This window comes from Acanthochromis polyacanthus, chromosome 8 (assembly GCF_021347895.1).
Source record: "Acanthochromis polyacanthus isolate Apoly-LR-REF ecotype Palm Island chromosome 8, KAUST_Apoly_ChrSc, whole genome shotgun sequence".
In the NCBI taxonomy this organism is placed as follows: Eukaryota; Metazoa; Chordata; class Actinopteri; family Pomacentridae; genus Acanthochromis; species Acanthochromis polyacanthus.
In genome coordinates this window covers 12,492,747-12,564,835 of record NC_067120.1, presented here as the reverse complement: position 1 = coordinate 12,564,835, position 72,089 = coordinate 12,492,747, and the positions used below count along the sequence as shown (strand labels likewise).

Below are 72,089 nucleotides of genomic sequence, written 5' to 3'. Positions count from 1 at the left end.
TTGTTCTTCCTTTAAACTACAATCAATACCTTTTAAGCAAAATTTGCATTTCATAATTAAAGCAAGAGGGAGATATCAATTTGGAGCCATTATGCACCAGGCCTTATGGTGTCTGACATTTAGTTGTGATTACACCAGTGCCTGTATATTGTCACGGAAGTCATTAGACTGCTGTCATCTCGACATGTTTCCCTGGCCTCATTAACACTGCTTTCATACTGTAAAAACAACTGCTACACATGAGCAAAAATTTACTATTTATCGTTTAGCTTTTATTTTCATTTCCTAAAGAATACGGTGTTGTCATGGCTGTCATGCGGTGTTTTCATCCCTTATAGCAGCATAACTCTGTGGGATGGTAGGGTGGTTTAGACAGAAGTAAATCAATAACTAGTGGATGGATTGCAACTAAATTTTGCCCAGTGTGTACATTCATGGTCTTCTAGAATCACCTGGAGGTTAAACCTTCACAATGCCCATTGGTTTAGTTTATGGCATGAGGCCAGTATGTTGTGCTGGTACCTATTCAAAACTGTTAGTCTATTATGTTAACCTTTGATGGTGAACACTTTGCTATACGTCACCAGTCATCAGTGTATTCTACTGAGTCCTAAGATTAAATCCATTTTGAGTAACAGAACTACAGGATTAAAGTCTTCTCAGTCATCAAGATAAAGCACAGTTTTTTTTTCCTGAATATCATCTTGGCAAGTTCACCATCATCAAGAGTAAACAGTAGAAATACAGCATTCCCTTTACTGGTACTATCCCAGGGACTTGTACTGCATATATCTGACTAACAAACACCGTGCCCTGTTAGAGGACACTGTGTTGTATTGTGTCAAAAGCTGAGAGGGGCTCAACCTTACCTGGTGACCCTACATTGTTTTACCACAGCCCTCTGCACTGACCCCATTCAGACTAATGACAGGGCTGCTTTTTTTCCACACTTTTAACCCATAAGAACCCACACCCATTTTTCCTTAAAGGACTTAATGAGTTAAGGTCAGACATAAAGCTTTACAAGGAAGAGACTGGAGCACTCAAAGTGCTTGTTACACTGGTGTCACTGTGGGTTCTTATGGGTTAAGACTGAATGCGGCTTTCATCTTGTTCCTCTCGGGTGTACAGGAGATGCGCAAAAGGCAAAGCCACATGAAACAGAGCTGCAGCGAGCCTGATCCTTGAAACTGCGTCTCAGTCACCAGCATCTTATTTACATTCAAGGCTGGGCTGCAGTGAACACTCTGACATCAACTATTCATGGTGTTTTATAAAGCGGCCATCAGATGACAGCCATGACCCCAGCCAGCTGAAACACATCCAGATCAAATGCAGCTTTTCTGCTTTACGTTGCCACTGTTTTTAACTTTTCTTTTGCGGAGCCCTTTGAGGCATTCTTTACAATGTTGGGCTATAAATAAATAAAACCTGACTTGCTTTTACTGGAAAGAAACACCATCTGCTGAACATTTATGGAGCATACACACGCTATACTCTGTTCATCACCTCCTCAATGAAAGCTGCTGTCTCACACTAACCTGTGAAAGAGAAAGCAGGAAGCATACATCAAGCGTTTGACACAACTGCCAGACTGGGGAATAATTTTTAAGTAGCAGCAGCGTGGCTCCTGAATGACTGAATTTCACACTGATAAAATGTTCACTTGAAACTAGCTTGTAAAATGAAGCAACATTTTTATTTCATCATCTAGCCCACAACAGTACATATTATTCTGAAAGTGCTACTACTCCCTTAGCTGTTTTTTTTTCTTGTTGCTTTAATTAAAAAGACAGATGGGTGAGTTAAAGAAAAGAAAGAAAGAAAGAAAACAGGGTGTATTTGTGTGTATTCAAACAGTTCTGTTTCTCTGTGTGACTGTACACGGCCCTGCCTGACAGATACACAGAGAAAAGCCCAATAGACCTCCTGGCAGAATTATTTCCTTGGAAAGCAATCTAATATAATATCCCACATGACCTGCTCCACACAAATAACCCATGCGTAGCGGTCAGCCTGGTTGGGTTTTTACAGGAGTTGCTGCATGTACATGAGGTGGAGCACAAAACAAATTATAAAGCAGGTAAACGGCCACAAGGCTCCGACTCTTCGGCTGCTATACCGAAACACGCTGTGGTGTAGCGGCCGGAAACATCCCACGCAGCATCTATTCTGTGGAGGCTGCTGGAAGCTAAATGATATTGTTGGTGTTAATAATCAATTCTGTGGGATTAGTTAAAAGTGGAGGACAAAACACTAACAAATCAGGTGGCCTCTTCTAAAACGGCACCAATAAAGACATTGAGCAGCAGAGCATATAGATTTTCCACAGGGCTCAATTGTGTGAGAAGTTGTTGGGCTTGCATTATTGACTTTCTCAGTATGGTGGAACCGTGGTAGTTAGGTGCCTTTCCTCAACTCTAATTATGGTGTCATAAACAGGAGAGACCATTAATGAAAACCACTCATGGCTTTAAAGCCGAAGATAGGATTTGGAGAGTAAAGAGGAGGGAGGAGGGGGGAGCGCTAAGACGGGTTTTAGAGTGGTCATGGTATCAATCACAGCAAACTACTCCTCTGTTGAGTAACGAGCATGAGAGGTGGTCAATAAGTCAGCCGGAGAGTCAACAGACTGTAATAGAGACACAGCGGAGGATGGGAAACAGAGGTATTTGACCTGAGACTGCCTGTCATGTTTGTGAGGCTGCCGTCGTGCATCATCCAGGAGGAAAAGTCACTCTGCCATGTGCTTGTCTGCAAAAATCAATATCACTGCTTGTCATGTATTGTCTACAATCTCACAATCAGAAAAAGTCCGCCAAATATTCAGCTTTTTGTTCTCCTTTGGCTCACAGAGCACCAACCATCGAATCTGTTCCTATGCTGTGAAACAACTTTTTAAAAAGCCTGTGTGCATGTAAGTAAGAAAATTTACAAAGGTCAAACTGTGTGATGGAAATGCCACAGATGCATCTTCCCTCCTCTAAACATCCGAGCAGGAAAGCAGGTCATCTCAAGTTCAGGTGCTACGAAAGGCGGAAGATCAATACGGCATTTGTTGTACAATAAAAACATAATAAAAGCGAGATGAAGCTGATGGACACTCGATGACAAATTTGGTGGGATAGAAATGTCTCATCGGAATTTGACAAAAGCTTTTAGAAGAGAAGTGGGAAAAACAACAACTTGACACCACAGAACAAGAAGAATACTAAATAGTTCCAAGTTCTATTAATTTTACTTTACATACAGAAACTGTTTTTTTTGTGTGTGTCTGGCTAAACACCGCTAATTTAAAACTGCTTTATGAAGCAACAGTAATTTCAGTTTCTGAATGAGTTTTGTCTTTTCAGATTTGAAAGAAAATATTAAAAAACTACATATATATTAAAAAAAACTTGTGTTACACCAGTCCATGGCAAAGAAAATCATCTGTTAATAGTATGACTGACCAAGTAATAAACCCGTGACGCTAAAGCTAAAGCGACAATTTTATTTTCTTAAATTCTGTACCTCCAACAGTGCTTTGGTAAATGTTTACTAGATCTTACTGTAATGTATGAAGGATACACACAAATCTGACTAAAAATCTCCATTCTGATCTGTCTTCAGTTTTCTGAGCTGTCCATTTCTGTTAAGTCATGTTTACTGAATTTGTGTGGGCCAATACCACAAAGTACTAATGTTCTTTTACGGTTTTTACAACTTGTATAGAATCCATCTATTCTAACATCCATAATTTCTATCAGGAAAATCTCTTAACAAGTCAAAAAATAAATAAAAATGTAGGAAGAGCAACAGAAGAGAACAATTCTTACAGTGCTGACATACAACAGATGCCGTGTGTTCAGAATAAAGTAAAACAGAGAAAATTACATCATGGAAAATCAAGATGACAATAGTATAGATGGACTGTAAACTTTACTTTAGATCCTTACTGATCACATAATACTATCAGGGCAGCATCATAAAGACATACATTCTCAGACAAAAATGACGAGAAATCCTGCAACAGTCTCGGGTTAGACTAGAGACAAAGTAAATCCACAAATAGTGTGGCTGCAGTGTCTGCAAGTAGTCTGAAAAACTGTGTCTGCAAGTGTGCAGAGTAGAACTGGCACTGTTTTAAAGACTAAAGTTTGTCGGACCAAATGCATTTTTGTTTGTGCATGAAGGAACTAAAACTGTCAGTGTTTTCAAAATTGTGCCTAAAACCTAAAATTCGTGCATGTACATGTTTCATCAACTTATCGAGTGGAAAAGGAGGGACGGTGGTAAATTGAGTGTCTGTAATTTGATCCTATAACTGTCCTATGTTATAAAGTAGCAGAGTGATTATGGAAAGTCGTTTTGGGCTCCTTTTTCAACTGCACAAACACAGCATGACAGTATTTTTTTGTAATGGTAATTGCATACAACATAAAGCTACAGCTGTTGTACTAACTGGAGAAGTGTAGCTGAGTGTTTTTAGAGAATGAATGAGCTGGATCTCACATATTTGCAGTAAATACTTTGCAATTGTTGTATTGTCTGGAAAGTGGCATGTTATTAAGGTAATACAAAGATGCAGTTTTTTGCTACTTTAAATTGTGGACTCAGAAGAGTGTAAAGGCTTCCATTATATCTGTAGAAATAAACTACAGCGCCGGTATAAATTAAAAGATATTTCACTATGAAAAAGTCATTGCATAGAGCTTTAAGCAAAAACTGAAATGCAGGACTATTACATTTATTTACTAGAGTAAGATTCCATTAAGGTATTTCTAGTTTTTCTCATGTTTGAGGGTTTGAGTGCCTCTTTCACTGATGGTGCGGCATGTAGCACGTCTACATGCATTTACAATATGATGGCCACAGTAAAGCCATTTTGATTTTCTAGAGTGTGGGGCAATAAAATGTAATTACAACATGTTTTACTATTAACTTCAGGACGGAGTCGCAACAGCCGAAGCAATTTCATGCTGCCTGTAAAAACAGTATAGAACAAGAAGGAAAGGCAGAGTCATGGTTGAGTGGCAGAGAGCGTGAGCGAGGCATTGATGGCCCTCCATGGACTAACCATGCACCAGACCACACACAAGCACTGGATACTGAAACTAGACAAATCTATTTCAGACACATACTAGATAAATATTTATATGCAATAAACTGTATCAATAAATCCCATGGGAAGGGGAGGCTATTCCACAGTATGTCAATAACTGATTTCACCAGCAGATAATCATTTTTCTCTCAATGGTGGAGCTTGATATGACGTCGATACATGCTGTCAGAGTTCATTTTGGCTGGAGCAGTTAGAAAGAGCATCACTGGGAGGATATGGCACCCTTCTATTCAGCTCCATTGATTGGGAGACAGTGTGTTAGTGGGGGGAGAGGAGCCGGCTGTCATGTCTTATGTCTTCTGTTGTGAGCTGTATTAAGCTGGAGGGAGACTATGGGCTGTGTGGAAGGTCTGCAGCTCCATTTGACCGCAGTGTTACAGAGGACACAGGGGAGTCAGGCCTTTTAATTGTCTCACTGAGACTGGGCTAAATACAAGTAGCCGCGATACACAGGAGGGGCAGAGCAGAAGAGGGTTCATGGATCTGAAATGGCAATTGCACAACAGTACTCTGATACGATGAACATATACAATCAGTCAGGATAAAGATCTCACCCTTGGCGGCATGAAAGGGGGAAGTGAGCAGCGCTCAGGAAAAATCAATACGGAACCGCTCATTTTGGAGGGACATGTGTGTCACAGTCAATAGGAGTTAATAGGCTGGGTTGTTCAGTGAAGACAGGCGGCTTGGGAGAGCAGCCCACTCTGACAGCTTAATACATACTGAATGGCAAGCTGGCTGCATGTAACAGTCACTATGGACACATCAAGTGTGGAATGGAACCTGATGGGCGCAGGCAAAAGTTAATTATAGAATAGAGCTGAAGGTCTTACACACAGAACTACAGAATTACCCATCCAGTAATAAGAACAGACGGATGCAGCTGACCCACAGTACAGACCGCGCACGTTTATTCCTTATTATCAACAATGACTGTGATACACTCAGTGCAGGGAAGTTTACTGAAACATGCTGCTCTCATAGATGCTTTTAATCAGCAATTTTGGGCTTTTTAGAAAACCCTTTAAAATTTTACTGACATCTGACTGTGGAGGTTTTTATGCAAGTATAGATATTTAAAAGAAGGATAATGGGAAAACAAGAAACACATAGAAATAATTAGGGATGCACAATATTGGATTTTTGCCAATATCCAATAAGCTGCAGTTTTCTAACTAATTTAGGCTGATTGCTGTAACTGCACATTATTGTTTTTTATTTTATTTGTTATTTATTTTACATCTAATAGCAGAGAACATCGAGTCTCTCGTGTAGTGGAATGAACACATTATTATGGTCACTCGAAGATACACGCATGAAATACAAAGCTTTATAAATGTGCACATTCACTGGGCAAACTACGAAAACTACTTCAACTTATATGAAAAACATCCCATACAGATTTTCCTGTTTCACTGCAAACTTTTATCCTGACAGGATGTGCCTGTCAATGTCTATTTTAGGCAAGACTATTATTTACATATAAAGCTTTCAGTGTGCAGTGATGCAGCCCTACAAACAATTAAATGAAGGCACAAAACCATCAATTTACAGCATTTTTCAAAAAGAAAATTGACATTAATGTGAGTTGTTATTACTCTAAGAACTGAACTCTGCTTCATGTTAAATCAATCAAATGCACTGAAACTATTTTATAGTAACAACATGTTTGTGTTTAAATTTACAGCTACACTTGGCAGGTTTTACTTTTAATATTCTGTTATATTATTTTGTCTAAAATGCAACTCAACACTGGTTTGCTTTCAAAGAAAAATTACAAACCAAAGCTGACACATTCATTTATCCCGATGCTCATACACAGAACATTTTTTAGAAGTTCAGCATTTATTATTTTGATTTTCTTTCTTTTTTCTCTCTCTTTTTGCGCAAAGTCTAGGAGAATGACATGTCGCAAAGGTCTGGCTGTACAAGCAGCACTGATACACAAGTAGCCTTTTAATTAGCCCATAACTATGACCACACATGATGTGATGAAAAAAAAAGACAAAAAGCTATGTAACCTCTTCCGTTTGACATCCATCATATTCTGTAAACAAATTTACACAAACAGTTCACAGTATTGGTTCTTGGGTGTCAGCGCCTACATGGGATGGGGGGACAAAGGGAACAGATAAGGACTAAATGCTAACCACTGCATCATGTGCAGATTCTTTGCGGCTCTAATTAATCTGCATTCACCAAAACTCATCAAAGGTTAATTGGCTGGAAGGATGGGCAAGGGATCTTGTGGCAAAACAAACGGAAACACATATTCCAGAGTTTTGTGATGTATTTTGCCTTCAGTTGAATGAAATCTAGACACAGGGAAAAGGCTAATAATAACTTAATTAATTGGGGTCTTCAGGTCATGCTGTTTGGTTCCATAAAGAAGGATTCTCCTCTTAATTAGTACCCATCAAGATCTAATTTGGATTATTATCATCTCTTAATTTTATCCAGCTAATTAACAATTAATTACAAATTCAGTGTACAGTAGAGTTCAAATGATCTGCTACATTTTTATTTGACAAATGACAGGAAAAATGCAAATCAAGGATGAATTCCAAGGAACAATATGAGTTTAAACACTTCTGTTGGTAAATAACTGTTAGACCAGCCAACACAACATGATTGGTTTTGAATTAAATATTTGGACATATCAAACTCAGTTTAATCGTTCAGCAATGGTTAGGAGTCAGGAAAGGAAAGGCGAAGCAGTCGTACTGAGAAAGAGTGAGAAGAGAAGAAAAAGCGTTTTGGCTCCAATTGACATTTCAATAAGTGGAACAGAGCGTTAGCAATCCATTCCCAACTTTTCTGAAACAATTATTGAGATGGTACCTCCAGGCGATGTGTGTTCCTGGTCCCTGGAGTCCTGCTGGCTGAAACAGTAATTGACTAAATTGTAGAACACATCGGGGCCATTTACAAATTTGCCAAAAATGAATCGTTTAAAACGAAATGAGGGTGACTCTCAAATTAGCAAGGAGTATGATTGAGATGTGGCTCTGGGAATTAAGGAACATGATTTAGAGCTCTGCAGAAAGGAGCATCTGTGAATAGTCCAGTGTTACTCACCACCCTGATCTGACTCGTATTTAAATATTACTGTGGCTTAACAGATGTTCACTAAAATATGACAATTCATATTTAAATGTTCAACAGAGATAGATAGATAGATAGATGATAGATGAATGATAGATGATAGATAGATAGATGATAGATGATAGATAAACACTTTTCCTTTCGCACGCCCGTGTTATTCTCATTTTACTGTCTCGAGCTGCTTGTAATGTAGTCTTATACACACATCAAATATGTGACTGACTAGACATTAAAGCGAAAAACAAAGCAAAACAAATAATAAAAACCACTGAGCTGTGACACTGAGCCAAAAAACTGTAAAGAAATGTAACATTCAACCACGCAGCACAATGTAGGAGGAAGTGACTTCAGGCATGAGTGGAGTAATTTGAGTCCATGAAACACTTTCTTAGCTAAAAATAATAATTTTTCTAAGAGCAGTGTGATAAATCACACAACACAAACGTCGCTGGTTTAAACATATTGTGCTGCAAGGTGTTTGGGAAAGTGATCTTAGCTACATTTTACAAGGTGTACTCATTTCTGGGAAACACCAGCAAATTACTGTGACTGTTGAGGGTCTGACAGTTTTGATTGATTGTTGCACAGACACTGTGTTGATTGTTGCCTGTTGTGCCGTTCCTGTGGCTCCCAGCAGCCACTGCTTTCATCTCACCCGGGCTAAACTCTTCCTACCACTGATGAGTAATTACTAAGTTCATTAGCCACGCCAGTGGCCTAGAGATGTATTAAAACTAAATTTGTCATCAACTTTCTCCACTGGTTTTGAACATCTTAACTGACTATACTGGGCACTAAAAGAGGCAATTATTACCTCCTATGGAAATTACTTCACAGGTGAAAGAAATGAGATAACCAGTTCGAGAATATGGGATTAAATTAAAAACATGCTATTAAAGTGTCCTCTGTCAGGGGTCCTGGATGATCCCAGATAGTGTGATAACACAAATTATTTTGCATGCATTAGCTCTTGTTTTACAAAGGGTGGTGCAAAATATCAGGTCATTTAATAAACCACCCTGTAAACTCATTAAATCAATAAGACAGCAAATTTTCACATTTGTAAGCAGTAATCTTGAACCATAAGCTGCAAGCTCAAGATCTGATTATTAAAAATGTTTGCATACTGTTTTGGGTAACCTTCTCTCCTGTTGTAACACACATTAAGCAATTACTAAGAGGACTGTAACTAACAGCTATTATTTTGTGATTATATATTTAGTGACAGATTAAAAAACAGGGAAAAGCACACATTATATTCTGAGAGCCTAAGGTCATGAAATATGCTGTTGCATCTGATCATCAGTGAGAAATTAAAGATATTCAATTTGAAATGATAGAAAACAGAGATACAATAAATGTGGACATAAAAGAAGATAGTGGTAGTTTAAACTGGCATTTTGGGCTGACATTTGATTTTTGAGGAACTGTTTTTCTGTAAATTAATCAAATCTATCAATTAATTAGTTTCTATTACAAACATAAATAGTGGGATGCATGTAGAAAACCATCCAAAGCCGGTAAAAAAAATTTTGTGTAAAATTTTTGGCTCAACCAAATTGTAGATCTGTGGTTTTGACATAAATTGTTTTGTTTTGTTTAAAAAAAGAAGGAAAGAAATCTGAAAACATGGGACATAAGTTCAAGTTTATTTCTTCATTTTGGACTTGTGGTGTGGAGACTCACAAACACAAGCAGCCTCACTTCTTTCCAAATAAAATTTTAAAATATAATGTAAAAGCAAATTTGATTAAGGACAAAATCGCACAAACCTTCCTTCAACAAGAGACCTTTCCTCCATAACTGTTGTGAAGTGAAAGAGCCACAAGCTATCTTAGAACAATGTCCAAGTAATTTTTCTTTAATAGGAAAATTGTTACTTATTGATCTGCACTTTGTAAAGCCTTCCAGCAATGCTCCAATCACCACAGCTGTCAAAACCATGGAAATACACTCTGTTCCTTTGCGATTTGATGGCACACTGATTCCCATTACTGGCACATTTCCAATGTTAATTACCTTCAACATAACATCATCTCCCTCTAAAGAGTCTCGTACAGGCCACTAGTGTCCCACCAGAGGACAGCGGGGGGTAAGAGTGATAGGCCGAGTGCGGAGATATCGTGCTTTGCCTGTCTAGAGCTTGTGTTGAATCTGTGCACCACTGAGTCTGGCCATTAGGCAGCATGATGGGCTTTTCTTTTCCAGACCATTTCCCATGGTCAAAATAGCATAAAAACACCATTTTGGTTCAATAGCAAAGACTTCAACTGAATAATCACAAGGGTGAAACTGTAACTATTACAGAGGCACCTCTGGGATAACCATACATAACTGGGGTGTCAAAAACACTGTAGGTTTTCTGGAGGGCAAAGTGTTTAAAGTGTATGCTGTTGGCTCTTGCTCCAACATCTGCTTTTAATTACTCAATTAGCGCAATCATTTAGTCTCCTTGACATTCATCCAAATGGCAAATCATAGCCGGAAGTTGTTCTGTTTAAACAGAGCGTTAAGAAGAGTCATGAAAAATGCATACACGATAATGTATATGGATACTTAACTAATTGAACCAATTAAAGGGAGGGAACTGGTTTGACTGAGAACAGCGCCGACATCACCCTCCGGGAAGAAGCTTTGACACCTCTGATCTACAGCCTCCCCTCTCCCTATTCACAGACCTGGGCCTGAGGTCATATTTCAGCAGACAAAAGGTTTTTGACTTGAGTCACACTGCAACAATGATCCAAAAATTAAAAGCCATGCAGATTGAAGGCTGCATAAAGCATAAAGGAGCCTTTATAGTGCAAAACAATAGCATATCCTGATTCTTAAGAAAATTTACATGGTATTTAGAATGTTGAATCTGTCCCCAGAAACTGCGGAAAAACATTTTCACGATTTGTTGCCGCATATTCAAATCAAAATTCTGCCCTCATCTCAGTGGGATTCAGTGCTATTGTTGACACGATTCCTCTGACTGTGACGCCCATTAAAGAAATCCTCTCTTTTCACAACTTTTGTTTGTGCCTGCGTATAAAAAGAGAGACCTCTGTGCGACGTGAATGTGTGTTTATTTCAGCGCTGACATACTGACAGATCAACCTCGGGGTTAAATGAATATCTGCTTGGTTTAAGATGAGCTAGCTTACCTCCTCCCAAAGTTAAACCAATGCAATCCCCCCCCCCTCCCTCACCACCACCACCACACAAAAAAAGAATGATTGTACCCCTGCGGTGGTGATTTCCTGCATGCTATGGATGCATAAATAAACATAGGCATAAATACACAGAGGACACTGACTGGGACTAGCTGGCCAAGTGGGGCAGCTGTTATTAAAAGGGCTATTTATCACTGTCACCCCTCTCAGGTTCCATCCCTCTCTGCCCTCCAGCGATGTCACTGGGCCGCACAGGAACAATGTGGCTCATCCAACCAAACCTACCCCCTCTATCATATACACAAACACATGCAAAACACACACACTCACAGTCATGGCCACAGCTACTCATACGCAAAGCAAATATGTACAGCTTCATCTGCTTGTATATGCATATTGCACAGATTTACTAGAATTGACTCAGTGTTTGATGACTTGGCTGAAGCAAACACAAAAACAAGAGCCTCGCGTCTTTCGATTTGCGTCAGATATCCACAACGCAGCTACACAGCACACGCCGTTCATTTTCTGCTCTGTTACTTTATCGATCGTGGCCACAATTATCCACTTTTCCGAAGCACTGCATTAAGTGAATTCCCCCTTTGTTGGACAATAAGTACAGAAGGTTGGCTAAGTCATGCTATTCCTCAGCCTAAGGGGACAGACTACTTCTCCTGCACCCTCATCATCATTAGCAAGCCCAGATAAAAACACACCTCAATTAGTCCACCTCTGCTGCGGGAGGCACGTCAAGTCAGGCCGGTGCTTCCAACTGACCCGTGCCTTAACTTCACTTACAGCGGCTCACTTCACGTCCAAACTGAAGGCCAAAGATTACAATCTCAGTCACACATTGCTAAAAGGATTCGGCATTTAAAGGGAGCCTTTAATTAAAACAAATCTCTAGATTTCAGTCTTTGTCTAGCAGAGAAAGTGGAAAAAAAAAAAAGATGTATGCAGATGAAAGACACTGAAGTACAAAGCCAGCCACCCTAGATGATAAATCAACATGCCATAGTGCTGCTATTCAGTCAGCTATTTTTGTTTGATAAATGACAGTATGTGGTTTATTTTCTTTTTCTTGTCTACATCTACCGAGCAACAACCAACTTTCTTTTTTTTTTTTAACTTATTCTTTATTTCAATTCTGCAGTGCAAGCTCCATCATACAAATACAACAAACTAGTACAGCAGTGCGGCAAATTAGCTATAGTACTCCTTGTTTCAGGACCATACAGTTTTTGACATTACAAGATAACATACACTTTTTTTCCAAATAGATACCATTCAGTTGAAGATATATTTATGTATTAAAGCCCATTTATCTTTAAATATGTCACTTTTCATTTGTAATCTTGCGGTTATCTGCTCCATATGATACACCTCTTTTAACTTGTTTTTCCATTGTGTAATAGTGGGGGGCTATGGATTGAGCCAGGAGACCATAATCATTTTCTTTGCAATCAAAAGTAATGTTTTTAATAAAGTTCTATTACAATTTGGTATAAAATTAGTTGGGAAAATTCCTAAAATCACAAAACTTGGTTCTAGTGAAATTTTGACATCTAAACATTTTTCAATTTCGCCCTGAATATCTTTCCAGTATTTTCTTAACTTAGAACAATCCCAAAATATATGAGTATGGTCTCCCACACAACCACATCCCCTCCAACATTTATCTGAGGTTTTATCAAATTTGGATGTGACAAAGGGGGTTCTAAAAAATCTAATTTTAGTTTTCCATTCAAATTCCCTCAGTGTTGGGCTAGTGGTTATTTTATGTCCCTCCCGCATTGTTTGCTCCCAGTCTTCATCTTTGATTATTATGTTCATTTCAAGTTCCCATTTCAACCAACTTTCTTAATGCAGAACTCCCTCGTTTTCCCTCCTCTAAGCACCAGCAGTCTGCACCACATATAAACCTCTCACACGCAGCAACCCACTCACGATTAATGAAGTGCTTACTTAACCAATTTAAACCCTTAATTCCTATTAATTCAACATAATAGCCACCCTCTCCAACAGAATTAACAGCACTCCAGCAGAAACCTGCAAATCTCTGCAGGCCAGAAAGAGTCAACCCAGCAAATTCCATATTCTTTGATAAATATGTAACAGTATGTATATCACTGCTAAAATGCATAACCCTCGTGTAAGACCCCTATCAAGTCTGCTTTACACCTGTATTACATTTCTCCCTCAATCAGCAGCTTTTCTGAGACACCGGTCTCCCACGAGAAGCAGAAACCATTACAAGGCACTGCAGCTCATTTGCAGAAAGATTGGAGATCACACTGCATCAAAAAGTATGTGAAACATTTCTGAGAACAAAATTGATTTATTCCATTTCTGTGTTTGTATGCAGCACCGGTATCAGTGTATTTAATGTAAATCCCCAATCTAGCACGGCGCTGCTGTGGAGGTTGCTGCTTATTGTGCAAGTAGGAAGCAGGGCGACCGAACAACACAAGAGGGGCCTGTCCTGATGCAAAACTGAGGCACATGCAGTATTTCTTTATGCGTGATATTTTGTCGGAAACTGAATGATAAAAACATATATGCGACAAAGCAAATTATATCAGTCAAACAAAACCATTCCCTGTCCCCTTTTTCTGATCCACCGATGCCGCTTGTTTAAGCTACAAAGACATTATGCTACTCTTTGGTGAGATATAGACGCATAAACAAATAAATAAATATTTCCAAGTATTTCAATTTTGACTTAGGAAAAACAGATCAAGCAGAGCCTGTGGCTAGAGGAGCCTGACTGCATGCTGGTGGGGGGTAAAAGACAGCCTGGGGGGTGCGGAGGGCGTCTGTTTTTTAATGAGCTGAAACTTTAAATACTGCATAATATATAATAAAAATGGATAGTTCATTTCACTCTCTCGATAAGTCGTGGAAAAACTATTAAAATCCATTTCTCTCTTAATGTCAACAGAGTAAGCATTAAGTATGAATGAAGTGAATGTGATACCACATCATCGACAAGAAAGAAAAGCAAAATAATAATCAACTTGAACTGGAAGAAGAAGAAAAAAAACAGGAGCTTGGGCATAAAGACGAGTGCACAAGCTCAAGGGCAACAACTGAACACAAAATATCCAAAGACAATGATAGATAATAAGTACAACTAGAAATTTATATCCACTTTATGAACAGAGAATTATCTGTTTGTAAATCATCTTTTCAATGTGAAGTTTAAGTGATCTGGATAAAACTGTCTTATTTAGTCTTTTCTTATTTATTTTTAATCTGCAGCTTAGTCTTAATGACAGCTGGAAGTGGTCTTGAACCACGAAAGCCACAACAGATGACTGACAGACGTTCCAGCCACCCACTGACAGTAGCTTTGGCAACACTGGCACAGAGGGCATAGTCTTTCAATGCTCCCCTTCCCCCTACACTCACGTATACAAGGGGGATGTAAAAAAAAAAAAAAAGAGTTATGGTGCCCCTTGTTGTCCCTTGGGTGAAGAAATACACCCTAATAGATTTTTAATGGCTATCCACTTGCCAAAAGAATAGGCAAAGGTAGTGTTTCAAGCATCAATGACAAGAGGTCAGCATTTATTAACTACAGAAACAGCTTTACATGATTAAAAAAAACATATTTCTGTACTCTAACTCTTTACAAGCAGATCAAAGTGTGCACGTCTACAAAGGGAGAGGTTTCTACATGAAACGTAATGAGTTTTATGTTTCGGGTGTCACATTATAATTCAAAAAGAGCCATTTGACAGTAAATATTGTGACGTTTACTGACGATCCACCGCCAAGATGGAATTCCAGTGCGATCCTTAAAAGTGATCTGAGTGATGGCTCAGGTACCCCCGCTGCTCGTGGAGCAAGCAAAGAGACGGAGCTGGTGGCCGATCCAGAGGCTTAATAATGATAACCTCACCAGCATTAGCTGCAGGGGTTGTTCACACAATAATTGTTTCTGCCAAGCCATATATCTGTATGACAGAGGAAAAACTGGTGTGACTTTCCTGCTAAATAATTGATTTATACGGAGAGGCCGCATCAACCATTTCAAGGAGATGAACGTGGTTTGTTCCATTTTCTTTTTTAAACGCCAAAGAAACTGAGAACTTATCAGCTAATTAGAAAATAATTACAAGTCCCTGCAAGTTGATTAGCAATTTCACTGTTGAACATTAACAATTTACAGCAACACCACACTCAATTTCAGCACTTGTTTTACTTTACTTACCTAAATTCTAAACAGTACAAGTATTTAAAGATTTCACCTTGACAAAACTTATTACCAGCTCCAGCATGCAATTAAACTTGCCAAACAGGCATTAATTCTTTGTTCATTACCACATTAGATGTGTGGTGGGTAATTTAGACACTTCAATACAGGACTAGACTACCAAGGCTATTAAAAGGCATCAATCTCGCAACAAATGTAGGCACATTTTGTTAATTTACACGAGTCCATTTGCAGTCTAGATACCCTAGACCTGCCGCGGTGGTGACGAAGGTTCGATAGGTAACGCTGAGCCTCTGGCCGAGCTGAAGGGGTGCCCTCCCCTGCAGTTTAGAGTGACTCAAAGGTGAAGCCCTGAAAACAAATACAATGTACTCACATGCTCCGCAGTTTAGATTTCACTGACTCACATCATCCTGTAATAGCCGCACACAAAGCTGTAGTCAGTCGCAACCCCTTGCAATTGTGTCTGGCGGTACAGCAGTATCAATGCAGCTCCGGGGTCAAAGGGTCAATGAGTAATTAAGACATGGTTGCCTGAGCATTCCCCATGCACACTTTCAGTCCTGATGAAAGGCTGGAAATGAAAGGAGGGGGATTTAAGTGCAGCCTGATACTACAGATCAGATTTCCATAAGTGTGTCTAAATGTTCCCTGTTCAAGGCAATTAGTATGATTAAAGAGATACTGTGGTGTCATCATGCTGTTTAAGAGGATTTTGGACATGAATTCTGCATGAGGTTTAGACGGTTTGCACACAACAGAGGTTACATTGCTTACAATAACAATATTTAAGCTAGTGGTCCTTTTTGAGGTGCTGTGGGAATTACTGTACAGTTAGGGACTGTAAATATCTCCTAAATATTAGATTCAGGAATTAGCACTCATTTCAGAAATTCAAAGCAGTTTCTCTTTCTTGGTGGTGGTGCTACCATGTTTAGACGTCTAAATTACTAAATATTCTCGCTAAGGTTGGTCAAGTTAACAAAACAGGACACAGAGAAAGGCGGTGTACATTTGGAACTGCACGCAGGCGGACATCATAGCCTTCAAGTGCAAAGAAGGTCAAAAGGTGCATTGATTTCCATGTACAACAAGAAATTATTCGTGCGGTTTCATTGTTGCCAAAAATGAAGAGGCAAAGGCCTGAAAATTGAGGTCGCTGATAAATGCTATTAGTAGGAGATGCTGAGGGGAGAAATCAATATGGCAGTTTGTCAACCTGCCTCTCAGAGGGAGCAGGACTGTGCAGCAGGGGTAAGCGTGCCCTGTCAGCAAAGCACATTACCAGAAATCAAAGGCCATAGAAGGCCTGAAGGAAGGGATGCAGATGTCTCTCTACAAAGGCCACACTTTGGTAATTAAAACCTTTTTTATCAGACCTGTCTTGTCACTGGGTTTTCTCTAACACTATTGACTATCTGTTGCGTGGAGGGTGACCACTAATTTAACTTTAAATAAATGAGCTGGAGCTATTTAGATTCCGGTATTTGTCATGCAAAATGAAGCAATGAGATGTGGCAGCATCAAATAAATTATGGAACTTGTAATAAATTAAATTAAGGCTTTGTCCTTTTTGCATCACACTTTCCAAAAGTTGATCTGTATACCATCACAGGTTTGAATACAAGTAGAAAAAAATATAACCATAAAATAATTTCTTACCAGTCATTTTTTAATGTTTCTTGCAAAAATAAACTTTTACAATAAACCGAGTGTAAAAACTGACTTAAATTCACTGACTTCAGCAGTCTATTCTTGGAGAAATCCTAAACTTTCCATTAAACGTTAATTGAAAGTTAGCTGTCCGAATAAACACTGAGTATTGTATGTCAGTGTAATGACATGCATAACTGACTCCTCCAGTGCAACTTTAAATCTTTAATAATTAAACACAAATAAACCCGTGCGGTCAGACAAGGGAACCGGTGACTCGGGTCATCAATATCTCCAGAAGATCACCGGGGAAACATAAAATACAGCAGCTTGGCAGACAACATTCTCTTAAAGAAAAGAGAATGTTAAAAGTGGTACTTTTTGGTTCAGTACTGTGCACCTTCATCTTCTTTGTACGCAAAATAGACTGTGACGGGTCCGACACTCGTTTGCACTATTTCTGCAGCTCCCACCACCATCCAGCACCCAATGCCATAGGCCAAACAAGGGATACCTGCAGTGAAAGGACACAGTGGTTATGTAGTGTCTGCTGCAATATCATGGAAAATGATCTCTATTGTGCTGAAATGTGAAAGAAAATTAACACTGACCCAGATTAATAACTTTCAACGTGGTGAAAAACCTGTCTTCAAACTCCAGGTTCTGCGGGGGGGCTTTGGTACAGTGATACTTTATAAAGGGGAAGCAGCCTGTCCTCAGTATGTGGTAGTTGGATCCCTGAACGCTCCAGTTAAAGTTGGACAGTCCAAACTGGTCATTGTGGACGGAGCTGTAGCGGACACAGTAAGAGGTCCACGGAGGAAGTTTGCGCTGCTGCAGGTGGCAGGTTAAGACCTCAGAGGCAGCTGGACGCGGACCTTTTCTGCCAAATGTGCTCGGAAACAGAGCGACCTTTAGGAAGATGCTATGTATCCTCCTCAAAAAGTCCTTCATGACTTCTACAAAAAGCAGAACGAGTCACCCTTCGATTCGTATTTTAACATCTGCAAATTACTCACACGGGCCTCTGTAAGCCATAGATGTACTACCCTTTTCAGCTCGTTGATGATACATGATGAGGACGGTTCAGTAAAGGCATGAGTTCTGCTCCTGTAGCTCGGCTAAGGTTAGCAAACAAGCTAAAGTCCGGTTTTCGAGCTTACAAATAAAAAATCTACTCGAAATATTCCTCTACACCTCAGATACACATGCTGAATCCACATACAGTTTGATTTTACCAGCTTAAACCTCTAGAAAGAGCAGAATTCATCTACTTGCGTGTTTCTTGCTCTGACCTGGTTCTGCAGCTTTAGTCGTCCGGTCGGAAACGCAGCTCCGCTAAGTTGTTCCGCTCCTACCTGCACTTCATTCCAGCTGTCTGAAATCACCTGGATATTAGCCATGTAGGACTCCTCAGACTGCAGCATACTTAAACCTCCTATGAAAAGACACAATGTGAAAACCGAAACTAGTCTCCATCATGCAATTTGTAATTTTAGAGATTACTCACAGGTGTCTTTTAAACAAAATAAGTGCATCTCTGATCAAAATATTCCTCTTTTTTGCTTTATTGTCCAGAATCCTCCTCTGTTTTTACTTCTATTTGCCACAAAGGTAAACATAAAATTTAAAAAAAGTAATTATATCAAACTATATTAGCAACAAATTCATATTATTTAAAATGCCCCCTTCACAAAGTTAGATCATGACTGATCCCATTGGTAATAAATATTTTGTTGGGTGTATGACAACAACACACACTCCTTTAAATGCAAACTAAGTCAATCTAGAATATTTCAAAGGCTCAGTGCACTAGGGTTTTTCAGCACCATGGACAGAAGTCTACAAACCCACTGAGTCTCACGGATTTCTTGGGTCAGATTAAATCCTGCAAAAACTGTTTACCACCAAATGAAAATAAAAGAATATAAAGAAATGCTGTAAACACACATATGAAGTATTTTATAGATCAAACAAACATAATAAACTGATAAAATGTGTAAAATCAAAATTAGTCACACATTTATTTGTCGCATATCTTTGAAATTCATGTTTTTACTTTTAGAAATAAAGATGTATTTAAGGTAGCAAAAACACATACATTTGGACATTACCCTGAAAAATGCTACACTAAGTTTAAGCACTGAGATCAAGGCCAAGATTCTCTAAACCAACTGCTCAAATTAATTTAATCAGATACCTGGATGAAACAAAAACATACATCCTTGCTGCAAACTCTGTGTATTAATGTTGTAAAATATTTATGAGCGATTCTGACATTTGTGTGTTTCCATTAATAAAGCATATAATCCAAAAATAATCACCATAATTCTAAACAGACTAAAAAAACAGGCACGTTAGCATAAAGTGTGAATTTTCAAGAGCAATATACTGTATTTAGGAAAACATAACTGTCATCTTACTTGTAGTTGTCATCTTAAAGAGTCCTTTGAGGATGAAACTGCAGTCAATACTAAACACGTCTTCATCAACCAAAGTAATGTGTGACACCACGTTCACTGCAGAAAACCTCTATATGTTTATGAACGCTAAACAATGCACTCACTGCACTCATCTAGTATACAGTGTATCTATACCTTTACTTCCTTTGTATTTGTCTAAACAAGTTTCTGATAAAGCTATTTTTTCTTATATAATGTGAATGCATGAAAACTTACTGATTCCCTTTTGGAAACATTTTGTACTTGGCTTACTGCATGTGTAGTTTTTGCTTTCCAATAATACTACATGTTCAGACTGTTAAAACAGATCCCAAAATCAATAGTTATTCAGATTCATGACAGATTCTGCCAATATTTTTCAGAAATTTATTTGGCAAACTATGTTCAATGAGTCCAATCTCGAGCATTCACACATTCACAGTGTATTTGACATGACCACTTAACTTGGCAATAGTCAGGCAAGTTTGTTAGTGCAGCAACTGTCTAAGCAGCAGGTCTTTCCTCCATTTGCTTCTTGTTCTGAGCAGTCGTGCGCAGTACATCTTCTATGTCCTTGATAAGTCTCTAAATGCAAAACAAAACGCAAGTAAACTTAGATTACTACGCATTATCATTCCACAGGGGCATTATGGTTAATCTGAGAATAAAAATAGTGCAATTATATTTAGAAAAAAAATACTTGGTTGCACTTTATTCAGCAAAGGAATTTCAGCTGACAGCAGCTTGACTAAATATGCAAGTTTCATGATACAGATGAGGAGAGATCGTTAAGTCATTGACATGGTACCTTGAAATTGGTTTCTCCTTGCATTTTAGAGGATGATATCTCCTGATGAATGACTGACAGATTCCGAGCAAAGGTCACAAGAGCTCCCTGGAGATCCTCTGAGACGGTTCTATTAACGACACCCCAAACAAACGAGTTTACTAATGATCCCCATGTTGCCAGCTAAGAAACAATCACCTTGTTCATCTGATGGTGGTGGTTAAATGAAACTTTCAGCAGACAACATCTTCAGTCTTTAGGGAGATGAGCACAGCTTGATTTAACTGTTACAGCACTGTGTAAGCTAAAGGATTTGCGTGATAAATATGTTAAATAACCCTCTGCTTAACAACTTCTAGAGTTTGCAACATTTACAAAGCCAGAGGTGGCATCTTAATCCTCTAAAAGAATTGTTTTGGCTCTCAGTCTTCTGAACTGTTTGTTTGTTTGTTTGTGTGCTTGTCTTTTTGAACAGAGAAGGCTGAAGCCAAACCACATGTGCTCTGTGTTTATTTCTCTGGAGATGAATGAAATGAAATGATTAAAGTATACACAACAGCAGAAAAAGTGACCACTTTCTTACCTGCATTTATGTGTATCTTCATTCAACTAGAATTAACAATTAACACAAATAACTGCAATGCTTTTGGCCATGCTGAATACATAATTTAATCATTCACAATGTAAGGCAGAGTAGTATGTAAACTGACAGCCTATTGACAGTACCAAAAGCTAACTTGAGTCAAGGATCTAGTCAATGAAGACATCTGGAGATGAAAACATTCTGAGTTTTCTGTTCACAAAAAGAACAGGTATCTTACAGAAGTGGCTGTCTGCCAGCTGGGTGATGTAGCCGAACATCAAAGTATATCTACAACTGAATCACTTCTGATAAACTACATCTGCCTTTTGGAGAATCCAGGTCAGAGCTCACATAGAGGTACTGTCTCGCGACCTCAAGAGAGATGTTCACATCAAACATACTAAGAATACGGCTGAGATGAAGACATTGTGCGAGATAGAATGATCAAAAATTCCTTCTGAGTAGGTGGTTCAGGTTATTGCTGCTAAAGGAGGTTGGAGCAGTTAATACATCCCCAGGTTCACCTACTTTTTCCATCAGCAATATTAATTGTTCATTGGGTATATTCAACACAGACACAAAAGATAAGATTTTTCTGTGTGTCATTAGCTTAATCACATTGTGCCTGTCTTGAAGATCACATTTCATGTCCTATTAAAGCAGAAAACCAGGTGATTCAAAAGAGTTTTCATGCAGTTTCTTAACACTGTATATGAATTTGGCACAATAAGAACTACTTACATCATTCCAATACTGCACCGCTTACTGTTGTCATAAAGAGCAAAAACTGTGCCTTGCTTCTCCTGAAAAAAAAGTCACGAACACACAGTGAATCATCACATAGTGTAGTGTTAATAAGAGTCTTTCAACAGTTTAGTGTTGCTCTCACTTACCTCTTGTACATCAAGAGTCTAACAATGTAATGACTAGAGGTATCAGGTTTATCCCAACACTCACACTATCAATTATGAGACACAGACTAAGTACACTTCAATACATACTATGTCAAACACAGTATGGCAGTAATACTAGGATGTCCCACTACAGTCGCATTTTGCAGTATACAAAGTCAGCATGCTTTTCTGATCCACAGTCAAGATAGAATGATTATGAACAAGTTGTGCCAAGAGTGCCCAGAGCTATGATAGTCCTAACTAAATGTATACCGCATGCAACAGTGGCTACTTCATAAGGGCAGCTCCTGTACACACTGAAAGTAAGAAAAGTAGGTGAATATATGTTTTTGAAAGCAGTGATTGTCTGTATGATGCATTCTCTATCTTTGTCTAACATAGCACCAATGCTATTTACAATGCAACATGACTGCTAATAATTCATAAATCCTATATCCTGAACCTTGCACAATAATTCAAAAGCTCCTTTTAGACAGGCAGTTCAAGGAAGGACTGTTTCATGATGGTGGTGGAGCTGCAATGTCTTTGTGAAAGGGAGAGTCAGCATGGCGGGACACACCACACCAGACACAGATACCATTGTGTTATATGTCCCACCTCTGATTTAGCTATGCCTAATTGCTGCCTGAAAGACACTCACTTCTGCAGCAGCTTGTTTGTTTCAGAGCGAATGAACAAAGGTGGCATAATGAAGGGGACTTTTAAGTGGAATTATAGTGTAATTTCTGTGTGAAAAGGACTAAAGATTGTGGTGTGTTACGCTTGTTGCAGCTAATGTAGCCTCAAGCAGAAATGAGGAGTAGATCTGGCAACTCAATTCCATCTAGCTCCAAACCTGCTGATTAGTTTTAGACATATTTTTTCCTCATATGTTGTAATCCTCCTTAAAGCATTGATGTGTAAAATATGCAGATTTTCTCTTTGATTCAGTGACATAGTAAGCTGTGAAAAAGAGCAATGTGAGCGACTGATGGAAAAGTAAAATTTAGAATTTGTACCTTCATGTTAAATCCTATGCCCTGAACCTTGCACATCTGAAAGAACACATGATGGTACAACATGGAAAGGTTGGTGTGATGCAAGTGGTTCCCAATAACTGCATAACGATTACCCACAGGAGGCTGCAAAAACGGTAGAAAACAAGAAAGAAGCAGATTTAATCAAAGCCAAAAAAAAAAAAAAAAATGCATGTTCTATTATATTTGAGGGTTAAGTATAATAGGAGGTAGTCTGTGTAAAATGGATCAAGCAGAGATGGCTGAGCCCCATGCATGTCCTCAGGGTCACTGCTGAGTTTGTGTGTGTGATTAGTGAACATGATGAGTATGGGGCACATGTGGTAAACTGTTGGGCCTTTCTTAATTAACTGCGGGGAGGAACAATTAATGCTTAGATGACATGCCAAACACAAGATGAGCTTAATTGTATGACACCAATCAAAGAAACTACAGTTTGGGGACTGAAAATTTTTTGCTTTCAATTCGAAACCAAGACATTACTGAATGCACAAAAGGACTACTCGACGCACAATACATATCACCATAATAGACGGATTTTGAGCTTGTGAGTGTCATAAGTAACACTAGAGAGGTTGATTACTTAAAAGTGGCAGGGCTTAAGAGGATAAAAATGTTCCTGGTTCTCAGCCACCTTTGGGAGACAAAAGGAGCAGGCCTAAGCCCCTGTGAGCTCAGGAGATGGCCCATAACTCGCTGTGAAGGCTGAGTGTTTGCAGTTGTCAAACACAGGGCCCTCACACAACAATAAAAGTGTCCAACAGGGATTTAATTGTGTTTGTAATATGCAGGTCCCTAATGATGGCCACTGGTGAAGCCATTAACCACTGCAGTGGCTCAACTGCTGTACTGAAGTACCAGGCCACCAACTAAATGAATGTTTGATAAAATAATACAAGTCGCAGATTAACAAGCGTAAACTCAGGCATACTGCTAATAAAAGCAGTCTATTGTTTAAGGCCTGGCACCAGGTTGATGAGGTGTTCAAGCATGCATACACATGCATAATGAAAATGGTATGAATTATTAATGTGTTGATTATTTAGGCTCATCTATCAAAATGATAATGAATTCAGCACCTAAACACCAATTGAGCTCAGTGCGTAATTACAGTATTTAGTTGTATTTAACAATAATGAAGAGCAAAACGTTGATCTATCTTTGTGATTACTGTAGTTGTACAAACATCCTCTTAAGTCTCCGACTGCTGTAGAAAAGGATTGGTTTTTCTTGTTGTAGGTAAAAATTAACAGCATCATTTGGGGAAAATCTGCAAAGGTGAACAATTAAAATTCTGAAAATTAAAAACGATGTCTTGATTGTTTAAGAAAAATAAAACATTAGCAAAAGTGTTATTGTAATCAAATATAAAATGGTACTTTGGCTGCAATCTGGTGTTCACAGCATTTCTCTCTGATTGGTGCTGGCACTTGTAAGCAGCCTGTGTGGAGATTCAGGGTTCCTCCAGTCACCATCAGAAGCATCTGGGTCATGGCCAGCTGGTCACTGTATGCGATGTCCAGATCAACAGCCCACACCTGCAAACAAGACATCATGAACTCGGTGTCACAGCAGAGAAAACCCCACACTATAGACCTAATAATTCCAATTATTCAGAAAAATGGAACATCAAACTAATTCACCCACCAATCCTTACAAAGAGAAAGGTCGACACCTTTTAATCTTCACAATGCCATACCATGTTGAGAGGCGGGCGAAGGGAAAACAGACTTAATGGTGTGTGTTTGACAGATTTAAGTAATTCAGCTGTACAGTGACACATGCACAAAGCAGATCCCTCCCTGTGCGTTTGGCTTTAGTCTGCCCTGGGCTAGTTTGTTTGGCTCAGGTCTGATGAGAAGTAAAGTTCAGATATGTATGGTAAATGGCATCATTATAAGTATATTAAGGGGTCAGGTATGGTCATAGCCTTCCGCTTAAACAGGGCTAATTTTCCCAATAATAACCTAATAGCTATGCCCTTACTTCAAAAGTGGCAAATAAATCACCAGTGAAGGAGTTGTTAATAACTAAGTGGCAGTCGGCTGCCTCCTTTAGCTGTTCCTATTTGTCAAAGTAAACGCTCCTGCCACTGAATGCAAATTGCTGCCTGTCTGAATCCGTAGTCTCTGTAACCTGAGTACTTTATCTCCACCAGCACACGTACATCTGACCATACACAGTAATTATCGAAAAGGCTTCACTAGTTTTATACTAAATTTTACTAAATTGTGAACACAAGGCACAATCTATGACTGCAATTAACAATTATTTTCATATGTGAAAAGTGAGATTCTTAAATATTTTTTTTCAATTAAGTACCAGAAAATAGTGAGAAAGACACCTGGGTGGCATCTTCAAATGTCAAAATTGAAAGATAGATTTATCTTACAATAATATAAGACAAAGAAAATCAGCAATTTTACACATGGGAGAAGATGGAATTTAAGAATGTTTGCCTTAAAAAAGAAATCCAAATAATTATTCATCTCAGCTATTATAGCTGTTTCAGATCATATTTGTGTCCATCACATAATTGGATAATAGTTCATCAGTTCAGATCATCTAGTTTAAGATAATAACGTTAACATTTTACAGTAACACAAACCACACATAATCCTTTATAATGCTTCCGATGAACCATAACGATCATTTATATATAATGACCAAAATATATATATTTCAATTCAAAATATTTAAATCTGAATTAGGCATTGCTTTTAATTTGTAAATTGCAAATAAAATGTAATTTTGCACACAAGCTATATGAGATTGACAGGAAATTATATATATATATATATATATATATATATATATATATATATATATATATATGTGTGTGTGTGTGTATGTATGTATGTATGTATATATATATATATATATATATATATATATACACACATATTAAGTGATATAAAAAGCCAATGCTGAGCAACAGTTCACCAGTATGTCACCTTTTCTGCAGGGGTACAGTGGCCACTGCTGGGTGGATGAAAGTCTCTGTGTATCAGATTGATACCTGGGCCTGAGTGATGGACACACTCCACCTAACCATTCACTAAACTCACTAAAACTCATACTCCAACGTCCCATTGTCGCTCTTAACAAAGCCGTGGGAAATGTAAGCCTGGATTGTACCTGTTTTCTATTGCCTTGCATTTTCATTAAAAACCCTGATGCTGCAGCTGGGGCCCCACCGCTCCACAATGTGAGGAAAGACTGCAAGGGCAAACATATGTGACCCACTTCTTCCCATCAAATAAAGTAGGCAGCTTTTAGCAACAGGTTTGAATCTAAATTGATGTTTAAATCCAGACAGGTTTGCCCATGTGGCTTTCCTCTGTCTAAGCTTTGTGTGTGTGGGGAGATTGTTAAGAATCTGTCATTAATGTTCCTGCCTTTACTGAAGCATGTGCTGTTTTATATTCTATTCTTAATTATGCTGTCAGCAAATCCTTTTCGACTTTTAAGATGAAAATTAATTTTAAGGCTTTCATTATTCCATTCAAAACAGTTAAAGAAAAGGGCAGCTTCTGCCCTGGACACATTTGAGAAATAACTCATTTGCTGCTTTGAATGTCACAGTTTTGTCACTAAAATGACAATTCAGTCTCACAATATATAGCCATAAAATGCAAAAAAAATAAAAAATAAAAAAATACTGAGATTTTTTTTCCTAAAAATGAATGCAGTCTTGTAAAATTTACCATCTATGTAAAGACTGCTGACAACAAATATATTTATCTCTGGATTTAAATCTTAAAAGAAATAAGGATGCTAATGCACTGAAGTACTTTTGCTATAACTTATTTTATTTAAAAGTTTGAAGATCCAAATTGCAATATTGATTTGCTTACACTACGTGTATTAACATCTAATCCAGAAGATACTACCCTCTAGTGGCAAGTGAGCCCTTAGCTGGAGTCTACTCCAAATCAGGGAAGAGAGGAAAGCAAATACAAGTGTTTTTTTTTTTTTGCACTGTCCTGAACAAAATCCTTTATAAATAAATGGATGACAAATTATGTAGTGCTATGTGACGATTATTATTTAAAGAAAGAAAAAAACATCACTCTCTTTCTTTCTTCCTGTTTTATGCTTTGGTAAACCTATAAAGTAGCTCCCATACTTTCTCCACTGCTCTGCAGGTTTTAGTATTTTATAGACCATATTACAAACAAAGCATTTCATTTTACAGCTCTGGATCAATAATCAGTCGATGCAGTCACATGTTAGGAGCAGAGGTTAAACCATCATAAAGCAGTCCATTTCAAATATCATAAATCAAGACGCTTTCAACATAACTTAATCCTGACAAATGACATTAGGCTTCCACAGAGTCTTGCTAATATAACAAGACACATTTCAACAGACCAGTGCAGGTAACCAGCTAGGGGTTAAACACTGACAGGGTATTCCCGTGAAGCTGCCAAATCACTTTAGAATGACCTATTGTGTGAAGGATAGGTGCCTCTGAATTTCTCTGTATTGTAAGGTTAAAGGGCACGCTTTAAATGGTGGAATCAGTGTATCGACACAATAAGACCTGACAGTTTATTAGATGGCCTTGTGACACATTTTGCCCCTGTGCCCACAGTTTGCCTTGTCTGTTTTCTAGATCCCAGGGGAGCAGTATGAGAAGCACCTATCTGCTCTTATGGATCTCTGATCCAGCCCAAAAATTGATCTTATCCACCAATATGGTGAAATTGAGAGCTTTCACAACATGTGTTGTAACTGACTAGATCATATTTATCATGGTAGTCTAAGCTAAGGCCTTCTAGTGCTCTGTCTGAGTCTCACCTTCTGTTCCATGGTGTTGTGGTCCAGATAAGTAACCAGGTCCACAGAGACATAACCAACGATAAGGCGCTGCAGACAGGCCTGGCCCACACGGATGCAGATAGAGCGCAAAGTCTCTGGGTGTACAGAGGTCTGAGGAACAGTGGAACCTACAGCTTCCAGTTGACAAGAGCCATGGAGCTGGTCTCCACAAGACAGCATGGTCACCTCCCCCGCAGGCTCCAGCAGCAGATCTACTGTCAGACAGGTGACACTATCTGAAGGGGGATAGGCCTCCACCACACCGCCTGGACACAGTGTGAGAGCAGAGAAATGGCTACAGTACACTCAACAACATGCTACCCATGATACACCATCTGACGTCTATTAGCAGCTGTTTAACAACCACTGAAAGTGACATGAAAATTATTTGTCAGCTCCCAAAGGCAATATCTGAGAACTACGAAGGACATAGGAAATGCATACTCCATATGGCTGTATTTGCAAAAGAACTGCATCCAGTGCCTGACAATAGGTGTCTGACCTTGCCTGAGGAAGGTCTTCAGAAAGCAGGCCCAGTTGGGATAGCAGGACGTTTTAGCGGGCTGGGCATAATGGGCCAACCATTCTGGGATCTCATCTAAATATTTGAGCAGTACAGACTCCTACAAAAAGAAAGTTAAAGTGCATACATTAGAGATCTACTGAAATCAAGTTAGAAATAGATCTGAGGATAATATGTATGTTTTTGCATTTATTCAAGATAACAAGCCACAGTTAGTGCATTTTGTCCGTTTATCAAGGCTTTGTAGGTGTCGAATACATTATTGGAAACACCTTGTGTTATCCGGATGACTCCAGTGACTGCTTGTTATCCTTGAGACCTTTGGTGGCTGCTTCAATTTCTGTGTGAGTGTCTGATGGATACTGCGGGAGGGTCTATCTGTGAGTGACAGCCTATTATCAGAAGGCCTCAGGAGTCTAATGGCTTTAACTCACAGCCTCGAAGCACCTGCCCTCAATAACAACTCTCTCTACCGGGCAGCTGATGAATACCTAAGCTAACCCCATCTATCTGGGGATCAATCAGGGCTTGACTGGGATCGATATCACTCTTGTTTCTGTAACTAGGAAATGCCATAATGGTCTCACCACTTAATTATGCTGTTAATTTTTAACTTTTGTTTCAGATGTCCCTTAAACAGTTTGGCAACTCAAGTACTCTTTCGACTTACAATGCTGTGATATAGGTAAACTCACAACAATGGCTCCATTCAACCTTTTACAGTCGTATAATATATATATATTAGGGTATAAAACCACAATTGACAACTGACAACAACAGCCAGTTTTGTTGACTGTATAAAGAGGGCTCCTTTTATATACAGAGTTCTGTATTTAATAATGTACATGTGTCACCATTAGGCAGGAATTTAATTTGGACATACACAGTAAAATATGTGAAATATGTTTGAAAGATGAGTAAATTCTGAATGGAAATAATGTCTTTGTTCTTTCCTCGTACTATCTAGAGCATTACTTTATGTTGAGTGTGTGCTGTCTGGCTTCACTGGAGACAGGACCAGAGATTATGCTGTTGATATTCCAGTCATGTAACAGCCATCATCATATTCAAGTACTGTAAGAGGCGAGGTCAAATGCTACACAGTGATTCCCCCTATACAAACCATAAAGCACACAATGGTGCGGCAAAAAGTGTAAGGGAACGGTTGTCATTCTCAACGGAAGAGCAAGCTCACCCCAGGACTTTGCCTATGCAGTTCACAGAAACAGCGGGACAGGAAGAAAAGAAAGAGAGGTATTTTGCAATAAATTATTTGGACTTAAACTGCGTACAGTACCCTGTGATAGGATTCAGCCTGTGCTCGGTGTCCACATAAAGCCAAGCAATCTGGTCATAAATAAAACAGATGTTGCCTTGCCTATTTGATTTGCCATTTCATTTCTCCATTACATAGTGAAACAACTGAGAAACTACAGTAAGTCTCAGGAAGAAGAGGATATAATCTGACTAGTTCTACATTTTGCATGAATATTTTTTTCTGTAACACTGCCCAACCAAAGCTTTAACCCAGCTCACAACAGATGTCATGTGAAATACTGAATGACGCATGAAGTTAAGTTAGTCTTTTGTTGTCTCTTTCATAACTTCACATGCCTGGTTTAATTTTCAGTCCAAAGTATTACAGAAAAAGTATTTATGACCTTCACAAAATAAAAAAAAATACAACACACTTATTATTCATATATTAAGGCAGATAATTAGATATTTAAACTCTGCCATGCAAGCACAGAGTGCACAATATTTAGACAGAAAACATCTGTATGAACTGTCCCTCCACCTCTTCAGTGGTAGTGATTATCAAATGACCCATTTCGTTGACAAACTTAACCTAAATAAGGTGTTGCTCAAGATCTGTTTGTACACAGCGTGACAAAAAGAAATACTCCATCTGTTGATGCTATTAGGTGTAATTTTTACCCTCTTGTGCCTAATGATCCATATGCAAGCTGTGTGAGTGCTAACGTGTGTGTATGGCCCCCTTCAGGCATTGCATGGCTGCAGATCTACATGTCTTTAACCTCTCTCTGTGTAAATGCTAAAAGAGGCCTGGGGGCTTTCTGCAGGCTGCAACATTGTGCTGGAAGCTGTGGGCCTCACAAGATTTAGAAAAACACACGTTTTCACGTTTTCCTCCGTGGAAGCTCCTGTCTTGCAGATTCAATCCCTCCTCCTCCTTGCTGTATCCTTTTAGTCTTTCTTTTGCATAGCCAGAAGGGATCTAATTGTTGGTATTATTCTGAAAGACCACATGGTATTTTTGTGAGTCAGGCTTTTTCATACTGAGCCCTTCAGAACAAACGATAAGTTTAAAAATATGTATGCAGTCTGTGTGGGCTAAAGTCACTAATACTCAGTAAGCCGATCTCTACTTTTATAGTGATTATTAAGGGTATGGGCCATTCCACTAAACTGTGACACATATTTGATAATATACACTTTAATCATCCCTTATTTGTTATTTATTGGTAAACAGTTATCTTGGTAGAGAACTGTTAAATTATGAATTAATATTAAACTGCTTAATTTTGGGCATCTGTATTTGTTAATAATTAATTAAATTACTACTATTTTTATACCCATGGCTTTGCGCATCTATTAACTGAAAGCTTTTAATGTTTGCAAATATTCAGCAGGGTGAGTATCCATCCTATTCAGTAGCTGTCGCTGCAATTGCAATTATGTTTACTTTGTTTCAGCGAAGTGCTACATAATGAGTGTTATATCTCAAAATATACTGAGAACTTTAAACATCCATCTACAGTTTCTGCTGTGAGCAGAAGATAACGAGGAGATACACTAATATAAAATATTCATATGTTTGAATCTAATCAACAACATTGTTCTGTAATCTTTCAGCATAGAGAGCCAAATAGCGCTCTTCAATATAAACTAGTACAACAGCAGAAGGACAATGTACTGCATTCACGAGGCTAATACATTTTAGGGGAAAACAATGTCGTAACAAAAAATCATGCAATGAGGAGCACAGGATGTGGGCTTTGCTTTGATTAAAAGAGCAAGGTGTAGAATAAAGGCCAGTTAAAGTGTTGTGTCCATATGGCCCAGAAGCCCTGAGGCTGTCGGCCTACACTGGGGGCCTCGGCACTCTTCCCTCTCCATGGGACCCCAGCTGGTGAAAGAAACCCCATTTACTTTCCTGTGCTGCCTCAGCCACCATTATGGACCTTGGCTGTGGCTCAGCCTCTCTCTGCCATAATTAACAGCACCAAAGCCACAACAATTACAGCCCCGCACCACACATACACTATGAATCAAAGAACGAGCTAATAGGAACAAAACAGAGTGAGCCGTAAGAAGCTTGAGATGACTGCTGTTCTTTCCAATGGAATAAAAAGTAAAATCGTTGTGCTCCAAGCCCACAATCATTAGCCTGTAATTAGTTTACACAAAGCTCCCAGTTAAATGGCAAAATACGGTAATTAACACATGACAGAAAATCAAAGGCTACTTTGTAAGCATATGAGAAATAAGAGCCAGGGGCTCAGAAGCTGTGTACAGAATGCATCTGCAGTAAATGAATGGCTTACTAGTGATTAACTACATTTAATTTGCTTTGAAAATGTCCAAGATGAAGTCTCCATTTATATTTTGAGCAGAATAAAATGTTCATATAGCACCATAATGTCTATTTCACAAATGGCTCTGACTCATCACATGTGTGTTACAGACAAACAAAAACAGAAATCTCAATGTTGCAATGCAAAAACAGCAAATGGAAGCTAAAACCTCAGCTTCTGGTGTCATTTGTATTTCAGTGTACTTTAAAGACAATTGTAATACAAATGACACCAGCCATAAATCTTGTGACATTGATCAGTATGACAGTTTAATAAAAATATATGAATAAGAAAGACTCTGTCGTACTGTGATTTAATTGTCACTACGAGGTGAGTTAGAGCATCATTACAATGAAATGTTTTTGTTATCGCCAGTACACCACCTCTAGTTGACAGGAGTGTCTCAGGAATGGAAAATGGCTCTGTGTATAAACTAAAATTTTATGTATTGATTTTATGCTTTGAAGCTCTGGGGACAATGTTTAAAATACTGTCCTACAGGGACCAGTTTTGTGACTGATACATTAAGACAACCTTCTCCAAGCTGAACGATGGCGTCTCTCTGACCCCAGTGTGACCAACGCCTTTGTTCATTTGGTGACAAAAGTGAATCTAATCCTTTTTTAGCTGCCTCCTCTCAACCAGGGGCACAATCTCGACTTTAATGTCTGTTTGTTACTGTAATATGATCTGTTAAGTATCTAGTTGTTATCATGTTAACTTTAAATGGCTGATTTCTCATTGCATGAGGCTAGCAATAAACTTTATTTGTATTGCACATTTCTAAAGCCAGTGCTTTTGAAAGGATTCATAAAAACAAGACATAATAGCATAAAACATCAATTTAGAGAGAATAGGAGAAACAAATCAAAAAATGAAAACAGCAACCCAAAATTCAAATAAATTCAATAAAACATTGCATTGAAGTGTATAAAATGTGCTTTAAGGAGTGATTCAATATTTTATGTCAATCCTCAGAGTTATATCTTTACCTGAATCCATTCAGCCTTCCATAGCTCAGGACCACAACGACGATATTTCTGCAGGGCCCAGTTATAGCAGCTGAGATGGCACACATCACAGTACGCAGTACCACGGCCACCATGCTCAGAGTCAATCTTGAAGATCCAGCGCTGCACAGCAGTGTTTTGGGTCATAAGCTCTGCCAGCATTTCATGAAGCTAATCCAAGAGAGAAAAATGTGAATTACAAAGTGAATAATAAAAGAAAAAGGTTATGGTAAAAAAACATGAATGTGTTCATCTGCAAGTGGGGCACTGATGAAGGGCTCGATGTAATGCAGTACGTGCATACAAGTATGTTTTTGATGTCTGACCTGGTTTAGCGAGTAGATGTCTCCTTGACCAGGAGGTACATCAACCTCTGCCCCTGCAAAGATCTTCTTTCCTCCAGACTTTGTGCTGTAAAGTTGTGCAATAGCTGGTTCTGGACCCAGGATTGGGACACCCAGCTCATCAGCCACCGCCAGGTCATCCACATGGGCCACTCCACCCACAATAAAGGCCTGCTTCCCCTGGATCAGGTTTCTGATGCGCTTCAGGGTGCATGGACTGTACTTTAGCAGCGTAGACAGGCACATGTTATGGGTCTGGAAGAAAAGAGAGGAGAAAGATTACTGCTGCTTCTCAGTGTCTCTTCCAAGGGTTGTTTCTTGACCTGATTTATCACTGTGTACACACACAACAGATCTATTATTGAAATAGCCAGCAGGGTTTTGACCTCTCCTGTATTCTAGCAGGTTGAATTGATAAAAGCTGCCTGTGGGAAGCCTCCCCTATCCTTCACATCTTTAATGTCTGCTACCAATGAGCTCCTTGGGAATACAACTAATTACTTCACATCTGTATTTATTTGATCCACATGGAATTATCCCTTCTGTCACTGGCAGAATGCGCTGCCAGCCATGGGTAGCAGTGATTCATCTCAGCAACACGTCTGGCACAGTTTAACAACAAAACAGCAGGAAAATCAATAAAAAGAAATGAAGAAGACCACGTCATGTTGCACATTCAATCTAGCACAAAAGGATGTAACAAGATGAAAACAATAGATGTAAAAAGACAATATAGCAGCACCTTGATTTTATTGTAGTGAGGTAATCAAAACAATTCTATAAATGCAGCAGTTAGATGAAACAAACGTTTAATTATACCTACTAATATGGAATATAATTACCTACTGACCAACAGCTTGAGAACATTACATAAATTTAATTAACCTAATATAGCTGTAGTGTGTTTACTTCAAAATAACACAGATGCATCATTTCAAAAGTAGTAAAAGGATTAAAAAATATTAAACAGATAAAGTGTGGCTCTCACAGGACAACTGTATGGTAACAACCTCCTCTAGTACCCTCTAGAGGAGAATTCACAAACTACAAATGCTTGGAACATCGCTATAGTACAGAAGAGTTCTCCACAACATTAACTGCTAACATTAAGCTCGAAATTAAAACTGACTGACTGACTGTTAATATTTTAAAGTTTGTATTTTTGAAAAAATCTACCTTACCAGAAAATAATCCACAGCCTCAGGTGTGAGAATGATAAAGCGTCTCATGCAGGATGAGGCCTGAGTTGTCCTGTTATCAGTCCCATCTGTGGCTCCATCACACTTCAGGAGGCTGGTGTAATACTGCAAGATGTTGTCCCCCAAATGCTGGGGACAAACGTAGATCACCTCCACATTTTCATCTACAATTACAAAAAGAGGGTTTATGAATTACATGTTTTGTAGTAAAGCATACAGAGAAGCTTAACTTGTGTAGACACTCCTACCTCTAACATCACACACTCTGCTTATTTGGATGTTCTGTAGGACGTCAAATCCCCTCAAGTACAGTCGCTGGCTCTGAGAGTATCCTGTAAAAACAAGGTCACAAAAATTACACTCATTCTCTTACAAGATAAAAATCTGTAGCTGAACTACCTTCAGGTGTCACTTGACTTGGGCGTAAGGGAGTTAGGTCTAATCACTCTGTTGTGCAATCTGATGATTAATTTAGCTTAATAACTAGCAGGTGCGGTGTCTGTCGTGCGCTGGGAGTCCTGTTGCACCATGTCCAGCCACCACTGAACTACATCCAGTGATACCGCCAGGATTTTAGCTTATGTATGTCTGGATTTCTGCCTGAGAGAGAATCCTCAACTGAATCAAGGTAATTAAATGATTGGATTCATGCTAATTAACAACAATGGGGTTCAACTTTCTAATTATCCTTGCTCACACAGCACTCTCTGTAGCCACCCCAAGTGCAAATAAAGCATTCCATCTGCTAGTAATTAGGCTTAATAATTTTAGACAATCGCTCAATGATTTACAATGCACATGCCTGATTACAGTCTAAATGTGAGTGCTGCAGCGAAATTAGAACAAGAACCGATCATAGCTCGCACTCCATGTTTAGTGCAAACACACAGCAGCTTTTTCTTCTTTTGTGCAAGTGTATGTATGTGTGCGTGTTTTTTTTTTTTTTTTGCACAGCAATAAAACAGGACCTTTGTGCCTCTTGTAAATATTCAACATAATGGCTGTTCATTTGCTTAATCTGCAAATTAAATGCCGATTGAGACTAAATTGTTCAGTTCCCTGGCATGGGGACTGTCATCATCCTGTGAGTGCTTTCCTGCAGAGAGTCATTTGAACGAGACAGAGTGCCTACACCAGGGCCACTGACTGGGGCAGCAGAGTGGTGAGACCGGGGATGACTGCTGCTAGATCAGATGTGTGCGTGCGTGTGTGTCTGTGTATGTGTGTGTGTGCAGCAGGCAAAGGAAGCTACCTAATGAAGGGATGTGGATAATGGTCCTCTTGGAGGACTGGATGTGTTTCCAGTTGGCTGCCAGATGCTGGGGATGGAGAATAGGAGTGATCAGAGAGGGGACTGCCTGAGCGTACACACACATATACCACACACACACACACAAATCATCACATCACTGCATAGCTAAAACACATCAAGCCAATCTCTCTCTGGGCTCACAGAAGCAAACCAAGCATAAAATACCACCATAATTAAATTAAGCGTTTACTTTAGAAACATCTTCTCACAATTAATTCAATCAGCAAGGTACATGATGCTACTGCCAGGGGAAGATTAGCAGGCTTAATTAACAGGGTATGAATGTTTAAAGAGTGAGAACATACATTTAGTGCATGTATACACACACAACGATGTTAAAACTAAATGAACTTGTAGGCACTAATTAATATTATGTCAGCGCTCTAAAAGATGTTCAGCCCAGGTGACAGCAAAGACATGACATCGACACTGAACGGGAAAAGAATTACTGAACATTATACATCTAGGACAATTGTGCTGTCATACTGCACTCTTGGAAAGCGAAGTAGAAACACAATTTCATTTCCCGTGTCGAAGATTACAAGATTATCTTATATTCTATGTTCCTGCCATGACAGAAAGAAGCTAAAAAATATTTGGAGATATTGAGAATAAAACAAATCAAAAGCCTTGAATGTCATTATCTGTTTTAATCAATAATCAATTTTAGCATGGCAATTTTAGCATGGCTTATATTTTGTAAATACTCCTCATTTACCAGTCTATTACATATCTTTTACAGCCCTTTCAACAATTTCATTTGGAAACCGAGAATTTTCCTAAAAAAGTCTGTTTACATTTTAAAATCTAACATCACTTCAAATCATTTTTAAATTTAAATAAAGATCCCCTCCATGTATGTGAATGATATCTAAATAATAAATAACACTCTGTGCTTGCAGGTAACTGCTAAAACTCACACAGCATTCTAGAGGTCAAACAGGTCATAATCACTCACCAAAACATTTTCATTTAGTAAAGGGGGATTTGGAAATATGTACGACATTTATGGCATGTCATCTAATGTTTACAGTCAGTGTGGCTTGATGTTTTCCATTTTATCTGTCTCACAGTGTCTTTCAGTTGTAACAAGGTGAACTGTATAAACATAATTTTCTCTTTAGCCCAAACAATAGTTTTAAAGAAAGACCCCCATTTCCCCCTGTGGAGTCAAATAGATATTGCATTTCTTAATCATACCAGCATGAAGTTACCTTTCAAGATTATGCAGATAGCCTAAATATAATAGATCTCTCCTATAATTCAAAGGATTTAAATAAAAGTGAGACTCTAACTAGGGAAAACTGATATAAAAAAAAAACACCAAGTCAAGCTCTAAAAGGTGTCACAGCAAATCAAGTAAGAGAGAAAGGAAGTAGTATTTTGATTTAAACAACACTACCTGTGCTCTGCTGCGATTATTCTCCAGTTGACTGAAACGCCGGGCCTGCAGGGTCTTCCTGACACGGCGCATCTGAGCGTGCATCAACCATGAGATGGCGATGATGCCAGCCGCCCACTTGCGCCGGCAGTGGCACAGGTAGGCTGTCCGGGCTGAGTAGCGCCTCCAGCAGGACTGGATGTGGATGGCAGCGGCCTCCATGCCTCCCTCACCCTTATAGCGCTGACCTGGGCGTGAGACCACACCTAATACCTCCTCCCAGTTTTCAAGCACCAAGATGAGAGGGATCTCTAAAGAAGCCTTTCTCCAACCATTGTTCCGACCATGGCTAAACTCCACCAACCGTTCTCCGCTCACTTTTGCCAGAGGCACAGCAAAGTCTCTGAGCAGTTTTTCTAGGGCCCCTAGAGCATCGACCACAGTGGTCCAGCATAAGCTAAAACTCTGCTTGAAGTGGCAGAAATCGGTTGCCGTTGGATCAGTCTGTCCCTTTATGATTGTAAAGGGGTATTTGGTGATGTTTACAGGAGCTGGCACAGGTAGATTCTACAGAACACAGGGGAACAAGTGTGAGGCAACCAACCTAGACTCTGATAATACAGTTAAAATGAATGAAATATTGTTTTGATTACACTCTTTTTCTTTTAATATAAAACCTGCTTCAATCTATTATACTGTTCACACCTGAAGGCTTCCAGAGATAAGATTATCTCTTTGGTCTCGTTGGTCCATGCTCTTTGAGGTTGTGGAGGGAGGCGGTGTCTTTGTGCTCCAGAAAGGTGCACATTCACTGTCTGTTGTTACATCGGTGGATTCAGGTTCTGTTTCCCATTTTAGCTGTTTATGGCACTTTGAACCTGTAAAGCCAAAATTTACAGATAGGCTCAATTGTATTCTAACCGTGATTAATCAGTAGCAGCCAGTCAGCAGCTGTCCTTCCATTGCAGAGTGCAAACAATACGAGAAATGTCATCTGAGCCAAACAGAACGGTGAAAAAATATTGAACACCAAATCTGCAGGACTTTTGTTATTAGGCTTCCATGTCAAGTTTTTTTTTTTAAATTAGTTATTTGCAAATGGATAACTTTTCTTCCTTTTAAACAAAGTGTTAGAGACTACATAGACCAATCATTAATGTCAGAATATTTTTTTCTTTGGAGGCATTCTGAAACACTTCCTACATACTGTAAGTCCCAGATTTATTTTTTGTCAGTGGAATACAGACCTGTCTTGGAGGAATATGAACCTTTTCCAGGGTGAACAGAAGCTGTTTTGTGCTGGATTGATGTACAAAGCAAACTTTGGTGTGGCACTGATAAAGATTAAAAAACATAATAAGAAAATAATAAAACATGCTGTGCTTGTCCTTTCTCATAAGGAAAGACTGAAAATATGGTGCAGTAAAAAAAAATGGTTAAGAAAGATATGGAAAAAAACAGTATGTTTGTATAAAAAAATCTAAATAATTTAATAAAATAATGTAAATGACACTTGCCATTGAATATAAGACATAACTGCACACATAATAACAAACACTAGCTGTCAACGAGCATTTGTCTGGGGTTTAACAGGGGTGAGGTGGTGGTGAAGAGGAGATGAAATGTCTGCTAACCTGTGCGCTTGTCTTCTTCAGGTATTCCAGGGATGCAACGGACATTTGATTTAATAGCCTGAAGTCTCGCCACAGAGCCAGTGATCATTCTGCCATGTTTTGCCTGAGTAAAACATTGTTATAAGATCAGATGTTGTACATCTGTACGTATACAGAAGCCAAAACAATGCAACCTGATATGTCCTGCTGCTGTCCACAGCGAGGGAGAGACAAAATTTATTTCATCAAAATCAAAGCAACTGCGTATTTTTGTAGACAGATTGCTGAACATAACCAACCAGCAACCAAGTCATATGCATGCCCAAAGATGTAACAGGAAAATAACGTTGTATTAGAATAAAAGACAGGCTTAGGATAGCATGCATGATTATGAACAACAGATTTTTGGCATTCATTAAGAACTTAGGAAAGCCATAAAACTGCCGCTGGCATAGCTGTAAATTGTCCTAAAATCCACTTTCTGTCGTAATTAGTCACAAATTAGTCCCAATTTTAAGATTATTATGATAATCTTTCTGGCAGATTTATCAGTCAAATTCAAGAGAATCAGAGAGATGCATTTGTCGTTGTCTCAGCTCATTATTCCAACTAAATTCAAATGTTTCACTACTCGTAAAACATAAAGTTTGTGCTCCTCCAGACTTGTCACCTAATGTCCTCTCCTTCGTTCTCTTCAGACCACTGAGCTCTCTGACAGACCACAGGTAGTAGCCAGGTGCTACAAGATTCTCCCCTCAAAGGCACACATCTGTTTCAGATGGGGTTGGGAAAAGGTGGCACCTTTTGTAAAATTGCTAAAATGCAAAAGCTAATTCCCTGGCACTGGTGCGGAGTAGAGAGGAGCTGGCCTGAGTTGCAGGAGGCGGCAGCAGGCAGAGAGCCAGTGGTTAGCAGTTGGGGAAGCTACGGCTGTCTTATTGGCATGCTGGACCAGGTACCCACTTCTGTCTTGAGACAGCTGTAAACCAGTAGCCCATAGCACAGCAATCAGGCGCCTGTTTCTTTAGAAGAATGCTGATGTGCTGCAATCTGCTGCTTTCCGCTTTCTGGAGCCAGCACTTCCATCTCTCCTACATCAGAGTGACAGTCTTGGCCTCTATTTCTCAGGTCAGGTGTAAATTCCCAAAAATATATCGGAAAAGAAAGTGTGTAAAATACATCCTAAACTAATGCCGACCTTTGCAAAGATTAATTTGCTTGCTGTGACAAATGCTGGATGTCATCACTAAACCTGGTGACCTTTATGTCACAATCTGTCTGGGCATGAGACTTGAAGCATCTATTAATGCAGACCAGAACCATCACTCTTTACTCCAGTATGAAGTGTCTATTCTGGGGATTAAGGGAGCACATATCAGAGACAGGAACAATGATATCCAATTCATCTTAGTTGTAGCAAAAACTTGCAATGCCTCCTAATCAAATCTTTCCCGAGGCATGTGTTGTATGTTAATATTTTTGTAATATATCAAAGACTCATGACACAGGAATCAATTTCTCACTACAAAGCAAACAACTGGATGACATAATATCGTTCTGATTATAGTTTAAGACTTCATGTACTGATTGCTGTCTTTTCTAGCAGTGAGATTGAATTCTGAAGAAAAAAACTGTCCCATAACTAACAAAGACAAAATATGGGAAATATAAATACAATGTGTAGCCTGAACAGTGCAACGAATGAAAAGTTCAAATTCTCCTGGCTATTCATTTCTACAAAGCCACAGAAAATTAACTGTCATCTACTCCATGTAGACTATTCAATCCGACAATCTGCAGTACATAATTTTTGGAGAAATAATCAACTATCAGACTGAAAGGCTCCAGGGCAGACCTGAGTGAAGTAGCCAGTTCATAGTGTTTATTTTAAACCCACCTGGACTAAACAGTGCATCACAATAGGAACAACAAATTTGTGAATATCACAGACTGACAAGAAAGGTGCGCATATTTATGCATTCATGTAATTATCAAAAAAATCAAACAGTTTGAGATCAATTAAATCCCTCTATAAAGTGCAGTTTTTAAAAAAATAAAAAATGCACGGCAATCTACAGCCAGAGTTAAATTATTCTGCGCTTAATGGAAGGTTACTTACTGCATTTGGGCTCTTTTTGTGGATATCAGGGAGTGATATCCCAGATTTTTGATGCAAAAAGATTCTGGTGTTTGGGTGACACGTGTTTACAGCTAAACCTTGCTGAACAAAACAGATAAATGATTAAACATGATTTAAAAATAGGTTCGAAATTGCATTTATAAGATGGCATACTATAGAAACAGTAATAGAAATGTCAAAAAAGTTTAATGTATAAACTGTATATTTCTGCTAGGCATTTTTCTTTTGTCTCACTGCTCTGTAACATGAAGAAACCCTTGTCCTCGTACAGAAGGATAGCTTGGATTTCTAACTTAGCAATTAACTATAGATTTTGTAGCTTGCACACAATATCACTGAGTAAAATAAGTATATGTGCTATTCATTATATTATGTATTCATTTCTGAACATGAATAATATTAAAAAATAATAAAAATGTACCTTTCTCCAAGGTGAAGCTCCTGGAAGGTCTTCCCTTTGTGGATGCACATCTGAGACTCTCTCAAGAGAAGGTTTCCTGTGTAAAACTTTTCTTTCAATCGCCAAATTCCCATTACCAGAATATGTAAAAGTTCTAAACAGATTTATTCAAAATTATAAAAATGTGACGGTTTGAGAAAGTAACCTTACTGCGGTCATTGCAGTCTCTCTTGAGGTACTTACCATTTAGGAATCTGCACTGTCTTCTTTTGCAAGTCTTCAATGCTTGGAAGAACCAGTTGCTGCTTATTCACAGTTTTCAGATAATCCTCCGCATGTTTCTATTGACAATGAAAGAACAAGTTAACTGTAACTCGGCTGCCTTTGTCTGACATCTATTTAATATTATTGTTCCAAATGCTTATTTTGCATGAAGCTGCTCTCACCCTGATGCTATTCTCGGTCCGACAAATGGCGTTGTCCAGGGCTTGAGTGTCCAGTGTTTTGCTCTTCTCATTGGCAGTGATTTTCTCAAGAGTAGCTTTGAGTTGTCTTAAATCATCTTGAACCTGCAATACAAAGTTTTGCAATGAACAAATTTTAGTTATTCGACCTAAAGGAAAAAACAAACAAACACGAGCTTAATGCTAACGCAAAGGGTAATTTAGCCAAAAAATATCTGAAGCATGAATTTAGCTCGTTTAGCTAGGTTTCTCTGGAGAGAAAAAAATAGCCTAATTAGAGAAATGTTTTAGGCGCTGTGTAACATTACGCTATTTTAACTGAGCATTGGGTCATAATTTAGTAGACATTAATTTAAACTAACTTTCAAAAACTAAGTGAGCGAGTTAAAGTCACTTTTCTCTGGCGAAGCTATGACAACTTTACCTGAACTATAACTGCCCCCAGCTTGTCTTCTTTTTGTAGAATATTAGACATGTTTACTACAGGTTTTATTAATATAATTTATCACATGATATCACAACTACGATTTGTAATAGTTAGGTTAAGTACTGTTTTCACGAAAGTTAGCTCGTCACCAATGAACATACATGAAACTGTAAGTGTTACCATGACGACGAGGGAGCTGATAGGTGTAAATTAGCCCAGAGGTTGACTGTCAGGCAGTCTTTTCACTCCGTCTCCGAAAAAAACACAAGTCAGTTTTACACATGGCAGGTTAAATTGAATTAAGCATGACCTCACTTTAACCACATAAAAACATACATTATAAATTCTCTGGTTTCGTTTTTGCTTTTGCCGAGGAGGGTTGTGCTCAATTATATATACGTCATTGGTTGTGCTGTTATGCCTGAGAGGCAAAATTGAGTGCTAATTTATTCCTCGTATTCGTTCGTTTTGAACAGGAATTTCTCCAGTAAAATAAACTACAAAAAATTTAGTTCATAGTACTACATCTTTACTATAAGAACTGACCTAATTACCGAATAATATCGACTTTTTAACACAGGCTGTGAAGTCTAGGGTAACCGGACCCAGCGTGCACCGGAAACTACCGACTCCATCAGAGTTGAAAGGTTATCAAAGTTGGCTAACAGCAAGCTAAGCTATCAGCCACTGTAGCTGTCCCTAAAAATCACAAAAATGTCAGCGACAGAAGACAGCACAGAGATCAACATTCCGTGTGTGCTTGTAACTAGCTGTGACAGTGGGTTTAAAGAAGAAGAGCTGGTAAAACGTAAGTTTAGCACAGCATTGCGTGCATGAATTAGCAAGCAGGCTAACGCTAATCAAAGCTAACTTGCTCTTAGCAAAGCAAGTGACGTTTATTAGAGCCTACCTGTTAGCAACGTACGTTAATAGCCCATTTCGAAAGGTTGTCAAGCTAGTTAAGTGCTTTACTTAAACGATATGTGCATGCTAGTTTTACAGCGAGCGTGGCCAAAGTGAAAGCAAGTTGAGCATGTTAGCCTAACGTAATGCCTTTCTTTGTGTGATAAGTAATGAATGTGTTTTTGCCTCAGAGATCCTCAGTACTCAGACTTTGCCCGAGCCGACCAAGCGAGAGGAAACCGTAGTGTGGTATCCTTGGACCATCAACAACAAATACTACACAGCAGATGTCAGGCTATGCGTTGTACCCAGCACTTTTCAAATGTCATCAGAGATTGCTCAGTCCATGCAGGCTTTCATTGCCTATTTTGACAGCACAGTGGTATGTGACCTAAGAACTCGGTGTATTTGGAAACGCTGAACAGTATAGTCTGTGATGCGCTTGTAGCATTTACTATGTGTGCATGGTGTTTGCAGAAAGATGGCCTGGAAAAGCTACAACCGTGGATATCAGTGGTAGAGGATCTTGCTCCAGAGGTGCTCATTCTGGTGTGCGACAGAGTCTGTGAAAGTGGTGAGTTCTCCAACTCTCTGTGGAGTCTGTCAGTCTGCAGAAGACACTGTGATGCATTTTCTCATGCCATTAAATGGGTGTTCTAGGGGTCACCAGACATGAAGCACAACAGTGGTGTTTGGCTCATGCATTTGAGCTTGTGGAGCTCAATCCACAGGAGCTGCCAGATGAGGATGGTGAGTCTTACAGGCAGCAGAAATTACAGCCACACTGTACAACAGTTATATTTTAATTCTTTTGTTGCTTTTTCATCAGACGACTTTCCAGAGTCTACAGGAATAAAGAGAATTGTCCAGGCTCTCAATGCTAACGTGTGGACCAGTGTGGAGATGAAGGATGGTAAGACAACATGACCAGTGGAGTTATCTGTTGTGCTTTTAATTTATCTTTGTGTGTGTTTGTGTCCACTGATAGTTTATATCTCTGTCTAATAGGGCACAATCAGGGATTTGGTCTGATGAGCAGCTTAGTGGCCTCCAGACATAACAACCCACGCAGTTGCCAAGATCCTCCAGTCAGTGGAATTTTTATTGTAACCCTTTTAATTTTCACATTAATTGGATTTGTGTTTACATCTGCCGATATGTTTTTTATGTATTCTGTCTTGCTTTCTCATGTCTGTCCATCCATTATCATTTAAATGGGATTGTGAATCAGTTTTAGTGGTAACCCCAGCTGCTTTTCTGTGTCAGTCTTCCAGCTCGCCAGAAGAGGGCACACTTGTTAATGAGGAGGCCAACAATACACAAAGTAGTCCAAATGCAGGCACACAGGAGGACACAGTAGTAGGTAAGTGAACATCTTCTGATTTAGCCTTTTTTGTTGACTCTCCTGCAATTTTTTTCTGCTGCTGGCACAATAACTTACATTTTGTGTTGATCCCTACAGATGCTATGACTGATTTAGACATTCAGGAGCTTGCCAATCTTACAGCAGGAGATGCAGATGTGGACAACTTTGAGCGTCTCTTCACCAAATTAAAGGAGATGAAAGGTAACTGTGGAATGAAAATGAAATGCTCAACTTTCTCTGTAAATGTTTGGGTACTTAAAACATGATAGATGATTTTGATTATTTTTAATCTGCAGACAAAGCTTCTTCGTTACCTCACGAGCAGAGAAAAGTTCATGCAGAAAAGGTAAGCAGCTTCATTAGTTTTTGTTGAAACCTAATTGTTGGAGCCATGGCATGTTCCACTGGGAATCCTCAGCCAGCTCAGTAAATTATTCATATAAATGGAGTATAAAGTGTTTACAGTACATGTGCTTTCTAGGTTGCTAAAGCGTTTTGGATGGCCATTGGTGGTGATGATGATGAGATAGATGGGTTATCATCGGGCGAGGAAAGCTAAAGGTAGCTACCTGTGACTCATCCTCCTTTCTCCTGGTCCTCCTGTCTTTCCCGGGGCTCCCACAAGATTCAGCGCCCTTTGACGTCCTGCTTGGTCTTGGAAAGTGGAGATGCTTGCAGATGGCACTGTAGGCATAGTCATATTTAGAAACTTTTACTTCTTAGAATGAAATGATTGGTGTACCATTTAAAAAAAAAAAAAAGATGGATATCCTGAATAGAAGAGTGGCCCTTAACCTCAGCCTACTTCCCTGGGGGCCCCCCACTATGCTTTAGCCCCGAGTGAACTTCAACACATGATGTGGTGCAGGTGGAAAAACATGCAATGAATGACATGGGCTTTGATTTTATGTATTTGTCTATAGGTACATATGATAAAGCTACATAATGTGCCTTATCCTTAGAAGAGTTGTGAGAGATTTAATGTGTATTCAGATAAATCAACATGAAACTTGTGATTTTTTTTTTTGCCCTTCAGTAAGTGTGGCTAAGTTATGGTGAACACTGTCACATTACGTGGGTGCATACTGCCAACTCATTCAGATCAAAAAAATGGAATACATACCTGTTACACTGGAATACCTCTGCAACAAATAAAATGAGTTGTCCAGATGTGCTGCTGTATTTCAGGGGTTTTCGCATTTCTGTCCATTTTCTGTACACCACAGCAGAATAACACTTTATTGACTAGTTGTCAACTATTGATTTAATCAGTTGTTTTGATAATTAATCTGGGTAATTTTTAATGAGAAAAGTCAGTATTTTTAAATTCCAGCTTCTGATATTTAAATACTTTCAATTTTCTTTACTTCTTAGTGATGATATACTGACCAGTACAGCATCTTGGGCTTTGCAAAACACATCTAAATTTATTTTCTTTATCATGACGTGTTCTGATATTTTATAGACCAAACAATGAACTGATTGAGAAAAGAACCAACAAGATACCACCATGGATTACAATCTATAAAGCTGAATGTGGGGTTTCCCAATGCTAGCATTTATTACAGGACACTAATATCAGATTGCATTCATGCATACGTGTTTGTTTTTTTAGTTACTGTGTATAGCAAATATTAATATAAAAGAAATGTCAGAAGTACTTTTACTCTGTTGCAATTTATTAAAATTTCACAGATAAAACAATGGTCATTGGAGAACAAATATTAGGCTACATGAAAAAACATGTACGTAAGACTTAGAACAGAAAACCAACTAAGAATATCGCAAGTACTGATACAGATCTACCAACTACCTAACGCACCGTAGTACACAGTATTTTAGTGTCGCACCATGTAACTGTTTTAAATAGATTACATGGTGACTCAGACTTATGTACTGTAAGTAAGTGCAGGATTAACATGGTGGCTTCAAAGATGGTGACCGAGGACAGTGAGCATATTACACATGCCTTATATCGTAGCAATGTACATGTAATATACAGTATTTATTGGACAAGCAAATTACCACTAGAACTAAAGCTTTACACCGATCAACACAGTAAACTGGAAGTGCATCATTTACCCACAAGGAGCGTAGTGTACTATGATTAACAGTTGGTAATACGTGAAAAGACCTGCATTTTTGTTTTCACTCCACATGCCGTCAATGGATGAAGCACAGTCTTGGTCGTAGTACCCTTCACGCTGAAGTCACATGGTGTCTAAATTCACTCAGTCCACTATGACGACACATAAAGTATCTCATATGTCCCTATTATAAAGTAACTGTAATAGCTGGTACAGTAATCCTGTGTGTCACACTTAAGAACTAGCTGACCCGGGTTAGAAAAGCTCATACTTAAGCAGGCCAAGTTTTGGGTCATTAAAGCAAAGTCTTACTGTGAGTCCACCCATGCCAGAGATCAGTCAGGTCCGCTGTTTGTAGCAATGCATGACTACAAGAAATCACAAGCTACAAATATTTATGTACAATCATATTGAGGCAATAATAAAAATATATTCCCATGCAGGACAATATGCAAAAATAACTTATAAAATGTCTCTTTCACTGAGCAAAATAGTTTTCATACAAGGATTTTTTTCCAGGAACAATGGGGCTGTTTTTTTTCTCTTAAAATAGATCAAATACCAATTGAATGATCAATCAGATAACTGACATTTTCAATAATGCAAGATAAATCAATACGGACAAAGTACCTTGTACTTAAAATATTAATTAAATATATGAAATCACTACAGAGAATGATATTTTTCATGTAAATTCATGGTTCAATTGATAAATAGGCCTCCCAATTCAGTGACTACAAAGAGTGGTACTGGGCCACTGAAACAACAAAGATGGAAGCGTGTTCATATTCTTAGCTAATTCATAGAATCAAAAATGTTTTGAAACGTGTAGAAGATGGCCAAGTTGAAATCGTCCCAGAGCTTCAACTTGAGAAACAAACATTTCAATCTTCTCAGTTAAATAAAAAACTACACCACTATGCAGTGACATAACATCTGAGTGAATAATGAAGAAAATGCGGTTTTCTTTTGTTCTTCGGAAATCTACTAATAATACCATGTGGCTGTCTGCTGGGAACACGAAAACAAAAGAACGTATAGGTCCTAAAATAAAAAGTGAAACGGAGACGCTAAATGGTGCTACAGAACGTGCTATACATGTGATGAGAGACGGCAGACAGCAAGGAAACGGGTGCTTTGATTAACGGTGTATCTTTCCTTATTATCACTGAGAAATGCTCGAGTTTTCCCATGTCATTGGTGTGTAGACGGGAAGGAGGGCTGCTGGGATGCGAGTGCTGCTCCTATGAAACACTAGAGCAGTGGATGCTGGGAGAGCCCATCTGTGTGAGGACCTTGTCCAGCCACTGCAGGGGTCCATTCAGATGTAGCTCTATCCAGCAGGGGGTGCTGGTCACTGTCTGTCGCCTGCAAGATAAAGAGGACAGAAGCAACACTGTTATTGCTGAAAGCAGTTTTTACTACTACACCACAGCATCATACATTAAAAGTCACTGAGGCATGTATTTGGTTAATGTCACGTCATTATAGTCAATGCAAAAATACCGCTAGTTGCTTTTTTTAGTTGAATTAATACCAACACTGAAGCCAACTCTACAGGCTATTTCTGAAGTCATTCAAGTTTCTACCAGAGATATTTTTCCTGCCAGAAATACAACACGCACCATTCATAGTCCAGTGGGAATCCCCTTTGCAAAGGGAGTCTGAAATATGCTCACCCCCAACTCTATGTCCCCCTCATCATTGCATGCCTGCTGCATTCTTCCTCCTCTGGCCAACTCACAGCTGCACCCTCCCCCATCACCCTCCTTTTCCTCCTGCTGCCGGATCTGTGCAACAATCCCTCATCTTTCTTTTTCACCTCTGAAGTCAATGTAAAGATCTGCTCAGGTTTGACTGAAATTATGTCAAAATGCTGTTTTGAGTAAAAATCTGTGTCTGATATGATTTTACTAAAAAGTTTAAATGCCTAGTTAAAATTATATGCACATCCTTCACTGAAAAAAAAAAAAAAACAGAAACTGCAAATGTGATCATATTTTTCTCCAAGATCTGGCCTAATTTAAAGGAAGACTATTTCTAGCATACATGCAAGACAGACTTTAAGTCTTAAGAAACTGGAAAAAGACAAAACAATGTGACAGTCGAAAGTCATACTGACTAGTTGGGTCAGGTTAATGTTACTTGACAAGTCTTTGGGCCTCTATTAGGTATACTATCTGCCAGAAACATTTTATACATTGGCATTTAATATCTACCTTGAAATTACCTAACAGTAGCTGAATCTGTTGTAGCATCTGATGCTAAGACTTACTGCAGCAAGAACTGGTTGATCTTTCCACTGCCTCATGCCAGCCTTAGATATACGGAAAACATATTCAGTCGATAAATGTCATAAGCAGCTTAAAAAGTATTTACCTGTACTCAGCTCCCCAGCCCTTAACAAAACTCATGCGGATGGTACACATCCTGGTCAGCTGGTAGACAGCCTCAAAGCCCTGGTTGACTGACTGGGCGAGCAGAGCTGCAAACTCCTGGTTATTGAAGATCTTAAGGTTGCAACCTGACAAACAAAGTATTTATTATTATTAGGTTTAACCCTCGAGTTGTCCTCCAAGTCAAAATTGACCTATTTTAAAGTTTGAAAATGTGGAGAAAAAAAAATATTTTCACAATGAAACTTCTGATGTCCACATTTTCAACATTTTTGGGAAATCTTTGAGTATTTTTTGGTGAAAAAAAAGAAATGTTAAAAATGTTTCTTAAGAAAATTCACAAAAGAAAATAGAAGTTTTTACTGAGACATATGTAATCACGGGCTGCACAGCGGCGTAGTGGTTAGCACTTTCGCCTTGCAGCAAGAAGATCCCGGTTCAAATCCCGGGTTGGGCCTGGGATCTTTCTGCATGGAGTTTGCATGTTCTCTCTGTGCATGCGTGGGTTTTCTCCGGGTACTCCGGCTTCCTCCCACAGTCCAAAAATATGCTGAGGTTCATTGGTTACTCTAAAATTGCCCGTAGGTGTGAATGTGAGTATGATTGTTTGTCTGTATATGTAGCCCTGTGACAGACCAGCGACCTGTCCAGGGTGTCCCCTGCCTTCGCTCAAGTCAGCTGGGATAGGCTCCAGCGACCCTAATGAGGATAAAGCGGTGTATAGAGGATGGATATGTAATCACTTTAGATATTTTTAGGATTTTTTGGGAAGATTTTTTCTCAGTTTTTGAAAATATTTACTTTGGCAAATATTTACTTGCTTATTTTCTTGCCAAATGTGGGGGATTTTTTTTTTAAACAAATCTTTTAAGATAAACTTTTAAGGAATTATTGGAATTTTCTTCCTGAAGGTTTTGCAAATTTTCATAAATTTGGGGAATTTTGTTTGGATTTTTTTCAGAAAAGGAAACAATATTTTTTGGTGCCCGTAAATGAGGACAACAGGAGGGTTAATAGTGCAGAGGACAAAAAAAAGATCTATGTCTGTGTCTTTAGAATGGAGTTATCGAGTTGTTGTCATGGCTATATTGCCCTGATGGCTTCATGTGTTTCAATCTCACACTGACCTGGAGGTATTTTGCACACAGTGGCAGGATGCCAACCATAGCGCTGGTTGCAGTTGGGACTTTGGACGAAGATGGCACTGTCACTGAGACACTCTGCAAACACTTCTCCCCCAATGTAGTACAACCTCACGCCCCGTCCTGGAAAGGGAAGGGAAAAGCCTGTAGTTAGCACACAACAACGTGATGATTCTGAAAAATTAGATCAGAGGTTATGTGGCTCATGTGAAATAAAACGGGTACCTATGTGTCTGCGTGTGAGCTCTACTGCTGAGTTGCGGTTGACGTTGGAAAGTAAACCCAGACAAAAGCGTTCAGAGTTGGAGGGGTCTGTGAACCCGTCGACTGTGAGGGAGGGCTGGGACGCATGGAAGGTCTCTCCTACACGCTGGTTCAGCTCATAGTAGGAGATAGAGCACCAGAAGGCAGATTCGCAGTACGTCACAGGTTGCAAGTCTGGGTTGAGATAAAGAGATAATAAGAATTAAGTTCACGAGAACACGTAAATTACTTTGTGGTCCCGACATTTTAATATGAAGATGCAAACTTCTGATAAAACTCTTTCCCACGACCCACATGGCCCCAGTCAGGAACGGATAACACATGACGTACCTATTTATTTTTTTAACAATGACCTCCTGGTGGCTTTCCACATAGATAGAATAACCTGGCAACCGGATATTTATTGCATTATCTTGAGCTGTCTGTAGCTGGCCTTTCCACAGACAAGGACAGACCATAGACAAAGCCTCCATTCATACCACACTTACTCTGTTACTGCCCTGAAGCTAAGCCTCCCAGACGTAGACCACTCACTGCCTGCTCATCAGTCTCACACACAGACACTCACACACACTGAATCAATCTCGCAAAGATATTCTAATCTTATACTCTGTTAACTTTCCATCACTAAGAAAACAAAACATTTCGCTCACTTTGCTGGTGAGCTGCAATGTCCACAAGAAAAAAATAAATCAAGAGAAAAGAAAATGCAGAGAAACTTGACAATATAATCTTAAACCCACCAGGGAGAATGTTCATTTCATAGGAGACATTTTATAGAGATAACAGTTACAACAGGACTGGACATGTGCTCTATATAGAGGACAGGTATTCAGGTGTACAGTAATCAGGGTCATCAGGTACAGTCAGGTAGGGATGGGCCCATTGCTGCAGGATGATTCACGTTAGAAAGCCTTCAGAAAAGGTCCTAAATGTATGAAACAGTATTTCTTTTATGGTTCAGTACTTAAATGCAGCTTTATGGTCACAACCACTGCCTCCAGCTTTGATTCTGATTATATTTAACAACCATCCATGAAGTTTCTCTCCATATATTTTTAATCATAAATGCTATTTTAGAGTTTGTGAGTATTTTAAAACTCAGCTGTGCTTTGTTTTAGAAAATAAGCCCTTTCTGCTGTGAACCATTGGGGTGTAGCAACGTATTGCTTTACAACACACCCAACCAGAACTAAATGGCGAGATTAAAAAAAAAATAGTATCACTGTAAATGAATGACTGACATTTGCAATTTGATTACATGCACTTAACTTAATGCCACTGCCAGCAACCAGATACGTGCACATAATGCATGATATGCTCAGTAAGTAAAGCTTTGATTTCGCTTACCAAGATTGCTGTTTGCGGGTGACACGGGATTGGGCGACAGGCTGGGGGAACCTGAAATAGAGTTGTAATAGAGGGCTCACTCATCGCCACAATAAAGGCGTAATTAGAACAGTAAGTGTGTAAGTAACTGTGTGTGCCATCATGTGACTCACCAGTGTCCATGCTGTGGTTGAGCTGGTGATCATTTGTCTCACCATCCTCACTCAGATACCCTGGTGGGGGAGTTTCTGTAACATAAAAATACAACAACAACAACTTTATTATACATACATATATATATAGACAGAGAACATTACAATAAATAAAGGAAGCATCTACCATGAAAGGCTTTGATGCTTACTGTCAAGCTGCCTTTTGTTCCTTTAATACTGCATATCTGATGTGAACATTCTAGTCAGGAACACCATTTTTTGGAAAGGAAAGCTCCAAACAAGCCACAAAGCAAATCATCCCTGAATCCAGAATGAGTGGCACAGTTTTTCTCACCGGGAATATAGTTACTCTGTGGCTCAATGCCGGCGGGGAAATTGGTGTTTTCAGGGATGGATGGGCTGTAGTCATCCAGCGGTGGGAACTCAGCGGGGATGTCTGTATGTCGTGGCACCAGGACGGGAGGCAAAACTGGAGACGCACAAAATACTAGTTCAGTTCTGTGTGCAGTTTGGCAAAAAGCATTATTTTAAATACAGTAATTTGGATGGCGTAGCAATTAACAGCACGCACTTGGTGTCTCCACCCTCTGGTAGTGGTAGGGGTTGACACACACTTCATCCTTCTTCGTGTGAAAGGCGAATTCACAGTGGTCGACCGCCCTCAGCTCGTGATGAGACTGGAGGTCCGGCCAGCGCCACAAGCGGCAGTAGATGACATGAGGAAGACCTTTTCTGTGGGAGACCTGCAGACGTCCATCTAAAGACCTGAAAGACACCAGAGGGTCGAAGCACGTGCATTTTTAAACATATGCTGCATTGAACTATACTCTTCTGAAATTTAAGCTGAGACAGAACCTGCGATTCAGTTCTACTTCTGGAAAAGTTCCAAACTGAGATGCTGAAGTCAATAAGAATCTGTCAGCTGTTAATGCATCAACATCGACAAAAGGTGTAGCATAAAAGCATTTGCCTGATGTCAGACTGGTTTATGTAGCTTTCTTCTCTTCAAAATTGCTTACACTATTTTAACATGATTACAAAAGAAGGCATTTTTGCCAACTAAAGATAAATACACGTTATTTTGAAATTCAAACAAGAGACAGCACAAAGTCTAAAGAAATTTCTCACTTTCTTCAGGTAATATCCAAGTGGAACTTTTGTCTATTGAGAATGTTTACGGCTATGATGGGGTATCGACCTACCATGACGTAGCTAAAATTTTATTGACTGTGGAATGAGAAGTATTTGGCATGAGTACAAGAAGTGTTAAACCTGATGTCAACAGTTTTTTATGTACCTGTACAGTGTATTAAAACACATACTGCCAAGTGACTCAAATGGGTAACAATGGAAAGGAAGGACTGCACCAGATCCTTGATATGGGCATCTTTCCAAATGAACTCAACAACAGTTCAACTCATTGTTTAGCTGTCAGACAACAAACGTACGGTTCTCATTCTTTAGCCCCTCATGAAGTGAAGCACAGGGCACAAGATTCAAGCACTTAGAAAGAATAATGCCATTAACAGTTTTCTGAAAGTATCTAATAACTTCTTATACCGTTCCACATAAATAAAATCAACACCAGTTCTTCAATATACTGTCCTAATCCAATGATCTTGCATGATGGATAGGAATTCAAACATCCAAAATGCCTAAAATGTTTCCATAGTACTGTATGTCAAAGAGAAAGTCTGTCATTTTTGCAAACATGGCCACAACTGAGCATCTTACAGTGAAATTAAATCTTAACTAGACATCTGTTCAAACAAAAACAACGCCCAAAATGAATTACGTAGAAGTCTTAAAAATACCAAAGCGAGCTGAGTGGCCTCCCTTCCTGTGCATCCAAAGAAAAGCAGCATCAATGTGAAGTAGTACTCCGTTGTGAAGAACTGTATCAAGTGGATAAACTGCAGATGTTATAACAGTATATACAAGTGTTGGATAATTGATGACACAAGTGTACTCCAATACGGTGGAAGATATCGTAGTTTATATCAGCAGACGAGTTGGAAGCAGGGGCACAGTACTCAGGAACAGTTATCTGAAAGCGTCCTGTGATTGACTAATGTCACCAGCAAACAGCTGACAAACTGGACAGTTTCAGGCAACAAAGATTAGAAATTATGATATCAGCCTGAGAGGGAAGAACGTGTGCAGCAAACACACTGTGTAACAATAAAAATGTTCATGTTGTAAGTTTATTTAGCATGATAAAATAAGTTAGGGTTAATGTATTTGGTGATGCTGCTAAAATTCTGACATTTTAACAGTTTATTATCAAAAGACACAAAGATAAATAAGTATGGGTTTGGTGCTTTGTACAAATATTTAATTAGATTACCAGTTTGTGTGTAAATGTGAGGACAACACCTATTTTATGGAAATTACTGTCATTTTATGTCATATTTATGGTATTAGACATTTGACATTATTGTGGTTGGATTTGCTGTTTCCAGCCTGATGGTGCTCACATTTCAAAAAGTACAATCAAATCAAAGATACTGCACAGAAATGATGCATTTTTGTAGCTTGATGCACTCAAATTGTCACCCACCACTCTGTCTTAATTTCAAATAATTTCAGTCAAGCATTCAGGCTACATCAGCTGTAAAAGCAAGGAGTTCATCCTCCAGCGCGATATGGTGTATTTGCTGGGTCAGCTGAGGTCAGCATTCCCATGACTCTGCTGAGGCTGGCGTGGGCTGCATTGCTCTGACACACAGCTGGACTGAGGCAACCCTACTATCAGTAGAAGAAATAACAACTGTATAGCTGGCGTCCAGGGATTCACCAACACCAATCCTCTTATCACATGAAATTCCTAAGATAACCTGCACTTTTTATTGTATAACACAAACACATAAAGATGCTGTACCCAGTGTCTGCATATGTAGACACATGAAACATGGTAACAATATTATTTTAGGGGCATCCTGGTGGCCTGCTTGATAAAACAGATACGATACACATTGCAGGGATTTTAGTTTCAACCAGTTCAATACAAGCCTGGGTATTTTTATTAATTTCTATTAATTTTAGCCATAAACATATCACTTCCTTGCTCCAACAAAATTTTATGCAATTATGAAATTTGTATTTGTTGCTAATACAGTGTCATAGACGATAATAAATGCTTACAAATTCTAAAATGTAAATATTTTTAAAATTTCAGTGTTTTTATGGCTGGTTTTATGGCGCATCCCTTGTCAGCAGCACAATATAATTAACAGCCAGAATCCGCTTATCGGGTAAATGGAATCGATTCCGTTTTCATACCTGCAGGCCAATAATACATCGACCACCAAATGTACATCCCTAATTCCACCCTCCACACAATGACAGGCAGTTAGAAAAGTCAGTGTTAACTGCTTCATTACATTAAGTAGAAATCAAGCACAACACTTGCTAATAAAAAAAATAAATTTAGATTTAACATGAAGCATTTGAAGCAAAAATGCAAATGTGAGTGTTTTCACCAACCATGTCAAGTTACGTGGTATTATAAATCTCTCCATTTACTGCTCTCAGCTTCACAGTTGAGGCATTTCAGTACATAATAATTTCTTGCTGGTTAAGTCCACGCTAGGTGCTAGCACTTCAAGTATGTACTTGACCACTTAAATTGCTGACAACCGCTTTCTCTGAGTTTAGAGGAGGGGATGAAAGTACAGCATCCCCAACAGATTGCAAGACAGCTGTTATTCTTTAAGCCTACAGTCTCTGCCTCGATGAAATTGAACCACAATCTAAACAGTGGCCCACGCCCTCCCTAGAGCCCGGAGCGCATTCCCAAGAACTGAGGATAAGTTATTAATGTAGGTTACCACCCATGCTCTGACTTTCACACAGACCATGATGGGGGAATCCCAGATTGGTAAATATTAGTCTTAAAAGCTGCCTATTTGAATGTTGCATGGGGGAAAAAAAGTGAACAAATAAAGAAGCCAGTAGCCTCTTCTCTACTAAGTTTCATCAAGAAGGCCAAGATGTCCAACTGTCTATTTTGTTTTAGATTAAATTAATCAAATTATAAAGAACTGTACCAACATCAGCCATAGTTAATGTGCCACTCTATAATTTTATGGCCACTTTTATGTCATTTAAGATTAAATTATTAGTGCTAGTGCTTACTAAAGACCGTCTACAACAACTAAACTATTTTAACAGCACATATACTTCAGTTCACTGACTCAAACTACAGAGGATACATCTGCATGTCTGTACAGAGCAGAATCACAGTACAGTCCACCTCATATGTGTACTTGTGTTGAACAGATGGATTTCCCATATGGGGAATCCCAAACTGAACACTTATTACAACTTTCCCAGAGTGCACACACTCCAGTCTAAACATCCTCTGTGAGTCAGAGTTCAGCTTCTCCAACCACTCCTTCTCCTGTTTATCACACGTGTGGACTGTGGATGGAGCACTGGATTTACAGCTTGCATGCCAACACATGAAGCTCATACATTTTTAAAACTTGCCAGACATTTAACAAACACTAACTGCTACTGTAGCTCGTATTCCCGTTAAAATGGCAGAAATCACACTTGCATGTTACGGTAGGTCATGCCAATAAGTGACTTTCTGCCAAAAACAAATTTTAGTCCCTAAAAGCAATTGTCCTCATGTCTCTGCATAACTTCACCTCCTCTGTGTTCTATATGAACCAATTCAGCAAGTGCTACCAGCTGAAATAGCTTTAAAGAACCAGTTCAACTTATTTAATGACATTTTCCACTTGCCAAAAAGTGACTGTAGCACCTACATTGTGACTGTGATGTTTATAATGCATCAAAATGACTTGATTTCATTCATTATTTTCATTGTCGATTATTTTCTGGATACATTTATTAGTCCTTTGGTTTGTAAACTCTCAGAAAATGATGAAAAATGTCGATCAGAGTTTCTCAAAGCTCAAGATGATATCCTTGTTTGTCTTTTTTTGTCCATAATCAAAACAGATTCAGTTTACTGTCATAAAGAATGAAAGAAACTGCAGAATATTAAAATCTATGAAGCTGGAATCAGAGAATTGTGACTTCAGAAAACCCTCAAACCTAATAATCAATGATCAAAAAGTTGGTGACAGATTTAATAGTTGACAAACTGATTGATTACTCATTACATCTCTGGTATAATCCAAACCTGACTAACTTCAAACATTTCTTAGGTCACAATTATTCAGTTACAAGAAACGTTAAAGTTTCACTAGGACAAGCCTTTGCTATCACCGCAAATATGTCTATTTGCATGTAAAGGCTGTTTGATCCACATACAAGCAACTGCAGATGTAAATAAACTGAATGGTACTCAGTTTTTTAGGATCACTTTTTGGCACAACACCTGTCATGCTCTCAGTGCGAGCTAACGCTGGAAAAATCACACAACAGACTGAAGTGTATGTGTTGAAATGCATCATTACTGTAACGTTAACTGTAAATCACATGTGACTAAAATGTAATTCAGACTTTGAAATGCCAACTGGGTGTTACATGTGAACACAACAACATGATTTTTTTTTTTTTTTTTTTTATTCAAATGGGTCAAGTTGGTCAGCTAATGTTAGCTGTGGAATATATGCAGGACTGTGCTTGCTAGCAGCTACAGCTAATAAACAAAATCCACTGAATGAACGCAAACGTTTTATCTCCACTTCTATGAATATGGCAACTGATAAGTTTGAGTTAAAAACCTGTCAAAAAAGTCGCTCAATAACAAAACACCTGACTGCTAATGTTAGCCCAAGCTAACTAGCTAGCTGCTGGGCTAACGTTAGCAGTCATCAGCACTAGCTTGCGAGCTGAGTGGTCAGCGAGGCTGTCTGTGCGTCTTTACCTGGGTATGGTTATGCATTTCGTATTGACATTCTGTGTTGTGATGGCCTTTTCCAACTCGTCCAGCTGTCCCGTTCTTTTCAACTTCTTCACCAGACTTTTGACAGCCTTTTCGCACCATTTCTCCTCCTGCCCGTTCTGCTCTCCTTTCTTCCAGCCCAGGAGCCTCTTCACAATCGGAGGAGTGAACGGTAATATAGACATTTTAAACAGTGACTAAAACTACTGCTTACTTCGGTCGTCCAGAATTACAGAGAATACAGTTTGTAGCTCCTGTGGTAATTACGGCTAGGTCGGCTAGTTAGCCTGCTAGCTAGACTCCCAGTCAGAAGAAAGGCTGGTCGCTGCCCGGGCTCAGCAGCGGCTAGCGGTGCTGGGTCCCTCCGCTCTAGTCGGCTGAGTGTCGGAGCAGCAGCTCCGGCAGCCAGGCGGACTGCTGCCCCTCCTCCTGCTCCTCAGTCAGCTGGTCTGTCCCCCACCTGTATCAGACAAGAGTGTCAACGCATATGTAGCCGAACTTTTATACACTTTATATTAAATTAATATTTGTAATAGGAAAATAAATACCGCATCTAACTGCTTACACTTTTAAATCCACGGTGCTGAACTAAAATACAGCGATCAAAGCATTTCCTCTCATATTGTCCTTTTTGTCTTCATCTGCAACATGTGGTGCATTTTAAAAATAGTTCTTCGACCTTCGTTTTAATTTATGCTGTGTTATCAGCGTCCGAGGATTATATTACCCCTCTGAAACCCTCTTCTGTGCATCTATTCAACATCACACTCAAGAAATGGAAAAAATGTGGTAATCAGAGATATGTCAACACTGAAAAGTGATCCAACTTTTGCATTTACTGTGGCCATGAATAGAAGACCCTCAGGAGTAATCCCTTTGATCCCCCCATAAAAGTGATTTAATTTCACTTCAGATGCATCTTTCTAGAAATGGATGAGGGAGGCTACTGTGTGTACAGTGGTATTTGGGGTTTTATGGTGTTATTGATAAGTACACCCCTGGGCTGCTGCCTCCAGTAAACAGCAGTGTGCCTGTGCTATAAATATCTTTGTCCTGGACCAGCCCCCTTCTCCTTCTCTCTATTTATAACCTCCATCAATGACTGATGTCTATTTATAAGCAAGCATTTGGCGTGACTTCTTACTTCCTTCTTCTTAAATAAATGTTACAGCTATTTTGGCACTGTCACCCGAAAAGTAATAGGTCGATTAAAGGACACATTTCTCTCTCTGTAGAACAGTCAGCCAGTAACTAAAGCATGTCCTCTTTTTAGCAATTAGCACGAATAAACACTGCAGGGCCTACAGTGCAGCTAATGATTATTTTAATAAGGAATTACTATAAATTTTCTTTATGAATCAATTAAACAATGACTCATTTGATCTATGAAATGTCAGAAATAGTCACTTGGCCCATATTACTTTCCCGAAGCTCAAGGAGACAGCTTTGCATGTCTTATTTTGTGAGATTTGACTGCTCAAATCTCCTCAATATTGAATTTACTGTGACATAACTCAAACAAAATCAATGAAGCCTCACAATTTAAAGAGGGCAATGAAAAAAAAGTTTATGGGGGAAAAGGTGAATATTTTTCTGTCAGTGGACTAATCCTCTATTTTTTCTTCCATTTAATTCAGCTTTTGTTGCTTTTTCCATTTTCTTCATTCAAAAGGCCTAGATTACACTGTCAAATATTACAGAAAAAGTATTTATTCCTTTTTAGTCAAACTAAAGCATAATCCTCCATTTGACTCTGATGTCACTACTAAATAAAATTGGGCATATGTATATTCTTTAAGAAACATAAACACTTATATTGTTCTGTCAAAATATTACATCAAAGTACCTCAAAAGCACCTCAAGCCAAGAAAATTATTCAAATTTAATTTAAAGGTTAGCAAGACCTCTGCTTTTCAACAGAAGGTGTGAAATAAAAACTGACTATAATCAGGAGGGAAATAATGTTGGTGGTGGACTAAATAATCCTGCTCATAGTGTTGATACATGTAAAATGTTAACAAGTAAAGTTTAGCAGTCTGTAGATGGTGTAGCATCGCAGCTGTTACACACAGGTGTCCATCTACTCCACGGATCAACAGTCTGGATGCATGTATGTAAATCCTTCTGTTCAAGTAAAATCAAAGCTGGAGAGGCTTTACGCTGTGTTTAACGTGTATCTGCCACTGAAAAGTCAAACAGGCTGGAGAGCGGTGAGCACTGCTTTCTTGTCTACTCGGATGGTTTGCTCCAAGGCCGGCACCTTTTGCTGCCAGGGGACACGAGCTGGACAGCTGGTGTGGGGAGCTTTTGTTTGTTTGTGTGTGCATGTGTGTGTGTGTGTGATGGGGGGCTCGTGCACTATGTGTCAGACAGGGGGGCAGATGGGCCGCAGCAGGCAGGAGGAGGTCTTAGGGACGGTGTAAAGAATGATTTTGGACAAAAGGCACGATGGCTGGCTGAATAAGTAATGACTGCATACAATCTGATGGCTAACAAAGGCATTGTGATGGACCACTCATGGGCTATGTGGGAAACAAGCAGGATGTGTTGGCGGGGCCCAATCAGCCAGGCTGCTGTCACAACAATATTTATACAAGGATGGAATAGCAATTAGAGTAAATGGTCTTCTGTGTGTCCATATGGACAGACTGTAGTGACATTTAAAGTGGTATGAGACCTCTGAATTCCCATAAAACTTTAACCCTCCTGTTGTCCTCATTTACAGGCACCAAAAATATTGCTTCCTTGTCTGAAAAAAATCTGAAAATACAGTAAAAAAATCCCCCAAATTTCTGAAAATTTGCAAAACCTTCAGGAAGAATATTCCAATAATTCCTTAAAAGTCTCCCTTCAAAGTTTTATTAAAAAAACAAACTTGACAAGAAAATTCTTTTTTTTAAATTTTTTTGTAAAAATCTTCTAAAAAAATCCTTAAAATATCTAAAGTGATTACAGATATATCATCCATCCATCCATCCATCCTCTATACGCCTCTTTATCCTCACTAGGGTACAGATATATCAGTAAAACTTATTTTCTTTAAGAACATTCACATAAAAATCAACTATTAACCATTGCTTTTTATTGTGAATGTTCTTAAGAAACATTTTTAACATTTCTTTTTTTCCACCAAAAAATGTTCAGAAATTTCCCAAAAATGTTGAAAATGTGGACATCAGAAGTTTCACTGTGAAAATCAAAAAAATTTTTCCCACACCTTAATTTTAAACCGGGTCAATTTTGACCTGCAGGATGACACGAGAGTTAAAATTCCTCAAGCATCTATTCACCCAGTGGCCACAAACACAAATTCTGTGGGATGGATGACAGCCTCCTGCATATTATATGATTAAAAAAATAAGAGCAGGTCACATTTACCCTCCACAAACCTGTAATTTCCTCAGCAGCTAATTGCAGTGTGTTAGAATTGGATGTGGCTGTTCAGCACTGCCCCATGTGGGTGGGGTCCGGTTCCCCCTACAATCTCTGCCTCCTTTTTTAATCTCTCTTCACACTGCAAGCTGTTATCTGTTGCTTGCAGCCATCAATCTCTCCCCAGACAGTGGCACCTCTAAATCTGGGCCAGTAGTGACCTCCCTCCGCTCACCCCTCCCTCTGGCTTGAACTGAAACACCCTCAAATCCTCCTCTTCTGGCTTCAGACCCATAGAAGTGATAGACCATCACATACACCTAGCTGTCTGCCTCCTCACTGTGTTTCTTGCTACTCGGTAGATTCCTTTTTGCTTCTGTTCTTTCTCACACGTGCCTGCATGTGTGATCACTTATGCTTCTTACATGCAGATGTGAATTTGCAGCACCAGGGTGTAATAAAGCACTCTTTATAAGACGTTTATGAGCAACTGATGACTTATCAAAGTTCAATAAATCATTCACTTATGCTTTATGAAACACTTCCAAACCATCAATAAGAACAATTTCAGAATTATTATCTGTTGAAAACATCTCTGACTGGACTTGATCATCTTCCAGCATGACTTCTCTGTTAGTTATCATAAGAAAAGCTAGAGCACCTGGACCAAAATAATTATTTACAGCACAGCAATAACATTTACAAATGTCAAACAATGGCATATGAGAAAGAAAGTAGGAAAACTAATAGTATAAATTAATCTATTACTGTTATTACTGTCATTATCTATTATTTTGTTCTCTGCCCCAAGCCACCTTTCAATCCAAAACATGTCCTCTAAATGGGGGCTAAAGAAGTAGTAAATAGGTTATGAGTTAATTAGCTGCAAAGTTTCTTCGTATCATTACATTTTTGGTCTCTAAGCAGAATGTCAGCTCCATTCTCATGAGTGATGTTGGGTTGCTTTGCACTAATATTTCATTGGACTGCCTTTAGCTTTGAGTATGGCACTCACATTAGCTGTGGCATCGTTTCGATAAGCTTCTGCAATGTCACAGCATTTATTTCTGTCCAGAGTTGCATTCAATTTCTGCCAAGAGTCTTGTATTGATCATGGGAGAGTCACTGCACAAAGTCTTCTCCAGAACATCCCAAAGATACTTAGTAGGTTAGTAGGGCTAAGGTCTGGACTCTGCGGAGGCCGATCCATGTGTGAAAATGATGTTTCATGCTCCCTGATCCACACATTCACAATGTGAGCCCCATGAATCCTGACATCGTCATCATGGAACATGCCCATGCCATCAGGGAAGAAAAACTCGTGGTATATTTTAGTATACTTAAGTAGTCAGCTGACCTCATTCTTTGGGAGCATAACGTTCCTGAAGTTGACCAACCCCAGATCATAACACTGCCTCCACAAGCTTGCAGGCACTAAACATGATGAGTGCATCACTTCATCCGCCTCTCTTCTTACTGTGATGCTCCCATTACTTTGGAACAGGGTAAATCTGGACTAATCAGACCACATTTCTTCCTTGAAGATGATGGTTCCCCACTATCCTTCCAACCCTTCTGAAACAGATTAACGTCCTTTCTTCTGACATGGTTATTTAAGAAATGAGAAGCTCCTCACTGGGTTAAATAAGTTGCTGCCATCCCTGCAATAATGATCCAATGGAAGGCTCTTACCTGTTTGCTTAGTTAAATCCAAGTGGTGACTTTTTTTTGGGACAGGCAGCGTCTTTAACATTAATTACTCGTTTATCATAGAATATTGTCTTGATGTACAGACAGGTGACAAAACCTGAACTCTTGACCCCTACAGAGAGGGAATTTATTTTTCTCATTATGCTGTGGGGGCATTGTGCTGGCGTGGTTTAAGGCCCCCTTAGCTGTAAGAGCCACTTCGAATCAGTACAAAGTTGTTTTAAGTGGATCACCTTTGACCTGTGATTAAACATTTCTGTTCTGATGGTAGTCAGGATGACAGTGCTTCAATCCACACAGCACAATGTCTCAGTGAATAGTTTGTTGAGTCTGAAAATGATGTGAAATATTTGCTGTGACCTTTGCAGCCATCAGATCTCAACATAACTCAACAACTGCGGGAGATTTTAAAATGACGAGTTAGACGGCACTCTCTACTCCTGTTTTCAAAACACCACATGAGGGAATATCTTTTGGAAGAATGACGCTCCATCTATCCAGTTGAGTTCCGTGACTTGAAAAATAAATGTCAAGGCGCAATTAAGCTATTCTGGTGGCCCGTTGTAGCACAACACCTCTACAAAGACACTATCTCGCTTTTCCCTTCATTTGTCACCTGTCTTTGTTTTCTGAGGTCGCAAGCAGATCTGAGGCATATAAGTTTAATTAATCACATGAATACACAAGTTGAAATACAGTGTACTGCATAGAAAACAGATAACACATCCCCATCTAGTGGCGTCATTCTAATGCTACAACAGCTAATGGCATATGTGATACATTGCACTCTAGATATTCTGAATTCTGCTGATGTTAAATAAAGGACAGTTTTCTCTTCTGAAAAGAGGCGTAAAAAAGTAAAATTGATGAGAGCTGAATTCTACTTAGTTTCTTTGGATCCACATTTCTGGTTTTGTGCATTACTGTCAAGCTGCCGTGGCCTTTTAGAAATAGGAAAATGCCATCATTATTGTCACTAGTAACACCTCAGTTTTTTTGTTCTGTGATCAATAAAAATGTTTCTTTTGTTTTGCCTTTTTTTGTTGTTGTTGTGTTTTTTGCCTTTGCCCGAGTATGTTTACGACACACTGTGATTATAATTTATTTGTGAATCAGTGCCATTAACCCAGTGACTTATATGCTATTCCATAAACACAATTTACATGTTTATTGTGAACAATGGCCCATAACAGCATTAAGTTGATTCAGAGGCTTTGCAAAATATCTCCTCGTCTTACATATGGAAAGAATGCAGCACTTGGCCATGATTCATTAACTTCACCTCCAGGCGAAAAGGCTCTCTGATCGGCCTGCACCTCAAGCTCTCGGCCCTGTACTTATGAAGGACCTCTCACTCAATGACGCCTTTAAAAATTCTATCTATTTCATGGATGGACATTATAAGCTGCAGGCACTATCATTATTTATTATTTAGTTTGGTTTTTTTGTATTTGTGAAGGAAAATTATGAAAATTTAGTGACATTTCTTTCACTGCACAGGGTCTCAGGACAACACAGAGCTTCATGTAGATCACACTTTCATCTCGTGTTATTTTCTGCACAAAGCTTGCGGAACTTGTCATTTTCCAAAATCTGGTAAATCCACTCTGTCACTCACCGCACCACCAAAACTAATGATTGTGAAATTAGTTTCAGAGCAATCAGGAGCTCCCCTGCTAAGACCCACTGTATCCATATGCATGAAATTGCTTGTGTTAATACATGCTATGAATCGTGGGTAATGCAGTGAATAATTCTGACTGCATGCAATAATGCTATCTTCTATTAGACTGGGGACTGTTGTGGAGCTGGAGCCCTGTGGCAATATGCTTGTAAATGGCCATGTATGGATAATTAAGCATTACTCTTGAACATTAAAACTTGCTTATTTCAGAGAGCTGCAGGCAGTGGAGGGCTCTTATTGGACTCATCACTATTTTTGGTGTTTCCCTATAATGCGTTCTCATTAGCATTAGTATGCAAGCAATTGTGAACTTTTTGATCTCCCTTACTGTATCCTGAAAATAGGTTTTCATTAGTTTAAGTATATTAGCAAATATTACTTTTGCAAAACATCTTCTAGTCGTACACAAAGACATAGTAGTCGTTGAAATCTCACTAAAGTGACGGCTTTAAAGCAGGAATGCGGGAGGCTACATTTAAGCTCTTGCCAAATGAGTTCACACAGTGCTGATTAGGCCCATCAGCATCAGGTAAATCTCTCTGTGTCTCACAGCATACCCATAGACTAGATAAAAAGATGGATGCAGCCACATCGACGTGACCCATTGGTTTTTGGAATACTGTTTTGAAGCTTTTGTTGTCACCATCTTGGTTTGTTGAAAGCGAACGTAAGAAGCCGGGATCATTGCAAGGTATACTCATGCTCACACTAGCTACTTGTCAATCACAATGTAGCCACACTCTAAAATATACTCTGCTTCATCTATTTTCTTCTAAATGGGAGCATAATTTACAAAACGAACATCATGCTGTATTGAAGGAGATTTAAAACTAGCGATCGAAACTCTAAATTTACTAGGAAAAGGTTTATTGAGGTAAAAACCAAGTGAGAAATCGGGTCATTTTCTCATAGACCTGTACAGTCAGTATTCTTCAGTCGCCCCCTGCTGGTCACCAGAAAGACTGCAGGTTTTATGTCTTTTCATGTTGACTTTACTTTTCACACCTAGATGCTATATCCATCTTTTATAGGCAGCCTGTAAGTATGAGTTTTAAATCGAGTGTCTGTGAGGACATTACCTCACTGACACACTGGTAGTGATGTGCTATATGTTAACTAGCGGTGATTGGTTTGGAAGAGGTGATAAGGGGAGCAACCACAACAGTGTTGAGAGTGGTGGCAAAACATAGTAAGCCTCCAAGAAAAGTTTCTATAAAGGAAGTTTGGCTTTCAGAGGAGGGATTCCATTCGAGAAAAAAAGGTGAGTGATGGTGAAGATAACCATTGTAGACACGTGTCATAAGTAAGCGTCAGTAGTAATAGTAGTAGTAATTACTTTCATTGTCAGAAGGGGGAGACCAACGTTCCGAATTTTTATTTTTATATATATATATATATATATATAATATATTATATTTTTTAATCTTCCAAAAATTACAATAAAATTCAAAGACATATTTACATATTTGTGTGACAAAAGCAACATATTAGATAGTACATTTTGTGAGAAATCATATTAGATAATAATATGGTACCCCAACATAATGCCTTATAAACAGTAATGCCGGCAAGATGCATCCTGTTTGCGCTTACAACCCACATTCATATTACTTTAACTTGGGACTAACAACAAGTTGGGGTCATCCAAACTTTGAGGCAGGTAAATTCTCAGCAGTGTGACCTGCATTCCCAACAGCAGAGCCATATCTTGGAGAAGTAAATGAGCACATTCCTCAGGACTAAATGATGACAGAACAGGCCACTCCTGTCACTCAGCTGTTATGTTTATGTAAACCCAGCTCGAATCATTTGTCTCCTTTGCAGCAGCTGTCAGTTCAATGTCTGTCATCATCCAGGTTACAGTTAGTTCATAATCACAGACCATGATGGTGTATCTGCAGGCCTGGGTCATAGTGTGATACAGTGAGGTCAGATATAGTCACAGAAGGGGTTGAAATAACAGTACTGTGCTTCTGCTGTAGTTGGATGCAGAACTAGACATCTTTACCATACATATATATATATATAATAAGTCTGGATTGAAAGTTGCAACTGAATTAATGTGGAACAGTTTGTTTGCCTTTACTTTTCTGCGTTTGATGTGCATCTGTACTGCTTCTGAGACTACAAGCATACGGGAAGCCACAGAAGGAGGGATAAAGGAGGATTAAATCTAAAGGACCAAACTGCCTTAATTATGTGTCACATTAAAAAAAAAAACACTCCCACACACAACCAAATCACCTCTGCTGTTTTAATTTAGTGGTTGAAGGGAAGAATGTCCGCAGCACTGAGAGGCTGCCAGGAACGCTTTACTTATAGGACGCACGAAGCAACACTTCTTCCTGGTTGTATGATTAAAGTCTACATTCTCACCCTCTTGTCCAGATGCTGTGAATAACTGACACCAAACAGAGGCTTTCATTTGAGATTTTCAGCCAGCTTCATTCCTAGTTCTAACTCGATTTCAAGGTGTTTCAAAGCAGTTATATGTCTGTATTTTATATGTAGACGAAGCAGCTGGATGATCCTGAAACTGCCATAGCATCTATGAGTTTTGTCTTCTTCCAGGTACCAACTATCACTCATTAAAACTACAATCTTATTATCTCTTTAATGGGAATGGAGTTTAATGTGGCTTAGAAGATGATTTAATGTGGCTCAAGGAAAAGAAAGCAATAAGGCTTGATGCTGTCTTCAGCAATAGTCTGCATTTATCTGTTATACATTATCATCATTATGCATAGCCTCTGGTCAGCCCGTGCATTTGTCGAACTTAAGCAGTTTAGCCTAGAGAGACACAAAGCAGATCTCAAATTATTGGTTTTAGTGCTCAAAGCCTCAGAAAAGTGAGATGTTAGATACAGTCAAACTGCTGGTAAAAGGACAAAACACTAAAAAGTGGATTTTTAATGTCGATAAAGTGACAGAGCACAGTGATGCTAGATCTTTCATACTTAAAAAGTGTAATTGTCAAATGAAGACATTACTTTTGCAAAGAAATTAATGTGTATTTAAGTGTAACTTGTGTGAATAACGTGATAAGTTTGAATTAAAACGAAGTGAGTGTGAAAGGAGAAGGGGAGAAGCAGCAGCAGGGGAGAGACATGTGCACCAGGATTACTTTGCTTCATTAAATACACAACATAGCTGTGATGCCTGTGCTCTTTCAAATCCATATGTAAACCATTTCCTCCCTCCTCCGCTCCCTCTCTTAAAACCTCCGGCTCATTAGTGTTGCCTTTATGACATGGCTTTACCTAAATGCCGTGGATTTTTCCATTCTCTTTCAGGCCCATTCTCATGCTTGCACTCGGCTTCGGTAGCAGAAAGACAGACCGGGGGAAGACATTTTCTACTTCGAGCAGCATTCCTCTGCACAGACTTCTTCCTAATAAGCAGAAAGGCCTGTTTTCCATCAGAAACTACTGAATCTGCACCACACAAAATAAAAGAAATGAAGAGATTTGGTTAAAAACGGATGTCATCTATCTGTGATTTTTGCTGCATCTGATCCTTGCAGTCTGGAAGCTGTCAAGTACAGCAGGAATGCCAAAATATAAATATATACTGATAGTTATACTGATACATTTAATGTGCAATGCCTTAACAGCTGATATGCAGAAAGATTATGGAAACAAAGTAGTGACAAATAGTTTCCAGTCACCCACATGTTTAATGCTATTAAATACTTTTACTTCTAATTCTCTCAAGTTCACAGGTAAATGCTGCATTTTTATTATTTTTTTTTACAATATACAATTTATCTGACAGCTAAAATAACAAGTTACATTACAGATTAAGATTTTTAAAATGTATATTTAGTTAAGATTAAATTAGTGGCTTCCAGTCTTTAGGATATACAATCTGTTTCAAAAAAAGCAGTGGTTACTTGGGTGTATTCTCACATTTCCACTCTGAACTTTTCAGTTGGTTTTGTTGTAATTACTTTTTGAGGCCCTGAGAGGACTCTCTGTTTGGGAACCAATGGAACAACTAGTCTATATTAAATAATTATATCTATTTCCACCACAACAGAAAGGATGCGCATTTTTCCTTTGATTCTTTTATTGAATTTTGCTGATGAAATGTGTGTACTTTTACCTGTGTAGCACTTTCACTGAAGGACTTTTGCTTGTTTGTGTTTGCACTTCTACCATGACTGCACTAAAGAAGATACACAAAGACCACATACATTGAGAACACACATAGCTTAAGGATATATGTTTGTTCAAATGTCTTGTTTTTGACGATGGTTCATTTTGAGAAGACAAACTCCAGTCTGAACCCAAGTTTATGCCCATGAGGACAATTACAGTCCACTAGGTGGCAGTGTAACATTTGCTTGAGTGCCTCCCAAAATATGGAACTCAAAGTGAAATTTTCTGTCACATTTTAACACTGATATGATGAGACATGTTCCTCATAATCTCTGAAGAAATTCTTATTATGCAGCTTTTTAAAATGTACATTTTTTGATCTGTTTCAGTGTGATCGCCCGGCATTATGTTTGATCATTTAAACTCCCTACATGCCATGTCTCTGATGGTATAATTTTCAGGACAAACACACACAGGATTAGTCAGACAGAGGGCCAGAGAATCACAGGCTGGAAGCTGCAGAGCTGAGAGTGGCCTGAATGATCCAGTTTTCCAACTTGCTCCTGTATTTTACAGAGAGCGCTTTAGAGTGAGAAGTTTTTCCTGTTTATCCATTCGGTGGAAAATAATATCCTGTAAAAAGCCAATAAGTTTGTGTCTTTGAACTCGCTGAGAGTTTTTTCTTCACCACTGGCTCGGGCTCTTTGGGAGAAATGAGGGCGAGCAGCTTGACGGAGGACTTCCCATCAGCCACCTCCAAACCTCCACACATGTTTCTGATAGACCTCCACAAGCCCCAGTAATCCGAGGGCAGCTCATTCAGAGGAAGAGGGAGTGATAAAAAACAGGGGTGGGTGAGAAGGAAGAGAAGGAGATATAAGAGAGAAGGACGGACTAGGGAGAAGAGTGGGAGCAGGCCAAAGGGGAGGGAGGATGAAAGGAAACGTTTGAGTACAGAGCGGTTATTTGGCTTCACTGTAGGCTTCTCAATTTAAAAAGGCCCAAGTGTTGGTTCTTCTATAAGTCTATAAAGTGTATACAGCATTTCATGTATCTTGAGCAGACAGTATTAGACTCCTGTATTGTTTTGAATATTATTTCCAGCTCCTTTGCTTTGACAGACTGAAGGAAAATGAAACATAAGGGATGGACGGCCAACAACAGGCCCAAAATCTGATCACCATTTTACTCCATCTGTTATCTTAAATAGGTTTTTCCAAAGCAAATAAAGTAAAACATCAACTTCATTATCAGAATGTGTCAATAATGCTGGAAAAGCTGTGTTTCACTGTTAATTGAAAGCTTTTCTTCAAAATAAAAGTGCAATGCTTCATGATTGTTGTCTTTCTATCAGAGGACTCACATTTGCAGCCACCTCTGAGAAACCACCTCACACACACACACACACACACACACACACACACACACACACACAGAGCAGGTCTTGCCGGTGTCTTAAACACAATGTAATCCTTCACACTTAATTTCCCCTCGTCCCTCATAAATCAACCTGAAACCTGTGCGGACGGACGAGCCAGTGTAAACACCTGTTGTGCTGCGTGTTGCTGTTTTAACGTGAGGTGAGCGAGTACCGGTGTGTAGTCTAGGGGTGGTGGTGGAGGAGGAGGGAGGCGTGGGGTCCGTCCCGAGTTGGAGAGGAGCGGGGATGGACTGTGAAATCAAAACCAGCAGGCTACAAAGACGCCTCAGCTGGAATAACTCACTCACAAAAAGTTACTCTCCTGAGGTGCAGGCAGATTGGCGCATCCCCAAACATGAGAGACCATCTGACGGCCTCCTCAGCCCTCCATCTGTCCCCTCATACGACTGCAGTAAAACACACCTGCAACAACCTTGGTTTTCTTACTGAGGACTACAAAAAGCATCATTTGAGCAAGAAAATGCACAAAAAAACGCACCATGATGATCAGGCAGCAAACAAGTCAATGGATACAAACCAATACTGTACTGTTGAGCAAAATATTTAGACAAAAAGAACTTTCTTTTAAAATTTAGCCGAAATGCAAGTCATACAGATCCCAAGAATGTTATGGAAATGTCTACAATATGTTCATACAATGGAATTTTGGAGAATAGTAACATATAACACATAAAACATGGATTTCTGGGTAAAATATCTCTCCAAGCGTAAACATCAAAGAACAAATACAAACCGATACAGAATATGAAGAGAGTGTGAACAAATTTTAGAGGTACTAATGTATGTTCGGGTGGTAGTCGTCTCAGTAATAATCCAGATTGTCCGTAGCCATTTGCAGCAGTGAACGGCACTATTTTATTTTAATATTAGATGTTTTATTTCTATGCATGGATGCTACTGATTTGATTAGATTTACAAAAACACGTGTCTGGTAATTTTTAACTCAAGTTTCTTAAATTGCACTCAGATGCTTAGTCACTTATTCAAAACTAATGCAGTCTAATACCAAGTCCTGGAATAAATCCTGCCTGCATTAAGGCTGCAGTGTTCAGTTTCTGCTGAAACTGTTTTAAAGAGGTGTTATGGTGATTAGGAGGTTGCAGTTTGCAGATAAAGTCTGTGGATAATTCTTTAAACGCTTCGGATCAGTTAAGTAACTGGGCCTAAAGCAGAGAGCAATCCAACACGGGAAAAGCATTTTGCATGTGGATCAGCAAAAACCTATCTGTATGCTGTAACATGTTGTGTTTGCATGACGGTTTTGTCATTGCTGTGTTTGATAGATGTTTAAGCCACGGTTTGAAATGTTCCTCTACTAGATTGCATCAGTCAGTTCAAGTTTTTTGCTTCAACAAAAGTTTCTGAAGTAAAAGTATGTAAGTGTTGGCCTCAATGTGAACTTAAAATGTCAAAAACCAAAGTGAAATAACTCCTCTATATGAGTTCACATCATGTAAGATAAATGTCCAGTCGTTATGACTAATGCATGTCTGTGTAAACAACATCCTGTTCTCCAACAAGGCACCATATTTTACAAAGTGATCATGCGTTTTGCATGAAAAATCTAAAAGTAGCTGGTAACTGCAGCTACCAAATAAACCTTTCAGCAGTAGCGCACAGTTGGCTGAATGTACCGAGTAGCAATTTGTTATGGTTGGATTTGTCATATTTGCTATTGCAACTCCCTCTAACAGTTGCTGGTGACACAATATGCGAGTAATAATGTATAGTAATGCTCTAATTAAAGTGTTATGGCATGCGAAGAATGGCGATGTTGGCACGGCGAGCGGGTCACCCAGCGGCCTCTCCTCTGAGAAGGAGAGTGAGGTCATTGACTGCAGGACAGAGTGACACTGCAAACACAGACACAGACAACACAAACAAGAGACTGACACTAAGGTAGGAGGGGAAAAAAGCAAGTTAGACTGAGTGTGTTCAGATGTGCTTTGTGTCGGAGGATGGTAGAGTGCGTGTGCACATGGCTGTGTTTAGGGCCTAGAGGCTTGTTTAGCTGACCTCAGTGAAAGCAAACCTCATGACAGA

General features: G+C 39.1%; 4 protein-coding genes across 4 annotated transcripts; 1 reads left to right on the top strand and 3 right to left on the bottom strand.

Moving 5' to 3' along the window:
- Positions 1-17,237: 17,237 nt before the first annotated feature.
- On the bottom strand, positions 17,238-18,585 carry c8h15orf61 (chromosome 8 C15orf61 homolog). Its single transcript, XM_022190037.2, has 2 exons — positions 17,851-18,585; positions 17,238-17,753 (listed from the first exon to the last, which is right to left on the bottom strand). The coding sequence occupies exons 1-2, from the start codon at positions 18,191-18,193 to the stop codon at positions 17,626-17,628; spliced, it is 471 nt and encodes a 156-aa protein (XP_022045729.1). The 5' UTR covers positions 18,194-18,585; the 3' UTR covers positions 17,238-17,625.
- Positions 18,586-19,239: 654 nt separating this feature from the next.
- iqch (IQ motif containing H) lies at positions 19,240-42,397 on the bottom strand. Its single transcript, XM_022190026.2, has 20 exons — positions 42,214-42,397; positions 41,772-41,894; positions 41,569-41,666; positions 41,347-41,422; positions 40,905-41,006; positions 38,807-38,909; positions 37,878-38,050; positions 37,194-37,739; positions 35,732-35,798; positions 34,728-34,811; positions 34,462-34,643; positions 33,263-33,535; positions 32,919-33,107; positions 28,307-28,427; positions 27,784-28,070; positions 24,360-24,518; positions 22,963-23,085; positions 21,792-21,853; positions 20,489-20,597; positions 19,240-20,265 (listed from the first exon to the last, which is right to left on the bottom strand). The coding sequence occupies exons 1-20, from the start codon at positions 42,262-42,264 to the stop codon at positions 20,185-20,187; spliced, it is 3,009 nt and encodes a 1,002-aa protein (XP_022045718.2). The 5' UTR covers positions 42,265-42,397; the 3' UTR covers positions 19,240-20,184.
- Positions 42,398-42,834: 437 nt separating this feature from the next.
- Positions 42,835-45,667, top strand: aagab (alpha and gamma adaptin binding protein). The gene is made up of 10 exons (XM_022190061.2): positions 42,835-43,024; positions 43,311-43,501; positions 43,597-43,693; positions 43,780-43,869; positions 43,949-44,032; positions 44,128-44,207; positions 44,386-44,482; positions 44,582-44,686; positions 44,782-44,831; positions 44,967-45,667. Exons 1-10 carry the CDS (start codon positions 42,931-42,933, stop codon positions 45,042-45,044), a joined length of 966 nt encoding a protein of 321 aa, XP_022045753.2. The 5' UTR covers positions 42,835-42,930; the 3' UTR covers positions 45,045-45,667.
- A 476-nt stretch (positions 45,668-46,143) lies between these two features.
- smad3b (SMAD family member 3b) lies at positions 46,144-58,184 on the bottom strand. Its single transcript, XM_022190049.2, has 9 exons — positions 57,722-58,184; positions 52,448-52,641; positions 52,211-52,345; positions 51,877-51,951; positions 51,725-51,775; positions 50,336-50,548; positions 50,096-50,233; positions 48,952-49,096; positions 46,144-47,940 (listed from the first exon to the last, which is right to left on the bottom strand). Exons 1-9 carry the CDS (start codon positions 57,922-57,924, stop codon positions 47,817-47,819), a joined length of 1,278 nt encoding a protein of 425 aa, XP_022045741.1. The 5' UTR covers positions 57,925-58,184; the 3' UTR covers positions 46,144-47,816.
- Between the last annotated feature and the right edge of the window lie 13,905 nt (positions 58,185-72,089).

Coding starts and splice junctions, on each gene's coding strand:
- c8h15orf61 (XM_022190037.2), bottom strand. CDS start 18,193: ATGAAGGACTTTTTGAGGAGGATACATAGCATCTTCCTAAAGGTCGCT. Junction 17,754..17,850: donor GTTGAAAGTTATTAATCTGG/GTCAGTGTTAAT, acceptor CTTTCACTGCAG/GTATCCCTTGTTTGGCCTAT.
- smad3b (XM_022190049.2), bottom strand. CDS start 57,924: ATGTCTATATTACCGTTCACTCCTCCGATTGTGAAGAGGCTCCTGGGC. Junction 50,549..51,724: donor ACCCGCAAACAGCAATCTTG/GTAAGCGAAATC, acceptor ATCTCAACCCAG/ACTTGCAACCTGTGACGTAC. Junction 49,097..50,095: donor TGTGTGCAAAATACCTCCAG/GTCAGTGTGAGA, acceptor TTTGTTTGTCAG/GTTGCAACCTTAAGATCTTC.
- aagab (XM_022190061.2), top strand. CDS start 42,931: ATGTCAGCGACAGAAGACAGCACAGAGATCAACATTCCGTGTGTGCTT. Junction 43,025..43,310: donor AGAAGAAGAGCTGGTAAAAC/GTAAGTTTAGCA, acceptor TTTTTGCCTCAG/AGATCCTCAGTACTCAGACT. Junction 44,483..44,581: donor ACAGGAGGACACAGTAGTAG/GTAAGTGAACAT, acceptor TGATCCCTACAG/ATGCTATGACTGATTTAGAC.
- iqch (XM_022190026.2), bottom strand. CDS start 42,264: ATGTCTAATATTCTACAAAAAGAAGACAAGCTGGGGGCAGTTATAGTT. Junction 38,051..38,806: donor TGAAGAAGACAAGCGCACAG/GTTAGCAGACAT, acceptor TTGGCTTTACAG/GTTCAAAGTGCCATAAACAG. Junction 28,428..32,918: donor GGAAGGCTGAATGGATTCAG/GTAAAGATATAA, acceptor TTCTTTTTGTAG/GAGTCTGTACTGCTCAAATA.